Raw genomic sequence first — 64,398 nt, 5'->3', positions numbered from 1 at the left:
ACCACCATCAACACACAGCATACAAAGGCCAAGGCCCGAGAGGCTCAAAGGTCGCAACAAGCAAAGCCACAAACCACGATCACCACAAGTGAGAAGCATTACGAGGTCGTAAGCAAACCACAAAATGAGAGGCCAGAGCACAGACTCAAGGCGACAAGGCCCAAGTCTTAGCTAAGGCTTAAGCATTAGAAGAAAAGGTTGGAATTGAGGGTTAATTTTTTAAAAAAAATCTCTAACAATGCACACTAGGGCAGCCTCAAGTTTCAATATACATAGAATTTTCGCCCGTTAGTACAAGGAATCAAGTAAAAGCAATCATCAAAAAATGGAATCCAATGTTTGGAACTTGGAAGATGGGGCATAGATCGCCTCACTTTTAGAGTAATATTACCCACCAAATATTTCACGTGGCTTTATCCTATTCGGCAACCACCTTAACCCTTGAAGAGATTATCAGGCCTTAGAAAACCCTCTTTTAAAAATATTAAACCATGTAAAACCTTTGTAGTTCAATTTGGTGTCATGAAAAACCTTGAACTTACTTAAGGTCTCAAATTATTTGGATTCTCAAAAAAAAATTTACAAATTTAATTTTTGCAAGTAAACTCCAAATATTTACTGCTAGGTAGTTTTGCTTGCAAGTTTGCTCAGGCATGACCTTCACAATATGGGAGTCCCACTTACAATGTATTCTATATATGATTGCAAGAAACAGAGGCACTAGGCACTGCATTCTCCACACCACATCTTCTTTGTGCAAGAGTCTCCACCTTCTAGTGAGCTTGAACCAACATAGATAGTTCTTTGTGGCATCCACCCTGTGTTGGGGCCTTGGATGGCAGAATTCAGCCCAGAAATTGGTGCCTCCATGACCTCGTCTTCATTGTAGCAAATACAAAAAAGCATACTCAACACACGCAAACCACGAAATCGATAAACCTGTGGGAGCAACACATAGTACACTTCAAGCAACCTCACTTTGGGGGCCTTACGCCGCTTTTTGGTGGGAGTAAGCATGAACGTGTCGATCTCTAAGTTTGACATGGTGATGGCCCTATGCAAAAGGGCACAGAAATCAAATGCCACGAGGTGGTACGTGCTACTCGGAAATTCTTGAATCTACAATGCCTTCATGGGTGAAAGTGCAGGTTAGCCCAATTGTGCACCAAGTTTCATGAGACATAAGATTTTGACTAAGCCCCTATGTCTCTACCAAAAGCTAGTTTCAGTTTAAACCCAGTCTTAGTGGCCATGCCTAGCCAAGCTCTTGGTTGGATTCACTTCTCAATCTTCTTCTTCCAAGTAGACAACTTGGGTTACATAGAGATGCCCATTTTCTTGATCTTTCCTCGCCTTCTTGCTTTATTTTAGCTTGTTCCTTTTTTTAATCCTTCTTCAAATGAATAGGCTTTTACGCATATTCCTTTTTTTATCCTTCTTCAAATGAATAGGCTTTTTTTAATCCTTCTTCAAATGAATACGCTTTTACGCATATTCCTTTTTAGAAAATCCTAGTGGTTCTTTCCTTTCAATGAAAAAAACTAGGGGATCACATTAAATTCATTTTTGCAAAAGTGGAAGAAGTCAATTTGAGCATCTATGGCATCACAACATGTCAAAGCCAATCCTCCTGAGTTACAATTTTGAAGAAGCACAATTCTTCTTCTTCAGGCTTAGAGATCTTGGAAGACTTATGACGAGGATTCATTGCCCCTACCTCTTGGTTGAAATCTTCTTCATCACTCATGTGGTAATTAACATGTCCGCAATGCTTTACATGTAAACTAAAGCCATTTCCTTGCCTCCAGTCGCTCGGAGAGGCAATTAGAGTACTTTTGCATTCATCTTTCAATATCTTCTTATAGATGTGCCATAGGTTAGTTGTGGTGGATCTTGCGATGACTAAATCTTTGTCTAATGGAACTCCACTAATTGGATATGTTTCCCATGTTTGCAAGTTGACCTTTAGAATCTGATCCATAGATGTGGTTCGTGTCCAACTCATAGACCACTCACTATAGGTTCTCTTATGTAGGGGCATCTTAGGATACAAATTCATCACTACAAAAAAGGAGTGATAAAAACTCATGCCAAATGTCTTAACTTTGCAAAAGTTCCCAAAAGCTTTGTGATCGCACCATTAGCTAGGTTCACTAGGAGGCTTTCCCCATTTCTCCCAACATTTGGTAGTGATGAGGATAATACCAATGCCTACATAAATGACTTGAAGTCCATTGTACATTAATGTGGGTAGTGTTGCACTATTAAAGTAGTGACCAAGCTTACTCATGAGCTCTTTGGGAATCAATTTACACCTCTTTTCTATGCAAGCAAGTTTTCAAATTAGTTTAAGGTTGCTCTTTCATTTCTCAACTCTTAGTTTCATTTCCCAACTTCCATCCATCCAATCCTTCAAGTGATACTGTAAGCTCGAACTACCTTGATGCACGGAGGTTGAGAGGACAAGAAGGTGGAGGCATCGGCAATGTCACTTGAAGCACATATTGTCTCACTTGGGCAACTCTCTAGGCTTACAATGGTGTATGGAATTTGAACCGCTCCGCTCCGCGTCCAAGAATAATGAATCAGGACTAGTTTCACCTTGTAGCCTCTAGCTTTTCTTCACTGACCTCTGGGAGGACAGGTCCTTTTCCAATTCTTTTGTTAGGTCTTATATGGAAGTGGTATCTAACTACGATAGGAGGGACTCTTGTAGTAGGAACTATATGGAAGTGGTATCTACAATAGGAGGGCCTCTTGCAATAGGAACTATAGATAAATCTCCTTCAGTTTTGGCATGGTCGCATTAAAACTTGAGTGATTTCTAGGCTTGCTCTTCTCTGAGATGGTGTTAGGATATTTGGTCAACTTCTATGGGGGTCAATTTGACCTTCTACAAGCTTAATGGCTGGCTTTAGAAACAGTATGGGATCACTTTCAGCTTCTACATGCTTAATGGCTGGCTTTAGAAAACATCTCCTCCTTAGAGAGAATGACTATGAAGTGTTAGTGGGTTGTCCCTCACCAGATCCCACTCTGAAGCACTAGTGGGTTCTCTCTCACCAGATCTACTCTACACTAACTATGTCTTCCCCCCTTTCTGACCTTTCGGGATATGGCACGCACTTGTCATGGGACTCTTAGATTCCCAAAGGTCGATGCCTCTCCTAGTAGATTAGTACTTGTCCTTCTCTTGGATTGCACTCATGTGACTACATTTAAGGGGACTAACTGATAAATGTATCACACTTAGCAAGTTGAGGCTTTACCATAAGCTGCACATTTTGTGTAGAGTTGGATGAGGACAATGTAAGGTTGACTGTGAATGAATTACAGTAGGGTCACTTTATTAATGAAACAATTTTAAAGAAAAGGTTCCTACGGTAAAAAAGAAATGTGAATTTACTAAATACATTATTTATTACCTCTATTAGTTTATAGAGAGCTCTATGGTCAAAGAAAGGCACATTTATTTGATAAAAATAATATTTCTTGTCTCTATTAATTTATAGAGAGCATAAATATGAAGAAAATAAATACATGAAAATACAAACATTCAAATACAAAAAAGGACTTGAAAGAATTCATATTTTTGAAAGTATTTAGGGTACCTACTTGAGATTGGTTGAATTAGTGAGAGCTCCATGAATTTTCCTTCTCAACGTCAGTGCCCAAAATCCCTCATAAAGGTGTGGGAATATACAGTAAACAAGGCCTACCACTACCTAGTCTAGAAAGTACTACTTGTACTTATGTAAGAGGAGATGTAAGGTGAATATGACAGCATAGGGAGCTTCAAAAAAAATCATGGATTTCTAGCATGGGAAGAGGGCTTTTTATAGGTATTCTAGCCTATGCATGCACCACTAGTGCCCTAGGAGTTAAAGCTTAGTTGTTGATGGTGGCTCATGCATCATGCACATATGCATACCTCTCATTTTGTGGGTTTGAACCTTAGTGAACTAAGACTTACTTTCTGTTAACAATTAGAGGCAAGCATGACATTGATTTCATGCATCCATGCACTCAAAAACCATCCATGAAAACCATGGATTGTTTTCCACCTTCCAACCTAACCAAAACCACTTGCCAAATACCATGTGCATATTACCACTTACCATTTCCCACTTACCACCTTCTATATTCCACTTGGTTTCCTCAAACCATAGTTTTCACCCAAACCTTAGAACCTTAGATTAATTAAATTATTTTTCCCAAGGGTACACACACTTAGGCTAGGCCTATTTAATTTTATTCTCTCCAATGTACTAATATTATTTCTGTCCATGCCCTGGTCCTAGAGTAAACCCCACATTCCAAATTTAATTATGGACTTTAGATTTTTTTGATTATTTTGGGATGTAAGTGCTTTCACACAAGGTACACACACACACGCACAAACACACACATTAACACATGTGTGTACATGAGCACAAGTGCACCTTTATAATTTTTGTGGGCATGTGAACCTTATAAAAATTTTAAGATTCCCATTAAAATGATATAGGCTCTAGGCTCCTAAAAAAAGATATAGAACTATAAAAATATCTTAGGTCTACAAGTATTGTAACTATGCATTCTAAATACATAGTTACATTCTTAGATCTAGAGCTATTGTATGCACCTATGCATTCTAAATGCATCTAGCTATTTCCTTGCATGCTCTAAGAATAAAATACAACTCACAACAGACCTACGCAAAATAAGGAAAAATACATCAAAAATAGTTTTCTTTTCTTTTGTCTTGTTCTTCACACACCTTTCTAACCATATTATGCAAGAAGTGAACACATCACTCAACATATCGGGCTATGGAATGCTCCAAAGGAAAGAACAAGAATAAAAATATAGAAGCACAATGGAGCTCCCCAACAATGACATCAAAAATGTTATGGCCGAATATGGTCTCTCCCACAAGAGAAAGTAAGAAGAAAAGATTTGTGGCCCATTCTGGTCTCTCCTAAAAACACATTCACAAGAGAAAGCAAGAACAAAACTCAATATCTTGTGGAAACTTGTCGTAATAGATGTAATCTTCTCTTCTTTCAGAGAGCTCTATGTTCTTGATTCTTTGTCACACCAGCTCAATTGTAATCAACTAGGCAGCCACACACTCCTCGCTCTCACACCTATGGTAGCCACACACTCCTTTCTCTCACACCTATGGTAGCCACACACTCCTTTCTCTTACACCTATGGTAGCTACACAATCATTAGGGTAACTTTAGATAAGTAAAAGAAAGACTCAATTACATAATGGGAGAGTGAACCTGACTTATATACAAGTCTATAAGTGTTTACACATACACAAACTAGGGCCAACCAAGTGCTCATAAGTGACCTATTGCTTATACATGCTTAAAAATACATGCATGAAGTTCATGAACATAGGATTCATCCTAGCTTGCTACGACATGCTCTTGGCATGGAAATTGCCATAAGTATTCTGTCATACCATTACAGGCACTAGTCTAAGTTGTAGATTTGGACACCGTTGCGTCCTAGCTTGATTGTACATCCTTTTGGTGTGTCCTAGCTTGATTGTACATCCTTTTGGTGTGTCCTTCTTTTCTCTTTGATGCACAATATAAGTGGCAATATCTATTAATCCCCGAATGGGTTAGCATCCTATTATTGGACCTCAAGATTCGACCCACATTGCATTAAACCATATTGCATTAAACCATGTTATTGCAAAAAATGACCTTTATAGTTGTTCACTTGAATTGAGGGTACAACATTAAAAATGTTGTTTTAAACATATCTATAAATATAGCAGATATGTGTAGGTATATTTTTTATCTTGTTTGGTGGGTAGCTTGCCAGATATGGTAAAGTGGATCTGGGCAATTCTTGAGTCTCTTTTTGAAGTGTTGGTGTGGTTAATCGGTTATCTTGAAGTGTTGGTGTGGTTAATCGGTTATCTTGAGTCTCTTTTTGAAGTGTTGGTGTGGTTAATCGATTATCTTGCTTGAAGCATGGCTATGTCATCGGAAAGAAGTCAAGCATTGAAGATCTTGCACGGCTTGGGGATGAAAATTGAAATTATTGGACAGTGACTTGGGCATGTGGATTTACTTCGACATTTTGGATATCTCTACTTGCTTGATTAGCAAGGTTGTAGGTAAGTTTTTTTGCCTTGGAGGGAGATGCAAAGCTTGGTTGATTGAATGATCGCTTAAAGATCTCTATTTTTGCTGATGGATTCGAAGGTTCCATGAACCGTGATTTCGATTTAGGGCAAGATGGAGGATTTCCATTCGAGCTCTTCATGAAGACTAGTAGCCCTTGTGAGTGCGCAGACACCAGAATTGCATATGAAAAGAGGGCCAGACTTAGCAAGAACAAGGCTTAATGAAAGTAGACAAAACAAGACAACCTGGTTGGGGCATTGATGTAACTTGCAAGAATGGGATCCAATGATGGAGGGTCTCGATCAAAGGCGCGATTGGGGCCATTAGGCGCGATTGGCGGAAGGCATGGATGTGTGATTAGCATCGAATCCACCACATGGTCAGATGGACTGGCCGATCTATGGATATAAGTGTTGGTGTGGCGATAGAATGTGTGTAAAGAGAGGTTCATGGTAAACCAACAACTTGCAAGGGTATATTGTTTATTTAGGTCTCGACTTAGAAGGGTTTTTGGACTACCTCTTAGCATTTGGGTTATATAATCAGGAGTTGCTTCTTGGGCTTTCGTTGACTTTGTTTGCTTTGTCAGTTCTTTCTCCTTGGTCGGGTGCTTGGCGTGCCTTGCTGTTGTCATCAGCGACGGTTACTTTGGCTTTGCCATGCTTTGTGCACTCTTTTCTTTTATGCCTGCTTTTTAAGGTTTTCTAAGGTTTTTCAATAAATTTTGATATATATGCTCTATTCACCTCAAGGGAAAATATACCAAGGTAGCAAACATTTGTGATTAAGACCTCCATGGGAGTTCAATGGAAGTCCTTGCATTGCATTTTGTCTACCTCTTGGATTGGCTGGCTCACCACTCTCTAAGCTAATCTCTAGCATGCTACCTAAGCTACAAATGCTAGGAGTTTGAAACCCGTAACTTGTTCATATATGTAACTATAAACACTTAAGCCCTCTCCTTGAAAATCGTACCTTGTTTTAATAGAGTTTGTTTAAATGAGTTAGCATTAGTCTTGATTTATTGCAGTTAGAGTGAATTGAAACCCAAATTTATTGTTTAAATGAGTTAGCATTAGTCTTGATTTATTGCAGTTAGAGTGAATTGTTTAAATGAGTTAGCATTAGTCTTGATTTATTGCAGTTAGAGTGAATTGTTTAAATGAGTTAGCATTAGTCTTGATTTATTGTAGTTAGAGTGAATTGAAACCCAAATTACTTATGACAGAGTGATGAGAAATATATTAGCAAATTTCCTTGGTTCTTGACTAGAGGTACAAAAGGTTGAGAGAGAGAGAGAGAGAGAGAGAGAATGTGATCCTCAATAGAAATTTGGACAGTATAAGATTTTGAAATGTGTAATTTGAAGGGTTCTCCATATATTTAAGGAAGTACTTGTGGAGTTGGATATACACCCCCCTTACATCTATAATTTTGGAAAGTTTCCTAGAGAAGTGCACACTCTCTTTGAGGGGGTACTTGTCGTGGAGAACAACCCTTAAAAAATAGCAAAGAGAATCTTTAGTTGCGTGGTTTCAACATTCAATATTGAAACTCACGATTTTTTACTTATCTTTACTGCGAGTTTTCTAAAGGTATTTGTTAGTGAGGCCACAATGACTTGTTGTTGTGAGAGTCAAGAATCTACATCATCAAGCATGTAGACCACCTATGGCATACAAGTAGATGATCAAGAACAACAAGTGTTGGTCAATAGGTTGGTTGAGATTAGTCAATCTTAACACAACCGCTTTCCTCCACGATAATAAATTTTAGAGATCATTCTCTAATGACCCTTGAGAATGAGTAGATGATGATTCCATGGCTTTGTCCCTCTAATCCTTACCATGATTAGGCATGTACATGCCTCATATGCAAGCCCTACATTCACTCTAACCTTGGAATGCTCACAAAGAAGTCAAAGTTGGCATGTTTATAATTTCGATGGTGATCTATCACTATCAACCACTTTCCACGTCTCTTTATGGATACACGCATGTTGACGTAGTGCTTCCCCACCCCATCTTTTTCAAAGGAACAATGGACCAATCATGGAGCATTCTCTAAAACTTTTGAAGTCTCATCTTCATGTGCAGCATCACCACAACCGCAGGTTAGTGGATTATCCTTTTTACTCAACTTAAATTACTAGCACAAGTCCTATGACGTATAATGTAGAGGTTAGAGCTTTGAAGTCTCTTAGTAAGAGGTCTTGGGGTTCAAGCTCACTACCTATGGTTGGGGAAACTCATAAGGGAGTGGGGGAAGGATCCACCAAAGTGTGCATATAAAACAAGGGTTGAAATACCCATGGTCAATGTACCCAAAAATCACTTCCAAAATAAGTTTAGTAGAGAAAACACACCTTTAACTAAATCTTAAGGACATGATCATCAATAGAAAGAAAAGTAATCTAATTAACACAAACACTTCATAGATAATATTTACACTTCACATGTAAAAGAGCATCTTCCATATACTGTAAGTATGTCCTTTGTGTTATAAGCACTCTCGAGATGCTTTCATGAGAAACACACACTTATAAAAGCCTTGTAGACTCTTGACACTTCCAAAAGCCTTGTAGACTCTTCAGATCACATGATCCTTCCTATGCAACTAATCAATCTGATAGCTAGATTGAAAGCAAACAAAAATAGCTTTAATGTGAAGAATGTTAGAATTCTTTAATTTTTGGATATGCAAATATGATAAACATCATCGACCTTTACAAATTCAAGCATGCATGATTTATTAGGGATGAGAGATATCGACAATTAAACTAATAGTAATCTATACAACTTTTTAAAAAAAAGCAGATTTTACATAAGAGCAGCAAGGCTTGAAGATTGCAAAAAAAGAAAAGTAAATCATTAGGTTAAAGAGATGTTGAATATCTTACACAAATCTGCACCAATATATATGGTGTAACTTCCATATTTCTTTTGCATCTCTAAATATTTGAAAATCAAAAGCAATGCTCTTCACATTATCCTTGTTTATTTAGAACATGCAATAATAGCTTGACCTGCCAGGAGCATTGCATCTTACTCATGGTAAGATAAAACAAAAAAAGACCAAGGAGACATCCGCTGCAATGAACCACCTTCACCTTACATTCTTGGCACCACCATAGGAACCCCAAATAGACCACGTAATTGTAGGATCAACTCAATCGACGCACAATCTCCATGTAAAATAAAAAGATACCTTAAAAATTTGTTATGACAGCCTTCCAATGGCACAATTGTTGGAACAGGTCTTTCAATATACACTATTGAATATTAAAATCTGGAGTGTCAATACACGTTTACATTCCTTGAAACCCACGATCCCTCCCCCTCCTTTTTGCATTCTGCAAGTAAGCTAATTTTCCTTCCATTTTAGAGGTTTTCGGTAGACTAACAAGCTAGGAAAAGCAAACAAATTTGGCACGTGTGTGCAAGATCCAAGGGTACAATACAAGTATACAACTTAACACACACATGGATTGCCCATCGATTTGTAGACAGTACACCGATAATCTCTTCTTGTACATGAAAAAAGATGAGCCTTCAGGAAAATCTTGTAGGTTTGTGGACTTCCAACCTCAGGGCTTCCTAGCCTTTCAGGCATAGGAGACCTGATTGATCTGTATCGTAAGTTGCTTTATCAATTCCTCTGCATGGTAGCAGGTATCCTTGGTACATGTTGCCCCCAAAAAATTTCACTGAGACTACTGCAGCAAGTAAAACTTGTCTAGGGATGAACTCAGCCTATCTACGAACTAAATCTATGCTTCATGTTACAAGCAAACATCGGATCTATCCGCCTCTTTTTTCCATGTGTAGAAAGCCTGCATGATGGGTAGACGGGAGGGCACAGACTGCAACTCCAAAGAATGATTATCTGTAAGAATTAGTTTCTTGGGATACGAATGGCTTTTAAGTGAAAAAGCCAACAAATGGGCTGCATCAGCTGGCCTTCACAAAAATCAGAGGCTTCTCCACCTTGGCATTTGACTTCCACCTTTCAAAAATTTGCACTATTGATCACAGTAGTTTGCTAGTTGGTCTTGATGAGCCGCCTGGGAAAAGCCGCATGATCCATCCAAGAACTCGCTCCACAACCTGAGCATATATTGTAGTGTAATTTGAAAAAATGAGTCAGCATCTAATTTGGGTGCAATATTGAGATAAAATAACACTAGAATTCAGCTACTATGGTGGCTCCATCGGTGATAGACAATTTGCATGAATAAATGGCATGTGTAAGTTATAAATGCATGAGCTGCCAATGGAGTTGGCATCGGAATGGGTGGTTAGGATACAAGGGACCATTGCCAACCTGGATTGCTGCCAGAAATCGTCATAAGAGGGCCAAATAAGATTATAGAAAAGCATCTTGAGAGCCATTGGCAGTGGCCATTTGCCCAAGTGGTTATTGTACCACATTGCCCAAAAGGGGGCATGCATTCAGACCCTGCGACCACATGATATGATATGTATAAAAAAAAACTCTATACCTCGTCTCCTTCATCCACAAAATAACTATCGTGTTGGTCCTCTTTGTTAGAATTTGTAACAGTTGCACTCCCTCCATGAGCCATATTTTGAGCAACAACAAGTTCTAGTCTCTGTGTTTGTGCTTCAAGCTTCTTTGACAGTTCTGTATTTAATGCCTGAAAAGAAAAATACTTGAACACCAGATAGGTAGAAGAGAGAAGATCATGCAGGGATGCTGCGCTCACATACTAGCAGAAAATTGCAATGCCATTAAGCAATTACCTGCAACTCAGAAGCTTTGAAAGACTCTCTTTTAAGTGTCTCCAGCAAAGATGACTTCTCTGACAGCAACTGGATCAATACAACAAAGTCGCACATTTGATCAACGAGCTTTCAGTTTTAACACTTCTGTACATCCAATAATCCCCCCACAACACATGCCTGCCCGGCTACACAAACCCACCAATGCACAAAAAAAGAAGAGAGAAGTCAGTTGTACCTCTGTAATCAGTGTGTCAATGTTGTTGATTACTCTAAAGTCATCTGTAGGTAGTGTTGCAAGTGCAGGTGGCATGCTGAAGCCTGATTGATTATGTGAGGAAGGTATCATTGTTGAAGAAGATGTTTCATATGTGTTATTGAGAGTCCCATGTGATTGAGAACTACCTACATTTCCTTCAAACAAAGATGGTGTCGTTTCTGTGCTCTGAGTGGAAGCATCCAGAATTCCTGCCAAGAGATCAGAAGCAACACACTGATTCAGAAGAGAGAAAAATAAGAGGAGAAGACTTTGTCCAAGCTCGTTGCAATGAGGCAGTCTACCCAAAAAAAATAAAAAATAAAAAAATAAAAAAATCATCATCATCATCTCTGAATAGTATTGAAAGCTGCAAATCTCAGGACATTTCATCTAGCTAGCATTAAATGTACAATTACCAAGATCATCTGTGGAAGTTGAGACATCAATTGGTTCTCTTTGCACCACTCCCTTTGTGCTTCGCGTTTTGGATCCATCATTCATAAGCTTTTTCTGCAGCTGGCTTTGCAACAACTTCTTATCTACAAAGCGACATTTCCACACATAATGTCTCTCTCTCTCTCTCTCTCTCTCTCTCTCTCTCTCTCTCTCACACACACACACACACACACACACACATTTCCTTGTGGTACACACATCCACATCAGAGTCCACCACCCATACCAGTGCCTCTGCTCCGACTTCAGAGCCCACCACCTGCACTTTGGCTCTGTGCCTTAGAGGAATTCTTAGCAAGAGAGCGTGATCCATTCTACGACCTAGAGCATCAAGACCCTCCACCACACAGAGACAGATCCGGGAGGTTCTCCGCTGACATGACATGCTCCCATCACAGAAGCCTGACCCACTTTCTGCCCTAAGATCCGTAATGGCCAACGAGGAATCATAGGATAATCATCTGCTATCTGGATGTATACACACAGATGTTCCAGTGACAAACAGAGGGAGATTCGTCTTTCCATTTTTCCATTTCCTTCCATGGCTCGGTATAATCGCAGTGGGCCAGTTGCAGGGATCATCGCAACGCCTGAGGATAGAGATAGGAAGAGCCATGTAGATTACCTTGTGTGGAGAGGATATGCACTATATGCCAGCAGGAGGTCTTCATATGCAGATGCACCATACCTTATGAGATTCGAGGGAGGTTCCATTGTCTCTTCACAGAGGGGTTTGGACAATTATCGAAGATCATGGATTACCCAGATCAGCGGTGCCTAGGCCTCTTCCTACTAGAGCTTCATCGCTACAGACTCGCTGATTAGGGAGTCGAGACCCCATGGGAGACATCCACCCTGGTCTCAGGCAACCATCACTTAGTTCTTCCGGCCACCAAAGGATGCCAGCAGCCACACCAACCATGGATGACATACCCACAGCCTCATTGAGCCACACATTCTGGAGTTCTTGACCTCCCACCAAACCCCACTCTGGTGTGACTCTACATCGGACCATGAAACTCCAGCGAGCCCAACATCCCAGAGTCCCTAGACCTCCCAGCAACACAGACATCAGCAGTCACAGGTTGAGTGTTGCGCGATCGCAAATCGAACACTCATTAAGATTTTGCCCCAGCTTGAGGAGATCTTGGAGACGCACAGAGCCATCTGCCCATGCCCAGCAGATCTACAGAGCCTTCTACAAGCTACCCCGATGCTTGATATCCTTGATGGCCCCCTTCTCCTATAGAGGGGGCTAGCTCTGTAGGTTGTATGATGATGATGGTCCCATTTTGTATCATATGGCTCAGATTTGAGATTTCCATCTCATAGCTCTGGTCTTTGTTTTCTTTTGTACCATGATGAGATTACATGGACACTATTGTATCACTTTTGGTCTCATAGATCCATTGGGTCTTTTGAAGACATTTAATATAACTCTCTCTCTCTCTCTCTCTCGTACACAAACACTGGGGCCAGAACGGGCAGACCCCCCCTTAGGAATTCTTTATTCCAAAAGGAGAATTTTGTAGATACAAGAATAAGAGAGCCAGGCACCAAATTTCCAAGTATGTGAAAACAAACCAAACCGTGGCTCCATCCCCTAGCCTCGGGTCCACGGCAAGAACCATCCAATGCCCAAGTCCAAGACAAGAACTCTACATTTGTCTCCTACTTAAGCCTCTTGGCATGAATAGAGACACCACCACCCAAGCCCAAGGCATGGGGAGACGCCTACCTACTACTCTTAGCAAGAGTAGTCACAAATGGGCCACTTTGCACAGGATTGCCCTAGGGCTGCGGTCATCAGAGGCAGTTCAAATACGCTTCTCAAGCGACACAGCCTAATGCTCCACCTCGACCAGCCTTTCGCCAGGAGTGGTGGATCGTCTCTCATGGCCACTCTCTAGGTGGGAATGCTCGGCACATGCCCAAGATTAAGAATAGAAGTCCGCAAAATTACGGATTGGTAACATTCTCCGCAGTTGTCTGCAACTGAAAAGCTTCAAGATATGCCTTCAAAAGATCTGGATAATCCTGAAAATATGCCTTATCCATCCACTTAGCATCCATAGGCGAATAGTTTTTGAATTTCACAAGATACCGTGCTTTTTCTCATGCACCCTCTTTTAATGAGTCCCCACATCTGTCCAGTGCCCAATTTGCTTGTCTACGTGTTTTGATTAAGGGGCGGGCCCATGTGAATGACTTATAAGGGTGTCCGGCCTTCTTTAAGTGAGTGTGTACACCTGCACTCATAAACCTTAGTAACATGTACATAAAGTAATAAAATAAAGTAACATGTACATAAAGTAATAAAATAAATTAAAACATACTTACCACCTCCAAAACCCATGCCACCACCTGTTAGCCCCACAAACTTGTGCAAACAAATGTGCACAAACAGGGGTGTCCGGGCATCCCCAACCCTATGGACAAAACACAGACAATAAAGCCAAGCATTGTCCAGGCAATAATACAAGTCAAGCAATTCAAACATGCACATGAATGTATCAAAGCACTCGAAGAATCACCCATCTGCTATATTTGTATCCGAAAAATTATATACAAATGCCACAGTTCCTCCTGGCCACGTCATGTACAAAAATAGATCCAAGCACCTGGTGTAGCTAGTCCCTGTATACATGCCAAAAGTATGTTTTGTCATATCAGGCTCACACCAACGTTCTTCCTGGGGATTCATCCATTCACATGCACAAAACAGCTGTCATGCCGTGGCCTCCAAGTGCGAGTTCTTCCTCACAAGGTCCATACACATGCACAGGATTAAGAATAGAAGCCCGCAAAATTGAGGATTAGTGACATTCTCCGCAGTTGTCCACAACTGAAAAGCTTCAAGATATGCCTTCAAAAGACACACGTATGCAAGGCCATACATGTACCTACATCGTTTGTATAATCCCATACAATTGGTACCACTCCCATTACCCATACAGCCATTAACTGCAAACTCTAAACTGCCCTTTTATAGGGTTTCATGCTGCTGGTCAATTTCAGGCCAGCCAGCCCTTTTATGACTGCAAAAAGTCATCCAAAAGGGCCTTTATTGTGTCCAGCTTGTGTCCCAACAACCTGGACACCTCCGGGCACCTATTGGGCTGCCAAAACAGCCCCAAACAGGCCATGCTCTGCCACGTACTTTGCCTAGAAGGCAGCTGCAAGTAGGAAGCATGTCCACATGCATCCAAGTTAAGGTATGCACCTGACAAGTATACATGGAAGGATGCAAGGCCATGATACATCCATTGGGTAGAAGAAGTGCTGGTGTACTTCTTGAATGTGGGCAAGTAGGCATCTGGGATGGTGGACAACCATGTAAAGACCCTAAGAGCATCTCCAAGGAGGACTTTGGATATGAAGGAACATGCCAACCTTAAGGAGGGAGAACTCGGGTTATGTCATGATTGTGCACTTAATCAAGTTTACTACTTAAGTGTTCGAGCATCACAGTGTCCCGTTACACATTCCTATCCATATATCCGTGAGTTCTTCAGCATAGGAGCATTAGTCTGCGTGGAAGAGCTGGAAAACTGATCCACAGACATCATTGCGCTGAGCATTGGAATCTAACAGCAATGTTGAAGCTGCGATTTAGGCCTTTTGGATACCTTTTGTGCAGAGGAAACATTCAGTTGTATCTCTTCTCATTGTGCATAATACAAGGAGCAGAGAAGGATACTCGTGAACGAAGTCTTTCACTGTTCATTCTATCTCTGTTCACACTTGCTTTGCACTGGTAGGCTTACACTTAAAGCAGACATTAACATCCTGCAAACCTCCATAAAGAGCTCAATGAGAAGTCTCAAATGAAGGCTCTAAAAATTGACCTGAACCAATCAAGGATGAGAATGGGAGTGCTCCACAAGGGCATAAGGCTACAAAAATGGAAAAGGATAAAGCCTCCAAATGGGTGGAAGTGGTCAGGAAGCATAAACATGCGATCCAAAAGCAAAATGCAATCATGGTAACCATGCTTGAGTAGTCAGCACACTAGAGCTCTCCATGTGATTATATCTTCCTGCAAAGATTCACCAAAGGAGGATGGTGAAATCTTATGCAGGCAATGGGTATTGATGAGACCCCTTTCAATAATGCTTCACCAGTTGGGAAGGATATGACCAGGGAGAGGCCTCTACTCCTTAAGTTTAAGAATGCACAGTCCCACTTGTGTTTCTTGAAGAATAGAACAGCCCTGCACAATACCAAAATCTACACTGGAGGTGACCTCACATCATTACAGTTAGAGCAAAGGAACACCAGGATGGTGCAGGTACAAGAGGCACACGAGGAAGGGAAGTGAGCTGTTTACAAAGATGGACAAATAATTACTGCCAATAATCACTCCCAAGTAGGGACATAGGATCTATGAGACCACGCCGACACTACAGAAGACCTGCAATGGCACTTTACGTTCAGATCCTAGGGGTTTGCATAGAAATTTAAAGAACGAAATCTTGCCTTCTACATAGAAACACATCATAGCCCAGAGAGCAGTCTACCACAGGTCTTACGCTATGTTTGGGAGTCCGCTTGCAGAGGAGAAACGAGAGCATGTGGGAGGGCTTGAGGATATGTGGGAGTTGCAGCCCTATTTGGACAGCATCTTTGCACCATACTCACAGTCAGCTACTCACGTGTAAGTGTAGCAGGGGCATCCCCAAGGTCATCGGACTGTCTTGAGGCTGTCCACATCCTGGTTTCTCAGTCCCATCCAGGATCGGCTGATCTATATGTTCTTGCAAACTTGAGTTCATAGCTCTTCTCACACCCCTGAAGCTTTCTCACACCTGAAAAGTGGAGACATATTCCATGTACAAACAGAGTGCATACAACCAAGAATGAAGATACTTGTACAAGGTGTAGAGAGATGTAACAGTGATTTTTGGGGGAGGGTGGCATAATTAAAGAGTGATAAAAAGAAAATGGTCCTTAGCTGAAAAGCTCCAAAAAATTGCTTTTTTATAAATCAACACTACTACTTACTGTTTTTGTTTTTTTTTTTTTTTAAGTCTGTCCTAGACAAAAAGGTGGGTGGCATGCCCAGGATCCCAAAAGCTTGGGTAGACAGGGCATCCAGCCCACAGCCCAGCTCCACCAACTTTGACCCACAAGGTGCCTGTGCCAGCCCAGCTCCACCAACTCTGACCCAACAGGGTGCCTGTCCCCTCATATGATCCACGTCTTAGGCATGTCTCTACATGCAACCTCTGTGATCAAACACAAAAATGCCTCATAGGAATTCTCTATGCACGTGATATGTGAGCCCTGAAGTATTTTGGCATCTTGGCAACTCAACCCTCTATCAGAACAAGAAAGCAGTCTCTAAATCATTGTAAATGAAGTGTGTCCTTGAACCCATGTCCTATGGATGTAGAGCTGCCAAAATGTCATCTCTTTTGCTTCTAATTGGTCAATATGGCTGTGTGATTGTGTATATTGAAGAGGTGGTAATGTATCCATACGAAGTCCATGAGATGTTATCCAGAGTGTGGTATGCGCATACCAACACTTACTATAATAGCGAAAGATAAGAACAGTCATGTGGGTCTATCTCTGCTCTCAATCGTCTCTTCCATGTGATGATGGATCCTCTCTATGTGTGCAATCAGATGTAATTATGCATTTATGTGGATTGGGTCAGTTGTGAATTGGGGTAATATAATGCAATGTGGGATGGAAGGGTTACTATGGATAAGACTTAACATCAGAATCTGTAGTCTCTCTATTTGGCTCCGCTCTAACTGAGGGAGGTCTGCAGCATGAAAGGGTGCACCATTCAACGCTACTGGTGTAAGGAGGGAATAAAAAGGAGTGCCTTGTTTTGAACCTGCTGAGAATAGGCTTATAATATGCAAAACATCTCGCCAGAGCGATAATGTGGCAGTCAGTCTCATCATGAATTTGGGGCCTAAGAGAACAATTCTTAAGTATGTGAATTCACATACAATATGCACGAAGTCTTGATCAAATGTAAAAGAAGGATTTTCGGTGCAAGTAACCTAGGCTAGTGTGGAAGATCATAACCTTGGTCTTACCAATGTTAACTTTAAGGAATCTGTCCTGAAAAAACTTCTGTTAAGGCATTTGAATAGCTTTGGAGCCCCTGCAGCGAGTGTGATAAGGTACTAACTTATCCACATAAAAAAGGATCAAGGTTCCTCTACCTCTAGCTGTTGTAGTATACTGATCAATCGAGCTCGTGGGAGGGTGGCAAAAGCTTTGTGGAATCCACAATGCAACAATATTAATTTCCTCCCTTTGTGCTTGGATTCCTCAATGACAGCCAGCTCCATAGATTTTGACCATCAAGTGCCCAACCAAATAGTATGGTGATTCTATGGCTCTATTTTTTCTCCCCTTTGTGAATAGGGGTAATTGTGTTGGTGGTCCATAATTTGGAAAAGCTGTTGCATAAAAGCTCCTGAATGAGCCTTGCTAAGATAGGTGCCCAAGTCTCACCGCCATGAGGAAAAAATATATACCCGAAGCTTTTTGGGGCCCTTAGCTTGCTTTGGTGAAATGAGATCAAGAGACAAGGTAGTAGGGCACTGGACATCAGAGAGATCTGGTATGGGCTGGTTCAGCATGTACAATTCCTCAAGCAGCTCCAAGCCTTACAGTGACACAACCAAAGGACCGTGAAAAGGAGCTTCTTCCAAACGCAAATTGGACACCACACAAGATACTCCTTGAGCTTCAAGGGCTGAACACATACAATAAGAATCATTGGGCTACGTGTGTGGCATCTTCATCACTGTAATCTCCCGTCCTCATGTAATAAAGTGAATTAACAACTGTGTGAGATCATCTAACTTAGAACTACAAAATGCTGTGTGAACTGAACATCGTGTGTGAGATCATCTAACTTGGAACTACAAAATGCTGGGTGAACTGAACATCATGAACACATTTCAATCCAATAAAAAAAGCTCGGCTTTATGTTTGTCTATGGTTATTTACCTACCATAAGCAAAATGCTTGTCAAAAGGCCAAGTAAGAGCAGCCAGACTTTTGTAAGGGGTATGGGACAATTGGGAGCAAACGTTGAGAAATCCTTAGGATGCCTTTAAACAGATGAGATTTGGCCATCACTATTATGGCACAAAATTTACCACAAACAAACTTTGACAATCACTAAATGCAATACAATGAAACTCAATAATTCTTGAAAAGACTTGATTGAAATTTGAAATAATCAATAAAAGGCAAGACCTCCATTATACAATGTCGTCAAAAACCATGCAAGAACCTGGCTGAAAAACCATACCTTCTTGCAAAGCCTCAAGCAGGGATCGGAGATTTTGTCTATCCTTCTCCAGAGCAGCCAAATTCCCCCTAAAAGGAAGAAGCATCGTAAGAAACCATAAACCCATCAGAAGAATACTTCAGCAAGAAGTTTGAGTATCATTGGCATGTCAATTTTGAAAGGGAAGAATTGAGCAAACTATTAGTTCTTCATGTGTAATGCATAGTACAATCTCATCTCTGTTATGGTTCCACTACATTGGAACCTATGTTGGGTGAACACAATGGGGCCTGATACTTGAAGCAGGGACCAATTCTATTAATTAACTCTTGTTGCAGCTTACTTTTATAAAATTACTTAAGCTAAGGTAGCCTAGAGTATGAACCATAGTTACGGGAAATGCTGGAAACGCCCAGTTTTGAGAGAGGAAACATCGTTTCTTGCAGTGCAGGGGCTGAAACGCGTTTCCGTCCATGAAACGTTTCCGTCCGCCGGAAACGGCGAGTTTCCGGCGTTTCTCTCCAGCCCGAAACGTTTCCTAGCTAGTAAATGGGCCGTTTCGTGGGTCTCATGCCACGTTGTAGGCAAGCCAGAAAAAAAGGCACTTGGACGATGCGCTCCCCGACGCCCAACGAAAGTGAGCAAAAATGGACCGGGCGCGCAGATCAAAGCTTTAAAAAAAACCCTAAATCTTTATCGAAGGCGACGCCAGGATTGAAGAGAGAGGGCTCCAATTTATAGATTTGGGCCTCCCATGAGCTAAAATGGCAAGAGAAGGCTACGATGACAAGTGGAGAGCCACACAATAGCTGAAGTGACAAGTGTGAGGCCACTTGTCTCACTTTGATCCATTTTCTAACAAGTGTCAGGCCACTTGTCTCCCTTTGATCCACTTTCTTGCCACATGTCCCAATCTAAGAGATGGGTTCTCCCATAATCTTTAGCTCTAAAAATATCCGAACTAGTAGACATTCTGTCATAGGCACTTTGCCAACTCTTGGTATCTGCTCAATTCCAGATGTAATGACGCGAACAGAATTTCCATCGGAGTCGGGCCAAAAATAGCAACTCTCCTAAATTTTAGGAGTGTGGTCCTTTGTATTCTAGGATAATCCCCCATTCCCAAAGCTTGTACTTTCCAAATATTTAAACATCCTGAAGTCCACCAGACTCCTTTCAGACTTGGAAATGTCCAGGCTGGTGACATCCTCCCCAACTTCTTAAAAGTTGTCCGCAACTTTAAGCTTCAAGCCATATATTCAAGATATAATCATGTCCCATCGATTGGGCGAGACGAGACAGTCTCAAAAATCCAATATAACTGAAGAATCCATGTCCCAAAGAAATGGGCGAGATTAAATAAGTCTCCATAATACCAATATCAAAATCATGTCCCAAGATAAATGGGTGAGACAAAAACAGTCCCATAAGTCTAGATATCATAATCATGTCCCAAGATAAATGGGCGAGACAAATCAGTCCCATAAGCCAGATATCATAATCCATGTCCCAAGTAAATGGGCGAGACAAAACAGTCCCATAAGTCCAGATATCATAATCCATGTCCCAAGTAAATGGGCGAGACAAATCAGTCCCATAAGTCCAGATATCATAATCCATGTCCCAAGTAAATGGGCGAGACAAAATAAGTCTCCTGCCAACAAGACATCGGTCCACATGACCATTGGCATAGACATAAGTCCCGTCATGTCCACTTTACCACTTGCACTCCGTGTTGGTACTCTGACCACACACCTTGGATGAGAGGTGGGCTCAAGTAACAAGATAAAACAATCACTCGCAGGCATAGATAACCTGGTGTTCCATAAGCATTTCTGCTACACATAGTTTTTAGGCATTTCGGCCACCAATAGTTTGTAGGCATTTTGGCCACCAACTCACACTACCCTCTTAAGTGCCCATGTTCCCTTCCATATGCTCTCTATTGTTCCACCCACACATGGTAGAAACAATCTTCAAGAGAGCACGTAGGACAAGAGAAGGCTACGATGACAAGTGGAGAGCCACACAATAGCTGAAGTGACAAGTGTGAGGCCACTTGTCTCACTTTGATCCATTTTCTAACAAGTGTCAGGCCACTTGTCTCACTTTGATCCACTTTCTTGCCACATGTCCCAATTTAAGAGATGGGTTCTCCCATGATCTTTAGCTCTAAAAATATCCGAACTAGTAGACATTCTGTCATAGGCACTTTGCCAACTCTTGGTATCTGCTCAATTCCAGATGTAATGACGCGAACAGAATTTCCATCGGAGTCGGGCCAAAAATAGCAACTCTCCTAAATTTTAGGAGTGTGGTCCTTTGTATTCTAGGATAATCTCCCATTCCCAAAGCTTGTACTTTCCAAATATTTAAACATCCTGGAGTCCACCAGACTCCTTTCAGACTTGGAAATGTCCAGGCTGGTGACAGCCTCTCTCAGGACAATAGCATTTAGGCACTGGACACCAACTATCCCGGACGTTATTTTCAGGCATTTTCAATGCCGCATTCATGGCTGTCCTTTTTTTACCCGTTTGCTTTCTGATTAGCAACAACTTTTGGCACATTTATCTTGGTCTGGCCGACCTCCGGATCCAGGCAACTCACTTCATCAGCAGAGTCTACACTGGAGTCTGGTCTTTGATTCCCCTTTGGCACTTTTTAGCCTCTTAAGGCTTATTTTCTGCATCGCTTGGGCATTTCTCTGGTGGATGATGTAGTGGATGACAGTGGCTGCATACTCTCTTTTCCAGAGGCCTGGACACGATTTCATCTAGGGATGCATCATTGGCCTATATGGTGTGCTATCACTGAGTTGCTACAGCCTTTCCAACCGGTGCCTCGCCTGTTTTCTCCTCTTCCACTGCTTGATTGGAGTTTGATCGGGGGCTCCTAGGTTATTCCACTTTCTCTTTTGCCGATCTGTCTGCCAAAAAAGCCTATTGTCTTCTTCTTCCGCAACCATGGATTAAGGAGCATGGCAATCGTTTCTCGCATTTGGATAGGCCGCTTGGATGGTGGAAAACATGTCTTCATCATATATGGAAAAGTAAGCTTCCCCTCAAGCAACGGGTCTTTCTATGGCGGTCTAGTGGGGGCACTCCCAGTGGCATTGCTTCCCTCAAGCAATGGGTCTTTCTATGGCGATGTCTAGCTGCTCCATGTTGGGGCAACTATGGATGTGCATTGCATTTATAATGAAACAGTGGTTTTCACCCAAAAAAATGTGTGTGTGTGTGTGTGTGTGTGTGTGTGTGTGTGTGTGTGAGAGAGAGAGAGAGAGAGAGAGAGAGAGAGAGAGAGAGAGAGATATTTATATTTATATTTATATTTAACGTCTTCAAAAGACCCGATGAGACCAAAAAAAGTACAAAAGTTCCATGTGTTACTAGGGCATGGAAAAAGGCCCAAAGGGTCTATGAGACCAAAAGTAATACGTGTGATCTGTGGGTAACTGTATGCCAACAATATATGAAAGGAAAAAAAAGACTAGCTACCAAGAGACCCATGTACTACATGAGGCCTGCATGTACAAGGTGATGAACACAGCAAACCATGTGGTGTCCTCATCCAATGATAGCACCATCCTTCTACATGACAAAGCGCAGAGCTGTGATGAAGTCCACCTACTGTGGTCCATGTTGATAGAATGTGCAGCGGAAGAAGGGAAAGTGAAAACACAGGAGAGACAGTGAAAGAGAGAGAGAGAGATGGAGAGGAAACACAGGTGAGAACCTGCTCTCAATATCATCATCCAAAGGAATACATGTCCTAAGCAAGAGGGGAGAAAGCCTTGTATGTGAGGGACTGCAACAAACAATGCTAAGCAAGCAGTGAAGAATGAGGGAGGCAAGCAAGCCAGCCGGATTACATAGACAGATAGAGAGGACCAGGAGCACATTTAGCAGGAGTCTTGATACCGATCCTCTTGTATGCAGATGATATTGTTCTTATTTCTGATTCACCAGAGGGGCTGCAGAGGCATTTGGATGCATTATGGGTCTTTTGTGAGGACCGGGACCTCATTGTGAACCTTGGAAAGACCAAGGTCATGATCTTTAACACCTCCTCACAATGGATAAGTAGATCTGCAGTACAGTTTACATACAGTGGAGAGCCTGTGGAGTATGTTACCTCATATGTATACCTTGGGATCACTTTCGCTGGACCTCAGTTCTCGATGCGGAAGGCGGCCGAAGCTAGATTGATGAGGGGATATGCAGCCCTTGGCTCGCTAGAGAGGCAATGCTCACAAATACAGTTTCAGGAGCCGAGGACGAAGCTTTGGCTATTTGATACTCTAGTTACACCTGCACCACTGACAACTGTATGGTGCCCCCATCTGGGGTCCCAGCTTATACCACAGGAGGAGACAGAGGAGAGAGCTGGCTGAGACAAATTCAGAGGAGGTATATGATGGGTGGAAGCCGATGGAGAGGCCCCTAGTGGCGATGATCTTGCGCATGGTTAGGAGTAAGCCATCAGTGCCACATGAGATTGTGCGGGCACAGATGGGGGCTGGCCGCCGCTGCACCAATAGTGACAAAGGCTTTATTCCAGACAGTGACATACTGGCACAGGCTATGGGAGCTTCCACTAGATTGATACCCCCGGCTAGCCCTGGAGTCCTCGAGACAACTGACACTCAAGGGAGATACAAAGTGCTGGTATGCACAGGTAGGCACTTGGTGTGGCATGCACGGTATGCAGATGGAGGCACTCCCCCCATTCCAGTACAGTATAGAGGCCTCGTCATTTGCTCTCAGCTGCATAGAGCGGAACAAGGTTATCAGGAAGGACATTGTCAAACTGGATACTCAAAGGACATGGAGTTCACCTAGTCGTCCACTGGAGACGAAGATGGCCTTCTATAGAGATCACCTTCTATGCCTGACAAAGGATGGTTTCTTCATCCGCCCATGCTACATGGACGCACACCTATCTCTTGGGGTGAGGTGTGCGATCAGCCAGATCCACACCTCGTCCCACCAGCTGAGAGTGGAGACTACCAGATATGGGCCTAGGGCGGCCGCACCAGAGGATGGGATATGCCAGCTCTGTCGCACAGAGCCCGAGACAGAGGATCATTACATATGCCGATGCCCTGTATACTATGAGATTCGGGGAGGTTCCACTGCCTCTTCCGAGCTGAGTTCGGACCACTTTCCAGGATCATGGACTTCCTGGATCAGAGATGCCTGGGACTTTTTCTTCTAGAGCTCCGTAGACACAGGGAGTCCTTAGTGAGATCCAGTCAACTATACTTGCTCGAGGACCAACACAGAGCTCTCACCGACTTCTTCAATACCAGCACTCTGAGGGCCGATCCACCCATCATACCCGGACCACAAGCTAGTGCAGGAGCTCAGCCGAGAGGTGTGGCACTCAACAGAGCCACTGAGTTATGCAGAGCTCAATGCCCCAGACCTCATGGCCCTCGCCCACGGCCACGCCACCACATGAGGCTCCGGGCCATCATCTCCTATCATCGCAGGACCTTCTCGCGCCAGCTCAATTTTACCACCTTGAGCACCATGTCACAACAGCCCATGAGGGATGTATTAGGGTGATATGAGAGCTCTCTGCTCATGTACCTAGATCAGATTTTATAGTTCTAGATTTTTGTTATCTTTCTTTATTACCATTTTGTACCCAAGATGATGTACCTCATGGATATGATGTAACCTTTTGGTCTCATAGGTCATTTTGGCCTTTTGAAGACGTTAATACAACTTTCTGTGTGTGTGTGTGAGAGAGAGAGAGAAAAAAAAGTGTGTGTGAAAGAAGAAAGAAAGAACGATTGTATTAACCTCTACAAAGACCCGAAGAGTCTAAAGACCAAAGAAAAGAAACGTTATATCTAATTCATGAGAAAATCAGATTTCAAGACAACATGAAAAAGAAAACCAAGCTACCAGAGTACTATGCATGCACTGTGTATACAATAGAGTTGACAGAAAAACCCCATGTTTCCTGACTATCACGTGTCATCCTCTCCTATGACTGTGTACATGCAAGCAATGTCCACCGTCAGTTCGGTAGACAGGCATCTCTCATCTCTATAGAATATCACCCGAGAGAGAGAGAGAGAGAGAGAGAGAGAGAGAGATGATTTCTACAAAGGTCAATAAGACAATGGTGATACATCCAAAAGTGCAAGTAGCATGCAAGTGGCATGTGCTATGAAATTACCTAAAATGGCAAACAATGTTTAAAGACAACACAGTAGAGCATGCCCTCTGAGATCTTGCAACATGAAATTAAAGTCAGCAAATGGTGAAAAGCATTGGCCATTAAGAATTTGTATGAGTATATGCATTAGATACAGGAAGACATTCAATTTCTCCTAAGAAAGGGCAGGGTATTCAGTCAAAACGTTAAAGCCAGTTCCTACATACCTGCAGGAATCATTTTCCAACTTCAAGGTCTCCAGTTCTCTTTGCAACTTCAACTCACTTGATCGAAGCTTCAATACCTATTGATTTAACAAACACAAAAATCAGGCTGGGGTGGGGTGGGGTGGGGTGGGGTGAGGGTGGTAGGGGTGTGTGTGCGCGCGCTCGTGTGTGTGTGTGTGTGTGTGTGTGTGTGTGTGTGTGAAGGAAGGGGGGGGGGCGGGGGGGGGCTGTATTGTCTGCGCAGGGCCAGAATAACTAATGAGATGCAAGGGAAATACCTTGAGCATCCCCTAGAGCTATCATGACCAAAGATGAAAATGAGATGAAATGCGAGGTGGGTATGACATATGGTGGCTATCATGCGAGCTTCGCCAGTTGCTACTCTTAAAGAGACTTTGCTGCTACTAGAGATAGAAAGTTTGGAGACAATATTTTAGAGCAAGAGATGGAGCACTATCATGCAGATTTAGTTGTCTTGTGTCTGAAGAACCAGCCTAAACAGTGAGAGCCAACTAAGGGTACCATCAGTCCTCCAACTCAAAAAAATCGAAAACATATGTTAAGGTTCAAAATGACCAAAGCCTCAGCAATCAGACATTACCTTTTCCTCCAGGCCAATCACCTCCCCAGCAAGAATCTGTGAACGCTCCACTGCCGAGTTATTCTCGTGTTGAGCCCTTTCTCTCTCCATCATAAAGCTACTCACGACTAACTGCTTCAAAATAAACAGGTTAAAAACTGCTCTCAGAAAGCGTCAACCACAGGCAGTTACCATCAATATTTAATATTGTGAGACACACACTTAAATTCCCGCAACCTTGATTTCATAAATTAGCACCCAGAAGCTTGACCAGCCCCTAAACCTAACTGGGCATTGGTAACTGCTTCAAAATAAACAGGTTAAAAACTGCTCTCAGAAAGCGTCAACCACAGGCAGTTACCATCAATATTTAATATTGTGAGACACACACTTAAATTCCCACAACCTTGATTTCATAAATTAGCACCCAGAAGCTTGACCAGCCCCTAAACCTAACTGGGCATTGGTAGTCAGACCAGGCTACTTCATGGTAGGTGATACCGCTTTTAAAAATGAAATCAATTCTATTTTTTACAGATGAAGAGCTCCTATACAAGTAAGGCCAGAACAATGCAGTAGGCACCAATGGTGGGCCCTCCGTGTCTGGATTACAAGTCTCCTTGGCAACAAGTAGCTCGCCGCCGCAAGTGCAGCTACACTTTGTGTGGGCATCTCCAGCAGTAGCAGCCCTGGTACCCATGCTGGACAACTAAGCACTGAGCAGCCAAAAGTGATGTTAAATGTGGCCAGCCAGTAAGGTGGACACGGTACCCATGCTGGACAACTAAGCACTGAGCAGCCAAAAGTGATGTTAAATGTGGCCAGCCAGTAAGGTGGACACGGTATGGGTAGATTGGACTTACCGACTGAGCTGTAACTTCCTCTTTTTTCTTCTCCAGATCTGCCTGCAGCTGGTTGATGACAGCTCCCTGTTGTGACAACTCAAGGTAGAATTAAGAGGTGATTCGACCTTGGAGAACATGAATATTTTGATAGAAAGGCCCGCACCTGAGAATTAAAATCTTCAGTAAGTGCAGAGTTCTGCTGTGACAAGGACTCTGCTAGAGACCTAGCTGCATCTAGAGCCCGCTGCAAAGAGTATTTTTCCTGGGTCAATTCATCAATATGCTGTTTCACAACAAAGGAAAGGAAGCCAGGTTCAACTTGATGCTCCAACCTTTTGATTTCAACAGCTTCTAAAAGATGTGCACAATCAAACTACAGAAATTGCCATGCCTGCTCCAATGCAGCAAAGTCATCGTTCTGTGAATGCTTTTGATTCTCCTCAAATTGATTCACAGGTTTCATATCATGCCTAGTATATTCTCGATCCGAAAAAGTAGCCGCTGGTGATGGATCATGCAAAGAGGACAAGACCATGGGTTCTCCTTCAGAAGTAGCCATGGATGGTGCAGCAGCTAGAGATATCTGATGCGCAGGTATTGAAGCCAATGCTGGCTGAAAAGGTGACTTGTCAAGGGGCCTTGATGAGATACTTGACTGTCTCTCTCCAGGATCAAAAGCAGCAAGGTTCCTTGGTTGTGCAAATGAGAACTGCAGCTCTTTAGACGCCCTAGGTTTCATGCCATTTGAGTTTACAAAATACCTAAGCTGGGAAACTGGCTGTTCTTGTCCACTTTGTTCCCACAAGGTATTCCCACTGTCAGTTCTTTCATCCTTTGAAGACTGTGCCAACATAAAAGCTGGGGCATCTGAAGAGAATGGTGCACATGAAAACATAAGCACATTTAGACAAGAATGCAAAGAAAAGCATCTAAATGCCAGCACCCCTCAAGCAAACTCATAGCTCCCCTTACACAAGCAAAAGCATCATAAAAAGCATAAATGAATGACTAGTGGCAGCAATTCACCTGTTTGTTGCTTTGATACTGTAAGGGGCATGGAGGAGTCATGTGAAAAAACTGTTGAAGACAAGACAGACAAAGCTCCAAATGGTCTCTTCCAGTTGGTATCTGAATTCCCATCAAGTAGAGGACCATCAGATACCACTCCAGCTGAATCTTCTTGTTTGAGGAATGCAAAGTCTTGGTTAGCAGGGGCGCCAGTTTTGTGCCGAAAGATGAGATCATTTTCCGAGGCATGTATACTGGACCTGGTTTCAGCTTGCTCGGTTCCCCCAATCCATGGCAGCTGTTCATCAACACCTCCTGTTAGACTTGCGCTGTTATGAGACAAAGTCTTGCTGGTAAAATCACCAACGTTTTGTGACTTTTTATCAGAATTCTCCACTGAAAGCTTGGCAACCGAACTGCCCTCAAGCAGAGTGGAAACTTTTGGCACTGATGCATGTGACCTCTCCGAAAAATTTGGGACTCCATGCACGGAACCCTGTGCACTGTTTACTGCCTCTTCAGACCTACTACCACCTGCTTGCTCAATCCACAAATTGTGGGGTGTTCCATTGTCTTTGCCTTTTTGAAGTTCGCCATCAGGCCATGCACCCAATCCATTGACACCAACATTAAAGGAATGCAAAACCACAGGATCTTCCTTAGCATCCCCTTCGCCTATGGCACCAATTCCAGAACCATTCCCAAAGATGCTCTCCTCCAGTAGATCATTTGCTACTGGATTGTCAGTTGTCTTGTTCTTTTCCCCAGTTCCCTTCTCTTCTGCCTTCTTTTTCCTGTATTCCTCAAGCTGCAAAATAAACAAACAAAACAAGCATCACATTAACAAACTGCACTACATTGTCAATCAATCATCAATCACAGTCGCAGAATGAATGCAGTTCTCAGAAGTATGGAACGCCACTTTAAACCACACAGGAGGTGGTTCCTGCTTACTCCCAGAATTTGAAGGGATTCTATAAGTGCCCAAAGAACAGGGGCAATGTATTTCCCCACTTCCAGGGAGCTAGGAGGGTGCCAACAATGCCCTCCTTGTATTGATGACAGAACATCCCCTCTCGTTAGAAATGCAACCTCAGTTGTTAATCGTGGGTCTAGCAGCAATGGAAGACGAAGATAGTAAAGATCAACAAGCTAGCCAAGGAGTGATGAATCATCCATAATAGGATTTTGTATATGGAAGACCTAAGTTGGCATGGGAAATATTGGACTAGATATGACTTCCAACCACTAATGCATCAAATGATCCTTAAATAGCTTCCAAGGTTTAAAGCGGCTAAATGGATCCCCAAATGTTGACAAGAGCATTTGCACTATATCAACTTCCTATTTAAAATGGGTCTTGTTAGAAATCAATGCTCTCCCTCAAATTGGACCACACATCTGCTAGCTCATGCTAAGAAGGCCCATGTCAGAGCAGCAGCAACCAGACGGAGATCAGACCAAGAAGCATAAACGCATGGATGACCAAGCAGCAGGAGCTGGCACAGAAAAGGCTGGATATGGACCAGGGGAAGCTGGTGGAGCTTTTTAGGCTGCAGTGAGCAGCATATAGGCACCTTATCCAGATCCAAAAACCCTATAGAAAGGATGCCCAAATGTAGGGGCATCAGGTTGGTTATTCCACATGTTGATCTAGCTGCTAGTTTGCTGGCTACAGCTAGATCCCACCTAATTGCATGTTACATGTGTTGCGGAGGCGTGTTAGATTAATGCTACCCTTTGCCACGAGTAGGTTTCATAATTTCTAACATCTACACACATCAAGAAGAGAATCATTAAGTAGCTAATCAACATGAAAATATCCATTAAATGTGTCTTAATGGTCCTAACAACTTCCCAACCATAGCTCCCACAGATCACCCCCAAGCTATGAGGCTAGACCAACACCACAACCTCACTCATCACCTAGCCACGACATCCCTACCATCCTATTTGAGGTATCGCTAGAGTTGAGTTCTTATGAGCCAATAACTCACTTATATAGGCTTGGGGCTAATAACAAAGCAAGAAAGCACACTTATTGATAATTACAGTTACCACTACTCTTGGAAAGAAAAAAGGCGCTTTCATTGCTCTTAGATACTTTTGCAAAAAAAATCAATTCTCCTTAAACATATTGTTTTAGAAAAAATACTACTAGGAAAATACTCTAAACATAAGACATTAAATAATGTGCCAAAATAGTTTTCAAAACATATTTCCATGGTCATCATTTAAACACTTTTTCGTGAGATATATATATATATATATATATATATATATATATATATATATATATATATAATTTCTTTAAAAATACCTTAAATAATTTTTTAAGCAATCAAAATGTTCTTCTATATGTAATTAGGCAATGGGCATGTACCTTTTATCAACCAAAGACATATTTTTTAATACACATCTCCTTGACGATGAGGCTATTACATCATTTTTATGCTATTTTTAGTATTCTGAGAGTCGTAAATTAACTAGGTACATGATTATTTTTCAGAACTTTTACCATTGGTAATTTGGTAGATGCATGCTAGCCAAACATTCTCACGTAATTTCATGAAATTTTAATTTAATGCCTTCCCATTTCTTCAAAATTCAAAAATCAACCTTAAGCCACTTTTGTGGCTCAATTACAAGCCTAGTGCTAAATATAGGCTTTCAAATTAGCCCACGCCAATAAGCATCCATAAATCACTTAATTCATGTATGTTCCTTCCTAAGGCCACACTCGGCTCAAAATACACGCCAATCGTTCTTCCCACTAATCTGTTGGAGTAGTAAGTAGGGGGAAACTCCTATTCTAAAATCTCTTAAACGCTCTCAGCTTCCCATATAAATTGTCCAATTGTTTAACGTCTCTAAAACAATCCTATTTTTGAGTGCAAACTCAGTTTATCTAGAATTAATTCTTCTTCTTTTTTGTGAAGCATGCTGAGTTCGATACTCAAGCTAGACAACCCAAACCAAAAATTCTCCAGAGGTCACTTTACCAAGGAGAAAGTTTGTAAAAATTTACACCTCCAAATCATCAAGGATTTAGAGATAAACCAACTAAATAACTTTGGATGTAAACTTAGCTTAATCCTAGGCTATGCCATGACTTATCTTTTCACAAAATTGAGTTGCAAAAGAAAATCAACATTATCTCTAAGTTCATAAGTCAATAAACAAGATAGCTCGTGGTTGTTGAAGACCAAACATAGGAGATTAAGGTTTGCAACCAAGCTATATCTCCAGTCATAACCCCTGTGTCCCATATGACGAGTCCACCAATTTAAGCTTGCAGCTGAATAAGGTATAGACATGCTGAATAGCAACATCTGCTTCTTGGACACCCTGCATTCTTTCGCACTGCTCCTGCCTCCAACCATTTGTTGTCGCCTCAGGTTGCCCGCCTGCCCCTCCCCCGTGTCTCCATATCGTGGAGTTCACCCATCCATAAGCTATCCCTCTTCTCCACCAGCACTGCCCTCCTTGCCATCTTCACCTTTATGCCCCTGTTTTGACCCCCCGGGGCGGGTGCACACCCCGTCACCTGAACCCTATCCTCTTTAGCCTCTCCTTCGTCGGGTGTTTGCAGCTTTCGGGCATTTTTTGTGTGGCAAGTTTCGGCGTCTTCTGGTCTCTCTCTCCTCCAAGAGGACTCCATGGCAACGGCTCCGTCGTCCTACCGAGGCCGTCGTCCCTTGCCTTTCCTTCTCAAAAGCAGACCTCCAGCTCCTTGCTTCAACAGCCACCTCCCTAGAGGCCTCCACCTTGGTCTGCAAGATTGTGGGTAGCCGCTCGGTGCGTGGACAGCTCAGGAGTCTTTTGCACGCAAGCCTTATCGGCAAGCCCAGAAAGATCACTGATATTCATCCTTTGGGGCGTGGATATGTTGAGTTCAATTAACCTACAGCATCGGACAGTCATGCAGTTGAGCCTCATCGCATTGTGCATGGCCCACGCCTTCTTTGCGAGGTGGTAGCACAGCTTCGTCCCAACATCCGACCCTCTGGTTGGCGTCTCAAGCTGTCCCGTGACAATCTGCTTTCCAGGTCTTAAGAAGTACCTTCCTCTCCTCGCAATGATAGGTGGTGTTATCGGGAGTGATGGAATCCCACCGCCGCTTCAGTTCTAGCTCGGACGACAAGGATGCCCTCTCTTCGTATCTGCATAGCATCTCCGGAGTCAATTTATCACGTCATATTGCTTCCTTGCCTCCGTGGAGCTCCTATTTACAAAGAGTGGAGTACTCTAGCCTCCCCGACCAACGCTTCATTTGCTGGGCAGATGGGACATCTTGCTAGGGCTTCTCCACGACATCACTCCAGGAGAGCGCCTCCAATTGTCCCCCACCCTCCCGGGCCACTCCCAATTCAGTTCCTCATCATGAAAGAGGGGAGGGTCCCAACCCCCCAGATTCAACGCACCAAGTGCCAGCTCCTGAGGATCCCGGTGTTAGGAGAGTGGCAGACCACCGGTCCGAGGCAGAACCACCGTCGCACTTCCAGAGCACAGTGACGCTACCAGGCATGCTAATCTGGCAAGCCACAGGAAGATACAGTCTTGTCAGAGAACTGCTACGAGCACTTATCTCAACAGCCCCTTGACGGTGATGGCCCCACCACAACATTGAGGACTCTACCGTAGGCCCCATAACATCGAGGACCCTACCGCCAGCCCTCCCATAACATTGAGGACCCACCCGCACCCCCTTTTGTGAAGACAGTTGCCTCGTCATGATCCTGTTCCAAGTATCTATATTCCCACGAGGCCCTCTAACCCTTTAAAGCCTCCAGCAAGCCCAACCTTGCAACCCTTGCTCCCCCCCTCCTATTGGAGTATGCACAAGCAGAAGCATACACACACACACACACACACACACACACACACACACAGAGACAAGATCACTGTTTAATATAGCATGAAGCTTTAAAATGGCAATAGCCAACAAGGGGAGTTGTACAAAGTGCTTGGAATGGATACAACAAGTGAATAATGGGGAGGCCCCTTTTATAGAGATGTGAGGGAGCTGGCCAAGCTGGTCAACAACCCCACGACCTACACAAGGAGAGAAAAATAGATAAATACCCAATAAATAGAGAAAGCCCCATAACACTAAGATGCACAATTTTTAACACCCCCTCTGCAGCTCATAATGTGCAGGAGTCTAAAGAAGATAAGTTGATGAGGATGCACCCATGGACCCTCCAATACTGCAGATACCAAAATCACCTCAGCGAGAGCACCCGCCAACCTGTTTCCTCGAAACGAAATGCCACCACAAACAGCAAAGAACTTTGCTTGGCTCCAAATTCCCACACAATCCCCAACAGTGGATTGTGAACACATCACATCCCAAAAGCCTCGAACAATGAACTCGGAAGAGATCCTGTCCATAATCTCTGCTACACCAAAGATGACCTTGTCTTGCCAGATTTTTAATGCTTGGAACTCCTACTCACGGTTCCCATGCACCAGAAATGGAGCTGCTACCAGCCCCTCCCCCGCCCACAAGCCTCCTCTGGCTGGAAGCACATGGGAGAAACAACATGTATACTACAGAAGTACACCATCTTGGTTCTCCCGAGCCAGAAGCACCCTGGGAGCCCTAGATGTGTTACTAGAAGAATCCGAGTCACTATCGTGTGTTGTGTCTTTGCCCTTCTTCGGAGATGAAGACTTGCCTTTAGTCTTGTCCTTCTTCTTGGACAAAGAGTCCTTAGTCAGATGTCCTCTCTTCCCACATGAGAAGCAACAACGCCAACCTTTCTTCTGAACTAAAGTGCTTGATCTGAACTGTTAAGAGACACCTTGAGCTTACCTTGAGTAACGAGAACGAACTCTTCTTCCAAGAGAAGGGAGCTAAGGTCATCGAAATCCAATCGAGCAGTTGTGAACTGGCACTGCAAAGCTCGAGAAACCACATCATACTCCGAGGGAAGCTTGGTAAGGATAAGTGGAGCCAACTGAGCAGAGGAAAAAGCAGTACCCATTGCCAGTAATTAGTTATGGATAACTTTGGCCTTCATGAGAAATGACTGCATAAAACTACCGCTAGGAAACAGACTATAGAGTTTCCCTTAATAAGTAACTACCCGCATCGAAGAATCTCGAGCAAAGAGATCCTCCAATTTGGACCATACTTGATGTGCACTGGTAAGAGTTTGCATAGTCGGTGAGACCTCCTTTGTAGTGGTCTACACAAGCACTAAATGCCCCTTCAAATCACGATTCTCCCAGTCTTGTAATTTCGCAAGGAATTCATCCTCTTGAACCTAGGTCCACCTCCTCGAGTTCCGAGAACACTCGGGCTTCTTCTCACTGCCCTAGACAATCTCCAATAACCCTTATGGATGAACTAGATCCGCATGTTCAACTTCCAATAGGCATAGTTGGTTTCCCTCCAACTTGTCATCCTTGTTTGTACAGGGGGGGAGCCATATCCACAACAACAAAGTAATACAAGACAGAGCATGATAACACAGCGGAAGAACCATAAATAATACAATAGCACCGCACTGAGCCGGAACGGCTGGCCCCCCGTAGGAACTTCTTTATTCACATAGAAGCTTTTACAAGATACCAAGGTGCGGGTGTATACAGCACCGGATTTTCCCACAAAGCATCAACACAAATCTTGCCCAGATAAACTATCCAGTGCCAAGATACAAACATGTCCAAAACTGTCCCAAAACAATCCCCAAAAATCAGCTCATTAACCATCCATAAATCAGCCCGGAACAGAGCCAAAAACAGCCCCAAACTCCGCGCCAAAACAGTCCCAAAACTAAGCCTCAAATCAGCCCCAGAGGAGCTCTCAAATCAGCCCCAAAAACAGTCCCAAATCTACCAGCCCTGTCAGGCTCTGGGAGAAAACAACCAGCCACCTGGCTGCCCTGTAAGAAGTCGACCAGCTCTCTCGCTACCCTGGAAGAAGTCGACCAGCTCTATGGATGTCCTAGAAAAAGTCGACCAGCTCTATGGCTTTTCTAGAAGGAGTCGACTAGCCCTGTAGGAGGTAGGGAGTAAGTCGACCAGCAGAGCAGAGAGAGAGAGAGAGAGAGAGAGAGAGAGAGAGAGAGAGAGAGAGAGAGGGCTACAGGGGATGCGCATCTCCAAAAATAGTCCCAATCCCTTCTTAAATAGAGTCGACTAGCTATATTTGCAGCACTTTTCCCTTTTTGTCCAAAATAGCTGAGCTTGCCCAAAAATATCAACTTTTTTAGCTTTTCTTGGCTTGTGCACAAGTTTTAGCCCAAAAATATCAACTTTATGCTTTCCTAGGCTTGTACTCCAAGTTTTAGTCCAAATATATCAACTTTTATGCTTTTCCTGGCTTGATACCCAAGTTTCATCTAGGCACCTCCTTCTGTCCACCTTCCCATGCCCAAAATAATAATATGTCCAGCCCATCTTTAATGATATGTGAACACACCAACTTATAAATATTATAACTCACTTTGATGAATAAAATCCCATGCTGTTTTTGTTGTATGGCCATCTTTTCAGGCCAAACCATGCCAGTAAAAATGCTCTAGCTTTATTCTGTGGAAAATCCCCGTTCACACCTTGGTTCTACCCAATAAATAGAGAAAGTGTAACATGAGCGGAAGTATTCGTAATTGAGGATCCTGTCACACAAATGCTCACACCGTCTTTTGTATCCTAAGTCTCGCGAGTTTAGCAATCCACTTTAAGACTTCAAACTTTAAGAGATTGAGAGAGAGATGGAAATTGTACACCATATGGGGTCTCGAATTACCAACTGAAGGGCCCCTATCCCATTACCGGAATAGTATTTGCTTTGTTATCTTTGAAGAGACCGACGGTGGACTGATGATAAGCCAAACGCAAGATCTCTGAAGACCAAGAGTCGGGCTGAACTGTACACGGCTGTAGAAACACCAATGATGTTCAATCTCGAGCCTATGCACTCTTCCCAATGGACTGAGGAAGGGCTGCAAATCTGAGGCTAAGATAGGGGCTGCTTGGGACTATTCTAGGCTATGTATGAATGCTGTAAATGAATATAAATGGTGAGTTTTACCTTTACCAAGTGGCTGTAGCAAAACAATGAAGAGATGAATGCTGAAAACTGTATGTATGCAAAAAACGCAAGGTTTACTCATGGCTGAATGCTGTAGACTGCTGCGTTTTGCTGATGGAGGACTGGATGCACATGCGTTGATGCTCCTAGGGCTGTAGGATGACACGCTTCTCCAATACGCAGATTGGAGAAGTGAACTAGGGGCTGAAGACTGAAACGTTGAAGCGCTTGAGGACTGATTGCTGAGATATGAGATGATTGAATGAATGAGCAAAGCACTCCTATTTATACTACCCTGATGCTGGTCGGTTGGCACTAGATGCTGGCCGACTACATAATAAATGCTACACGACTGATACATGGTGTATAAATGTTGGAAAATGTGAAAAAAATACCAGATAAATCCTAGTAAATATTCTAATAAATACTAGATGATATCTGAGGGGTTCTGCAATGGTCTAGATGCAATGGATGAATGATATGCAATATGCAGAGTGCTTTCTAATGCAAACCCTAAGGTTTCTACTGACTCTACATGCATAAATGCGTCTCTTCAAGTGGGTTAAGGGACTTGGACTGACTAACTGACTATCTAAGGCTGAGAATGACCTATGTAGCTCGTGCCTGACTTATCCTAGATTGAGGATTACAATGGGCTCATGACGTACGACAAATATCATCTTAAAAGAAACTATTACTGTACAATGTTGCACTGATGATGATGAGCCAGCTTGTCACCATGCACTACAATGGTGAGTGCATATGATATTCCCTCCTGCTTAGCTTGGCGGCAGGTTCATGGCTTCCAAGTAATCCGCCAACAACTGGGGGTACTCTTGAAAGAATTCCTCGTCTAGCCATACGGCTTCGTGGGTACCTCGATCTCGGAACTTCGTATAGAACTGACGTATCCGTCGACTCGAACCATACTTTCAACAATGAAGAAGGATCTGCTCAAGCTCGATGACTTCGGCTTCGTCTACCACGTCTGGCTGCTGTTCATCTGAAGCATCAAAAACTTCTGGTCCAACATATGGTTTTAGCCAAGAAACATGGAAAACATCATGCATCGTCCAACTGATAGGCAACCTAGATGCTGGCCGACTGCATAATAAATGCTACACGACTCATAAATGGTATATAAATGCTGGAAAAATGTGAAAAAATACCAGATAAATCCTAATAAATATTCTAATAAATACTAGATGATATCTGAGGGGTTCTGCAATGGTCTAGATGCAATGGATGAATGATATGCAATATGCAAAGTGCTTTCTAATGCAAACCCTAAGGTTTCTACTAACTCTACATGCATGAATGTGTCTCTTCAAGTGGGTTAAGGGACTTGGACTGACTAACACACGTAGCTCGTGCTTGACTTATCCTAGACTGAGGATTACAACGGGGCACGGCGTACGACAAATATCATCCTAAAAGGAGCTAATACTGTACAATGTTGCATTGATGATGATGAGCCAGCTTGTCACCATGCACTACAGTGCAAAGTGCATGTGACAGAAAGCCCCATAACATTGAGATGCACAATTTCTAACACCCCCCCCAACCCCTGAGTTTTGGGGCAGCCAGTTGACTACAGCTTCTTCCGATGCCTCCCCGTCAAGGGAGCGGGCATCTTTGAGGAAACAATGGCCCCCATTCGCATCTGTGTGGTTTTGCATCACTCCAAGCCTCCGACCCCTAAGAGTGACACAATGATTTCCTCCTCCCCTCTGAGTGCAGCCATGGGGTCAGATTGGAGCACGGAGTCGGTGTCTGCTACTATTCACAGACATGCCATAGAACTCTCACACCATCTGCATGATCTACGTATCACTAATGTGCTCACTCACTTCTCGCCATTAGCACGGATGGAGGTGGGTGGCTCTGGCCCCAAGGACCCAAGAGGGGATCTGGATGGAGCCCCGAGTATGCATACTCCAGGGCCCAAATAGAGTGACTGCACATGGAGGGCAAGATTCATACACATCTAGCGCGGCTTCGCCCCAGGACAGATAGTGATTACTCTCCGTCCAAACCCACGACCAAGACTCTTCGAGTGGAGATTTTTAGCCCACACAGGCATAGGGATGGTATCCGCAAGTTGCAAGGCTAGGATGGATCCATAATTGTGAAACCCCCCCATCCCAAAGTGTGAGCCATTGCCACAGATGTTGGGGTAAAGGCGTTATGCCCACCCTTATAGTGTGTACAAGCCCATAAGTTATAGTACATAGTACACTTAGTACTTTTAATGTACTAAGTGCACTATGTGTACTAGTGCAATATACATGTGTGATAGGGGAGTCACACACTCATGCTATTGATGAGTTGACTTATCCCCACAACTCTCTCTCTCTCTCTCTCTCCCTTGCTTCTCTGTGTATGTCTCCCATGAATGAACTCTAACCCTAATTCTGGTTTTCTCCCCATCAACTGGTATCAGAGCCTAGAAGGCGGTGCTATTCATCTCTTCTCCTTGATAGCTGAACGAGCTGTTTGCTTTGCTGCTGTCATACTCTGTGGCATCAACACTCGCAGCAAAGCCCTTCAGTGTGAGCAGCTTGTATCAAGGTCACAGTAGCCAGGCGGACAAGTAGTCACGCGCAGCCAATCAAGTGAAGAAGCGCAAGAGCACGCACGGGCGTAGCTGGATGAGTCGGCAGCAGCCAGGCGAGTGTGGCAATCGTAACGCAAGCGAAGGCCTAGCGCTGGGCGTCGGCTGGCGCTAGGCGAAACATAAGCGAAGAAGCCCGTCGACGTGTACAAGGCGCTAAGCAAAGACTTCCATCGAATACAAGCGCGTAGCAAGTTGAGGGTCGGGCTGAAGGGTGAACTGGAGCTGTTCTCTTAGCCGCTGCAGGACAAGGTGCATGTATGCTGCACGTCGTTTGTGTGTGTATGCCAAGTGCTGCGCTATCTCTACAGCAAGCTAAGTGTGGTGCTCTCTCAGCAAGGTACTCAAGAACAGCAGGAGCATCAGCACCAAATTCATCAACCCGCCTGCAAATCAGAGAAAAATCAGAAAATTACAAGGTATTTTGCCTCAATTTTTTTTGGGGATTTGCAATTGAGCAGGTACAGTAATCAATTGAGCAGGTACAGGTGCCCAATTGCTCAATTTTTGAGCAAAATTGGCAAAATTGGGTGACATTGGTCACAATCAGGATAAATTTGCAGGAAATTGGTCAAATCAGGATCAATTTGCAGGAAATTGGATGTCGAAATTTGGGGCTTTTGATGTAATTGTGCAATTAAGCACTCATACATGCTGTATGATGTGAAAAATCGCACATTTGGGCAAAATTGCAGTGCAAATCAAGGGGCTTTTGTGCCGATTTGGTTGATTTGCATGCAGGCAATCGCATTTGATGCTGTGGATAATGTGTTGATGCCTTACAAGCACTCAATGTGCCTGTAAATCAAGGGGCTTTCATGTATTTGATGTATATGTGGCCAGGGGGAAGCATCGTGAACACTCTGGATGCCTTCATGTGCGTCAATGTACCATGTATGATCAAAAATTGATCTTAAATCAAGGGGCTTTTCAAGTTCGTATGCTTGTTGAGCTTGGCAAAGCAGCAGGCGAGACTTTTATGCCTTGAATCCTCAAAAATCAGCTTGCAGTCAAGGGGCTTTTGCCCAATTTCTGTTCGGGACTGTTTTATGCAGTGTACAGGACTGTAAAAGTCTGATTTTCACTCATTTGGACAGCCAGGAGAGCATTTATTGCTATTGTACCTGCTGGTACAGATTTGGCACAGCTTTGTGCATGTTTTGGCATGGCTGTACACTGTTTTGAGTGACCAAAAGGTCCAATTTCAGCTGCTGAAATTGCCGGTACAGGTTTGGTACATCATTGGTGAGCACTTGGTACTGCTGTACAGTACTTTGGAAGGGCAAAAGAGCACATTTAAGGTGCTGTCCAAAATCTGCAGCAACCAGATTTTGGTGTTTTCATCACAAAAAGTGGGAGAAAAGTTGTATTCTTGCTTCCGCAGTGGGAGATAAAGCTTGGGAGAATAACTGTGAGCACTTTGTGTGCTTTGGGTGCAGTGTTTGCACATCTTGGGTGCAGTGTTTGCACATTTTGCAGGGAGTCAGGCATTGACAGGTTGCATTTTGCTATGGCAACCACAAGTGAGAGCTCTTCATTGCTTCACATCAAGAAGCTTGAAGGCTCGCAGAATTATGATATTTGGCAAACCCAGTGCTACAATGTGTTGCTCCAGAAAAAGCAGCACAAGCCTATCAAAGAAAGGGGTGTGATGCCCGCTTCTCTTACTGCTGAAGAGTGGGAAGATATGGATGAGCTGGCAAGATCTACTATCATGTTGTCTGTGTCAGACTCATTACTTTTCAGCATTCGTGAAGAGAAGACAGCTTGGGGAATGTGGCAGAGATTGCAAGACTTGTATGCCCAACAAAGTGCCTCAAGCAAAGTGTATTGGTTGAAGAAACTCATAGGTCTTCAGATGAAGGAAGGGGCATCTATGACAGCCCATCTCAATGAGTTTAATGGTATTGTCAGCCAAGTTATAAATCAAAAGTTGGCAATGGACGATGAGTTCAAAGCCACTTTTTTGTTATGCACTTTGCCAGAGAGTTGGGACACATTCAGGACAGCCACTAGCAATTCGAATGCTATGCTGTCATATGCAGATGTTGAGGGTGCTCTTCTTCAAGAAGAGATGAACAGGAAAAACAACTCTGTTGGAAAGTCCAATGCAATGAATGCACGTGGGAGATCCCAGCAAAGGGGAAAAAGCCAAGAAAGGGGAAGGAGCAAGTCTCGCTCCAAAAAGGATTTGGAATGCCATTATTGTGGCAAGAAGGGACACATCAAAAAGCAATGCTACAAATGGAAAAATGATCAAAAGGAAAAGGGAAAAGGCAAAGACAAAGAGAAGGATGAAGCCAAAGATGTAAAGCCAAAGGGCCAAAGTGGAGTCAAGATTGAAGAAATCAATGTGTCACATGCAGGTGGCAGTGAGGATGAGGTCCTCTTTACGTCTTCACTTGATGCCCATTCACTTCTTACAGGTGGTCATGGTATGCACTCATGGATCATTGATTCAGGTGCCTCCTTTCATGTCACAGGTTGTAGAGACTTGTTTGTCAGGTATACTGCTGGCAATGAAGGAGTGGTTTATTTGGGTGATAACCATGCATGCAAAATTCTTGGCAGAGGTGATGTGAGGCTTGTATTTTCAGATGGCTCACAGCTTATGCTCCATGATGTCAGGCATGTGCCTGAGATCAAGAAGAATCTGCTTTCTACTGGACAGCTTGATGATGCTGATTATGTTACCACATTTGGTAGTGGAAAGTGGAAAATTAGTAAGGGCTCACTGGTTGTTGCCAGAGGCTCTAAGGTGGACACTCTTTACTTTATGCATGCAGATGTTTGTCACCATGCTAATGTAAATGCAACCGAGCTGCCGGAAATTTCTATGTGGCATAGCCGGTTGGGACACATGAGTGTCAAAGGAATGGAGCAATTGTCTCGTTTGGGTTACTTGCCTTCTCTAAAGTTTTCAAGTTTTCAATTTTGTGAGCATTGTATATATGGTAGGCAACTACAGTGCCCCCACAAGAAAGCTCTTGGACAGAAAGATGCTCAGTTAGAGCTTGTGCATACAGATGTATGTGAGATGCCTCAGCTTTCTTTGGGAGGGGCAAAATACTTTGTGTCTTTTATTGATGATGCCACACGTAAGGTGTGGGTTTATCCTCTTCGTTTGAAGAGTGATACATTCTCAGTGTTTCAGAAGTTTGTTGCTCTTGTTGAGAATCAAACTGGCAAAACACTGAAAGCTTTGCGTTCCGACAATGGTGGAGAGTATATGTCCAAACAGTTTCAGGACTTTTGTGATGCTAAAGGCATCAAGAGGGAGCTCTCTACTCCTTATGATCCTCCACAAAACGGGACAGCAGAGAGGATGAATAGGACCATACAGGAGAAGGTCCGTTCTATGTTGTCACATGCTGCATTACCTCATGGTTTTTGGGCTGAAGCTGTTATGACAGCCGTTCACCTTATAAATAGGTCACCTAACACGAGGCTTGGTGGGAAAGTGCCAGAGGAAGTATGGACAGGGAAGCCTCCGTCATACAAGCACTTAAGAGTGTTTGGTTGCGTTGCGTACGTGCACATACGCAGGGAAATGCGCACCAAACTTGATCCTAAGTCTCACAAATGCATATTCCTAGGATATGGTGACAGAGGTGAAATGGGGTATAGACTTTGGGATCCCATGAATAGAAAGATCATACGCAGCAATGATGTCATTTTTGATGAAACATGCATGTATAAGGAGCCTGCAAGGCAACAGGAGCCTGGCAGAGTCATCTTTGATGATGATGGACATCATGGACAACAACAAAGGGCTGTAAATCAGCCATTACAGCAGGAAAACCAGCCCTTAAATGGTGCTGAAAATGGTCCAAATGGACAGCCAGAGATGGCAAAAGATATCCCTATGGATATACCACAGTTAGAGGAGATACCGGGCATTATATTTCAGCCTTATGGCATGGAACAGGAGCCACCAATGGGTGATATGCAGGCTGGACAGCAACCTGCAAATGATGGTCATTGGGTACGGAGGTCCACTAGACCCTCCAGAGCCCCTGACAGGTTTGTTCCAGGGGTTGACTACTTGATGCTCACTGACTGTGGGGAGCCCTCATGTTATAAAGAGGCTTTACAGAGGGCAGACAAAGCTCTATGGGAGCGTGCCATGAAGTCAGAGATGGATTCTCTGCACAAAAATGGAACTTGGAAGTTGGTGCATTTGCCTGCAGGCAAGAAGGTTTTGCCATGCAAGTGGGTATACAGGCTCAAAGTTGCACCAGATGCAAAGCCAAGATACAAAGCCAGGTTAGTGGCTAAGGGCTTCAAGCAGGAATATGGTGTGGACTTTGAGGAGATCTTCTCTCCAGTGGTCAAAATGACCACACTTAGAGCTGTGTTGGCTTTGGTTGCGCATGATGATCTGGACTTGATTCAGATGGATGTGAAGACTGCTTTTCTTCACGGTGACCTCCATGAGGAGATATATATGCAGCAGCCAGAGGGTTATGCAGTGAGTGGAAAGGAGAAGCTTGTATGCAAGCTGAAAAAGAGTCTTTATGGGCTCAAACAGGCACCAAGGGAATGGTATCACAAATTTGATACATTCATGAAATCTCAGAAATTCAGGAGAAGTGACATAGATCACTGCTTGTACACCAAGAAAGCTTTGGATGGCAGTCTATTGATCCTCATCTTGTATGTTGATGATATGTTGATTGCCGGGAAATCTCGTAAAGAGATGGATGCCTTGAAGCAGAGGCTGCATCAAACCTTTGATATGAAGGATTTGGGTGATGCAAATCACATCTTGGGTATGCGGATACTTCGGGACAGAAATCAGCATGTGTTGTATTTGTCTCAGAAGGAATACATTGGCAAAGTCTTGCAGAGGTTCAATATGGACGGGGGGAAGAAAGCTAGTACTCCTTTGCCTCCATATGTGAAACTCAGTGCTATGGACAGCCCACAGTCAGATACAGACAGGGCTGATATGGCCAAGATTCCGTATGCTTCAGCTTGTGGCAGTCTCATGTATGCCATGGTTGCTACTAGGCCGGACATTGCATTTGCAGTGGGAGTGGTTTCTAGATACATGGCCAACCCTGGCAAGAAGCATTGGGAAGCAGTGAAAGGTGTCATGAGATACCTGAAGGGCACACAGGATTTGTGCATTTGCTTTGGCAAACAGGATGCATTAGTGCATGGTTACACGGATTCGGATTATGCCGGTCATCCAGATAACCGGAAGTCTACTACCGGTTATGTGTTTACATTCACAGGAGGTGCTGTGTCATGGATATCCAGGATGCAGAAGTGCACTGCCTTATCTACTACAGAGGCCGAGTATATTGCAGCCACAGAGGCTTGCAAGGAGGCATTATGGCTATCTCGGTTAGTGGTTGATTTGGGTTATACAGGGGATATTCCATTGTTGCATTGTGACAATCAGAGTGCCATTCAGTTGGCAAAGAACCCTGTTTTTCATGCAAAGACGAAGCATGTGGATGTGAAGTATCACTTCATCAGAGAGGTGATAGAGAACAAGCAAATTCAGCTTGTTAAGATTCACACGGATGACAACCCGGCTGATCTGTTGACGAAGAGTTTGCCTCCAGAGCGGTTTGCTCATTGCAGACACTTGATGGGCATTGGATGAGGCCAGTTTCAGCCTTGATATGGCCTTGTATATTATCATGTACATGCTGATTTTTTCTTTTCCTTTACTTAAGGGCACTTTGCCTTTAAGTGGGAGGTTGAAACCGGCCTCTGATAGAAACCAGAGTGCGGTAGGAGCAATCACCCGTCCACTTGTAGTCTAGATGATAAACAAAACACAGATTGGAGCTAGAGTGCCCAAATCTGAAAACACAGCGACACCTGTTGGCCCCAAAGCTTGGCGCCCCTTGCGGTATTTCTTTATTCAATTAAAATAATATGAATGGCTGAGTACAACACAAAGACCAGCCAAGAGTTTACACCTGTAAGTCCAATCTGACGGCCCACAAATCCTTCTCAGCACAGAGGATCTATGCACACAGATCTGTGTCCTCAAGCAACACACTGTGCCTCCCTCTGATCAGCCAAGATCACAAAGCAGGCCAACCATGGGCATACATCTGGCATAACTCAAGTGCATGATACATCTTCTCAGCTCAAACATACATATGCTATTCAATCTCTGTCTTAATCCCTTGTCAATCTGCCATACCCCTCCTCTCACAAGGGGCCAGATAACACATATCTGCAACAGACATCAAGCAGTAGAAAGAGAGATAGATGAACAGAAACAGAGCTTACCAAGTTCAGCTCGTGAAACAACACTGGAGGAAGCAACAGCACCAATCTGTGCTTGCAGGCACTTGTATTCACAACCCTGCTTCACACGTGTGCTTGTTCTTGCCTGAATCCTCCTCCTGATGTTCACTCTTATGCTGTCCTTGAAAATACAAATCTGAAAATCAGCACAGCACCCGTCTGTACCACCTCGAGATGCGTGCCAGGCGTTGTACTTGCATAAACAGCCTGCTATCCACTTCTGTACCAGCCTGAATCAGCATACACAGGTCTGTCCAGCACCCAGTAAAGCGCCGCCTGCACCTGTATAAGCTGTATCTGACTGCCCGTACACTGTACGGCAGTCGTACAGTAAGGTATGGGCTGGAAAACTGACTGTCCAGCCTGTATAGGGCTTCTGCGCAGCCACCAGCAGCTGCTCTGTGCGCCGCCAGCAACAGAGGAGAAAGAGAGAGAGAGAGAGAGAGTCCAGTACTGGCCGTACAGTGCTGTACGGCTGGTTCCTTCAGAAAAACAGCAACAGTCTGCAGTAAAACAGCCGCCTTCTCCTCCTCTTCAGCTTTCCCACGATTGTACCCAAGCGCATGAATAAAACTCCTCTTTTGCTACACGACTCCCCAAAAAGGGAAGAGAGAGAGAGAAGAGAGAGAAAACTCCTCCCCAATTTAATCCCTAGGGCCCCAAACTTTAATAAGTTCCTAGGGCCACTAAGGCCTAGGGGCAAACTCCAATAAACATTAAAACTTAATGTTTCTAGTTCCCCCCTTCACACCTAGGGATGTCCACACATCTTAAACTCTGTCCGGGCACCCCCCATGTGAATCATGAAATATTCTGACTCTGCAACCACCATGCCCACACTTGTCCTGCTCCATTTTCACAGGGCCATGACATACCCCCCTCTTGAAAGATGGCAAGCGTCCTCGATTGCATTCTGGTGATGCATCAAAATATCCAAAGTGAAATATACAATATGGCAAGATCAGCGTCCCAATCTCTCTGAGCCATACGCATGTATCATCATTCACTGCAAACCAATGGCATAGTAATAGTCCAAGTTGTATACCACTGTGAACCATACATATCCGTGACTAGTACACATATATCATAGAAGTCCCATAAACAGATGTACTGTCAGCCTCAGTACCTTCGGGTGAGATAAAAACTGCACCAAGCGACCTCTAGATGTCATCTGAGCCTGTCTGTATCAAGGGAGTGGAGGTGCTACCCCCCTCTTGAGCATCAGGTAATGCTCCAGACCCATGCTCTGCTGAACCTGAATGAGCCACAATAAGAGTCGGCTCTAACTCAAAGGCATCGAGATAAAGCTGCAAAACCTGAGGTGAATCTGTTAAGTCACCTTCCTCCATCCACTTCGCATCCATCGGTGAATAGTTCTTGAACTTCACAAGATAGCGACGGGAAACTTTACCTCGTACCTTCCTTTCTTTATGTGCCAGTATCTGCTCTGGAATCAGAACCTCATCAAGTTCCTCAACTTCCGGCTGAGCCTCATCTGATACATCTTCAGGCACATCCCCACGGAAAGGTCTAAGAAGACTCACGTGAAAAGCATTGTGAATTCTCCAGTGATCTGGTAACTTCAAACGATAGGTTACCTCACCAATCTTTTCCAAAACCTGAAAAGGCCCATAATATCGCATGCTCAACTTAGGGAATAAGCGCTCTTTACCCTTCATCTTCTTGAGTCTAGCCTTTTCAAAACGCAAAAGAACCCAATCACCCAATGCAAACTGTAAATCACGTCTGTGACGGTCTGCGGCTTTCTTTTGCTTCTGCTGAGTTTTCTGGAGGGCCAACTTAACTCTCCGATAAGCTTCATCCAAGCTCTCCACATACTGATCAGCCTCAAAGATCTTATCCTTTGTATGCAAAATGGGTGGTACTTTCTTCCCTCCTTCTACAATCTCAAAAGGCGCCTTGCCTGTCGAGCTATGTACAGTGTTGTTATATGCAAACTCCACTAGAGGAAGATACTTTTCCCATTGTTGCTTGTGCTCTGACACATAACACTTGAGAAGATCCAACACTGTAGAGTTAGCCTCTTCTGACTGACCATCTGTCTGTGGATGAAATGACGATGAAAACTTGAGAGTTGTACCCATGTTGTCAAACAATCCTCTCCAAAACAAACTCGTCATCCGTGGATCACGGTCACTAATGATAGACGTAGGCATGCCATGATACTTGAAGATGTTCGCCATGAACAACTTCACCATATGATCCACTTTAATTGTCTTCCTCACGGGAATGAAATGAGCCTGCTTACTGAACCTGCATATGATAGTCCAGATGCCATCATTTCCCGTTTGTGTCCGTGGAAGATCAAATACAAAATCCATGGCAATGCTCTCCCAAGGTCTATCCGGAATAGGTAAAGGCTGTAATAACCCTGGTGTCTTCTGACGGTCAAACTTTACTTTCTGACATACGATGCATTGCCTCACAAAGGCATCAACATCTCTTCTCAAGGTTGGCCAATAAAAGAAAGTCTCCACTGCTTTGACCGTGGCATCAATACCTCTATGACCTGCATACGGTGGAGCATGACTTTCAATCATAACCTTGAGTCGCAATGGCCTGGTAACACACAGTCTGCCATGCATCAATAAAAACCCATCTCTGAGAGTGTAATGCTCATGCCGCTGACCCTCAGACATCTGATCATACAACCTTTCAAAATCCTCGTCATGGGCATACTGCTCTTTCATTTCATCAAGCTCATGATGATAAGCAAGTGAAACTGCAGAGACTTGTGGCTTGCGTGACAAAGCATCTGCCACTACATTCTTTTTGCCTTCCACATGCACAATCTGGAAGTGAAACATTGACAAAAAGTTTGCCCAACGCATATGCTTCTCTGAAAGCTTAGTCTGCGTGAGGAAATATCGCAAGGTCTGATGATCTGTCTGCACAGTGAAATCAGCCCCAAGCAAGTAGTGTTTCCATGTAGAAAGAGCGTGAATTACAGCCAACATCTCTTTCTCATACACCTGCAAATGCTTCTCGGCATCTTGCAAAACTCTACTCTCATAGGCTATAACATGTCCCTCTTGCATGAGAACTGCACCAATGCTACTTCCACATGCATCACACTGGACAACAAAAGCCTTTCGGAGGTCCGGTAACACCAATACTGGGTCCGAAGTAAGCTTTTCTTTGAGCTTTTTGAATGCTGTAATTTCCCGATCAGCCCATCTAAACGGAGTTGCTTTCTTCGTCAAAGCATGAAGAGGCGAAGCAATTTCAGCAAAGTGCCGTATGTAACGCCTGTAATAGGAACACAATCCTAAAAAGCTGCGTACATCATGCACGGTCCTCAAAGCTGGCCAATTAAGTATTGCTTCCACCTTGGCTGGATCCATACGGACTCCATGACCAGACACAATATGCCCCAAGAAATGTATCTCCTGCAAGAAAAACTCACTCTTCTTGCCATTAACCACCAATCTATGGTTTCTGAGTTTTGCAAACACAATGGCCAAATGCCTTCTATGCTCTTCCTCAGTTCGTGAATGCACAATCATATCATCAAAGAATGTGCCCACAAACTCTCTATGAGGCCTGAAAATCCTGTCCATCATTCTGTTAAATGTGGCAAGCGCATTTGTCAAACCAAAGGGCATAACCAAGAACTCATACAACCCAAATGTGGTTCGAAATGCTGTCTTATGCACATCCTCGGGTCTAATGCGTATCTGATGATACCCGCTTTTCAAGTCAATACGACTAAAAACTGTGGAGCCCTGTAAGCGGTCCAATATGTCATCGATCCTCGGTATGGGGAATCGATTCTTGATGGTATTCTTGTTCAGCGCCCTGTAATCAATACACATGCGCCAAGAACCATCCTTCTTCTGCACTAAGAGCACAGGTGAGCAAAAGGGTGATGAGCTAGGCTGAATCAACCCCTTATTCAATAGCTCCTGCACCTGACTCATAATCTCTTCCTGTTGGGCTGCACTAACACGATACGGCGGTCTATTCGGTGGAGTACTACCAGGAATCAGATCTATGGCATGATCTTCTGGCCTCTCAGGAGGTAATTCTCCTGGCAATGACTCGGAAAAACAGTCTTGAAACCCACTTAAGAAATCAGCCCTGTCCTTATCTAACATTGACAAATTAGACTTAGACTCATCATCCTGTGCATCCTTTACATAAATCAAGTACGCGGAAAGATGCTTTTTCATTACTGATGAAATCGCCGAAGCGGATACAATAGGAACAGATTCCCCTTTGAGTTTTACATCCAATACATGCTCTTTCCCTCTATGAGTCAAAGTAATTTTCCTATTGTAAGTATCCACCACCGCATGTACCCTGTGGCACCATGGCATCCCCAACAAAACATCACAGCCATCCAAAGGCATGATGAAGAACTCTTCACTGTCCACATAACCCTGCAAATGAAGCCGAAGCTTCCCAATGATAGGAGTAACGGGTTCTGCATACCCTGGACAAGCCATATTTGCCTCATGTAACGGCCCCATCTCCTCTGCACGAATCCCCAATCGGCCAGCCAAATCTGGTGAAATGAAGTTGGCTCTAGCACCTGTGTCAAAGAAGATCAAAGCATTCTGATCTCTCACTTTGCCCCATGCCCTGCACAATTCTGTAGCTTCACCACCTAGCTGCTCCCCCACAAGATCAGGAACTAAGCCTGCAGAAGGCTTTGGTTTCTTTGGCTTGGGCTCTCCTTTATTGTCAGGGTCCTTCTTGGACGTTCTTTTGGGACAATTGAATGACATATGCCCCTCTTCAGTACAGTAAAAACACTTTTGAGCATCTCTCAAAGCCTGTCTTTCCTCAGAAGTCCTTTTGGGCATTGGCAACTTCTTATACTTTGTCTCTGAAGACCCTTTAGCATCACGAGAAGCATGCCCAAATTTTTCAGCTTTCTTGCCCAATTTCTTACTGCCTTTAAACCCAGATGAACCACCTGTGAGTAACGCATTAGCTGTCATAGCATTTTCAATCATCTGTGACATGTTCGTTACTCTTGTCTTTATACAATAATCTCGTACCTCCTTGGGCAGCCCACAACAATACTTCTCTACCTGCTCAGATAATGGCACGGCACGATAAGAAGTCACTGGGAGTAGAGCTTCCCAAAACTTCTTGTTATAATCCTCCAAACTATCACACTTTGAAGCATCCAGCTTGTGCCATGCGGTCATAACATCCACCTCAAATGTAGATGTGAGCCATACGGAAGAGAAAACCTGTTTGAATTGGACCCATGTGGTGGGTGCTATGCCCTGCAAAAGAAGAGTAGACCACCACTGCAAAGCATTGCCCTTGAGAAAAGTGGCAGCTTTCCTCACCTTCGAGGACTCTGTGTAATTCCCACCAGAAAAAGCAGCATCAAACTGCTGTAAAAAGGTAAGTGCCTTCAATTTATCCTTGGCCCCACTGAAAGTGTCAAACTTCACTGCAGCTCCCCCTTCCTTGTAATCCTTCGCGTTTCCCATAGGCGTTAGATTATCATATGGAAGTGGTTTCGTGAGATTGCTGCCCCCAACATTCATACCCATCATTGGGTCAACATTTCCCATTCCAACACCAGGCATACCATACATCCCAGCCATGTTTCCAAACATTCCATGCTGCATACCTGGCTGCATGCCACCAAACATATTGCCTTGCATCCCAGGTTGCATGCTTCCAAACACATTTCCTTGCATACCGGACTGCATACCACCATACATATTCCCTTGCATGCCAGGCTGAAAATTGGCTCCAAAAGGCCCATACATACCCATGCCTCCCTGAGGATAACCCCCAGTCATGGATTGAAACACCGAGCCACCACCAAAATAACCTGGATGCATATTCTGCTGAGGAATAGGTGGCTGTCCATAGAAGGAACTCTGTGGGTTAGGACCAAAAGCATGCTGCATGTTCGGAAACTGTGCAGGAGATGGATCCTGTGGAGTGGTACCACTATGACCCTGAGAAAGATTCTTTGAACGAATCTTCTTCTTCTTTTTCTGGGGCTCTGTGCGGGGCTCTGTGCGAGATCTCATAAATTCAGCAAATCTCTCACTCTGAGTGAGCTGCATAAAAGTATCCATAACACTAGCCAAGCGATCTTTGAACCGAGCATCATCATCCTCTTTACCATGCACATCTTCTGGCTGTGTTACATCCTCATAGGGCTCAACATCTGCAGCCTGTTCTCCTGCAAAAATATCCTCAGATACATCTCTCTCAAGAGAAGTCTCTTGCTCTTCTTCTTCATGATAGAAGTACTCTTCCTCTGTATCAGACATGATTGCTGAATTTTCAGCGATGGCTTTCTCCAAAGCAACCACGAGCTCACCCCCTTCAGAAAGTTGATGATTGGTCCCGGCAACGGAACCTTGAAACCGGCCTCTGATAGAAACCAGAGTGCGGTAGGAGCAATCACCCGTCCACTTGTAGTCTAGATGATAAACAAAACACAGATTGGAGCTAGAGTGCCCAAATCTGAAAACACAGCGACACCTGTTGGCCCCAAAGCTTGGCGCCCCTTGCGGTATTTCTTTATTCAATTAAAATAATATGAATGGCTGAGTACAACACAAAGACCAGCCAAGAGTTTACACCTGTAAGTCCAATCTGACGGCCCACAAATCCTTCTCAGCACAGAGGATCTATGCACACAGATCTGTGTCCTCAAGCAACACACTGTGCCTCCCTCTGATCAGCCAAGATCACAAAGCAGGCCAACCATGGGCATACATCTGGCATAACTCAAGTGCATGATACATCTTCTCAGCTCAAACATACATATGCTATTCAATCTCTGTCTTAATCCCTTGTCAATCTGCCATAACCCTCCTCTCACAAGGGGCCAGATAACACATATCTGCAACAGACATCAAGCAGTAGAAAGAGAGATAGATGAACAGAAACAGAGCTTACCAAGTTCAGCTCGTGAAACAACACTGGAGGAAGCAACAGCACCAATCTGTGCTTGCAGGCACTTGTATTCACAACCCTGCTTCACACGTGTGCTTGTTCTTGCCTGAATCCTCCTCCTGATGTTCACTCTTATGCTGTCCTTGAAAATACAAATCTGAAAATCAGCACAGCACCCGTCTGTACCACCTCGAGATGCGTGCCAGGCGTTGTACTTGCATAAACAGCCTGCTATCCACTTCTGTACCAGCCTGAATCAGCATACACAGGTCTGTCCAGCACCCAGTAAAGCGCCGCCTGCACCTGTATAAGCTGTATCTGACTGCCCGTACACTGTACGGCAGTCGTACAGTAAGGTATGGGCTGGAAAACTGACTGTCCAGCCTGTATAGGGCTTCTGCGCAGCCACCAGCAGCTGCTCTGTGCGCCGCCAGCAACAGAGGAGAAAGAGAGAGAGAGAGAGAGAGTCCAGTACTGGCCGTACAGTGCTGTACGGCTGGTTCCTTCAGAAAAACAGCAACAGTCTGCAGTAAAACAGCCGCCTTCTCCTCCTCTTCAGCTTTCCCACGATTGTACCCAAGCGCATGAATAAAACTCCTCTTTTGCTACACGACTCCCCAAAAAGGGAAGAGAGAGAGAGAAGAGAGAGAAAACTCCTCCCCAATTTAATCCCTAGGGCCCCAAACTTTAATAAGTTCCTAGGGCCACTAAGGCCTAGGGGCAAACTCCAATAAACATTAAAACTTAATGTTTCTAGTTCCCCCCTTCACACCTAGGGATGTCCACACATCTTAAACTCTGTCCGGGCACCCCCCATGTGAATCATGAAATATTCTGACTCTGCAACCACCATGCCCACACTTGTCCTGCTCCATTTTCACAGGGCCATGACAGAGGTTGTTGGGGTAAAGGCGTTATGCCCACCCTTATAGTGTGTACAAGCCCATAAGTTATAGTACATAGTACACTTAGTACTTTTAATGTACTAAGTGCACTATGTGTACTAGTGCAATATACATGTGTGATAGGGGAGTCACACACTCATGCTATTGATGAGTTGACTTATCCCCACAACTCTCTCTCTCTCTCTCTCCCTTGCTTCTCTGTGTATGTCTCCCATGAATGAACTCTAACCCTGATTCTGGTTTTCTCCCCATCAACAGATTTCTTCCGTTCTCTTCTCACGGGTGCCCCCCTATCCTCTCAAGTGCTGGACATGCGTGAGCAGGTCCTCGGCACACGAGAGAGGTCCCCCCCCCCCTCCCGACTTTCCTATTGACGCCCTTTACTTCAGAGGAGCTTGCGAAGGCTCTAAAAGGACTCCCTAGGGGCAAAGTGTGAGAATATGTAAATATGAAGCAGAAGCAAATAGAGATCACACAAGAGAGTAGACAGCCAAGAGAGATCCAACACTTGAGCCAAGAACTGAAAGTATTGAATGTATTGAATGAATTATCAAGGCACAATGGCCATGCTTATATACATCTCATGTAGAGCAATCGGCCAGTAGCACTGGAGGACAAATGTCCACGATTGATAAAAATGCCTATAATAGCATAAGAAATCAAGGAAAAACTACTTAACATATGAGATAAATATCTGGATAAAAAGGGGCATAAATGGAATAAAAGAGAACTGGAGGTGACATGTCCAACACCTCCTCTCAACTCCAGCACGGGGGTCGACTCACATACGGGTAAGGAGCTAATCAATAGTGTCTTGAGAGGAAGAGGTTTGGTGAAGAGATCGGCAAGGTTGTCCTCAGAAGGACAAATACCCCAGCGTAATGATGCCATCGGCGACCAACTCACAAACGAAGTGAAAGTGGACCTCTATCTTTGGTCCAACCATGGAAGGATGAAGTTCAAGCCAACGCCAAGGCACTCTAGCTGTCTGTAAGAATACGGATCGGAGAATCCGAGAGTACATCAAGATTGCTCAACATCTGGAACAACCATAACAGCTCACAGCAAGTATCCAGATAAGCATGGTACTCAACCTCAGTAGAAGATAATGAAACTATATTTTGCTTCTTGCATCTCCACGAAAAAAGACCAGAACCAAGAGTGCAGCAATAACCAGAAGTGGATTGTCAAGTATCCAGATCACGTGCCCAATCAACATCAGAGTATCCAACAAGCTCAATGCCTCCTCTGAAAGAGAGCAAGGTACCGGATGAGTATCCGAGAACCCTCAGAGCAGCCTGCCAATGAGAATGTCGAGGAGTGGAAGAAAACTGACTAAGAACACTTACAATGTAAGAAATGTCGGGCCTGGTGTAAGTCAATAAATAAGAGAACCAACAAGCCTCCGGTATTGTGTGCTCTCCTCGAAGAGGGGAGAGGGATCATCACGGGAGAGCTTGGAGTTAGGATCCATCCGACAAGAAATTGGACGACACTCGGTTATCCCAAATGTCTCCAGGAGCTAGAGCAAATATATGTACTAGCTAAGAAACACTCCATCAGAAGGTTGATAGGCCTCCATCCCAAGAAAATAGTGGAGAAGTCCTAAATCAATCATGTCAAAGGTGAGAGCTAAATCTGACCAGAGCTGTTCGATCTTGTCAAGATGTGAGCCAGTGATCAATAAATCATCAACATATAAGACAATCAAGTAGAGCAAAGACATAGAGATTGCTGTCTGAAAAGCATCTCTAGAATCCAAGGAAAAGAAAGAATGCATCAATCTTATCATACCATACCTTGGGCGCCTATTTCAAACCATAAAGAGCTTTGTGCACTTTGTACACCTTACCCTCATGTGCAGGAACTTGAAGACCTTGAGGTTGTTCAACATACACCTCCTCATGTAAGTCACCATTAAGAAATGGAAGACTTGATATCCATTTGGTAAACTGGTCAATGCTCATGAGCAGAAAGAGCAAGAACTGTCCGGATGGTGGTGTATCTGGCTGTAGGAGCAAAAGTTTCCTCATAATCCACACCCTCAATCTGAGAGTATTCCTTCGCAACCAATCTGGCTTTGTGTTTGTCCAAAGATCCATCACCATGAAACTTGGTCTTAAAGACCCACTTGACCCCAATACCTTGTCGATGCAGAGGCCGGTCCACAAGCTCCCATGTACGATTCCTCTCAATGGAATCAATCTCGGCCTCCATGGCTGCCCACCACTCAGGAAGAGCAAGAGCCTCTTTAGCTATATCACTGTACTCATCAAGACAAGGTTACAAGAATGCCAAAGCTGTTGTAATCTCTATGCTCGTGTCAAAGATTGTGCTAAAGGATCAGCAAGCTGATAAAGTTCCATATCGGAGAGATGAGAATCACAAACAACGGTTTGCAGCCATCGTGGAATATTGGGGGCAATCCTCCTTGGCACAAGAGCAAGAGGAGAAGGAGAAGTCGGGGAAGGAGGAAGTGGGGATGGACCAGTGGAGAGGCAAGGGGTAAAGAAGTTGATGGTGGAGAAGCTGGTGGTGGAGTTGGGGTGGCCGAGAAAGGAGCAGGGACCTCGATGGTAAGCTCGGGATGAGAGCGAGAATCATCTAATGAGGGTTCAACAAAGTGAACATCGCAAGAAATCACCAAGGATCGCGACTCCGGATCCCATAATCTATAAGCTTTGAAATGAGAGCTATATCCAAGGAATTTGCACTTCTTGGACTTGGGATCCAATTTCGATCTGTCAAAATCAAGAATATGAACATAGGCATCACAACCAAAGACCCTGAAATGAGAGACGGAAGGTTTCCATCCAGTAAAAGCCTCCTCTAGAGTCATGAGAAACCGCCTTTGTAGGTGAACGGTTGATGAAGGCTTTTCAGTGGATCGGGGTGGCACTCCAATTGTTACCTTGGGACCTGGGTGCCAAGTATTATTTTCCCCGGAGTAACAACTAGCCCCTCTTCTTCTTAGCATTCAAAAGAAGCTGCTATACTGGAGTTCAGCCGGGCTTTGCTTAGCTGGCTGGGTCGTGGTGGCAAACCAGGTTCCTCTCGCCATCCTGTGGTACATCACCTCTTGTTGGGCCTTCTCCCAGGATTGCATTGGTCAGGTTCAATGGTTGATCCACAACTTTCTTTTGGCTGGTAGGCCTACCAAGGCCAAGGTGGCCTGGAGAGCGATCATTCAACCTGGGCATCATCGACCCCTCTATTCATAGGGGAAGCATGTTGGGCAAGTTGATAGTTCGTGGCCTTCTTCCAAGTGGCGAACCTTAGAAGGACTTTCTCTTTGCCAAGATCTCCACCTGCACCCCGGTTTTAGGAGGTCCTTGGCCCTAGAGGACGAGATGGATTTTCACATAGATGCAAGCTCGTGGCTTTAGCCCAGCATTTGAGGACAGATACCTATGCATCCATAATGAGCAACATGCAAGACATGAAATTATCCCCTAAAATTCAATTTGTCCGACATCCCCCTCTCTTAATAAGCAATTCTTCAAAGTAATTTTTTGCATTGTATAATCAAGTCCCACCACCCCAGAATAAAAGTATAATTGTTTCTCTTCCAAGGTGACAATGCACGCAATTGAGATGTTCAGATGCCCAATGTCTTGCTCTATGCCTCACCCACAGACCATGATGTATCGAAAGCCATTTTAACACCTGAATTTTGAGGCCGAGATCCATGTCCCATAGGGTTTAAGTTTGAGCTGCCATAGCCTCAAGGTTAAGTTGAAGTGCCACTTTTCATTCAATCTCTCCACTAACCATGTAGGCATTTCCTATACTTGTTTCTAGGGAATATTAATCAGCCAAGCATTTCCCGATCTCCATTCTTTGCACCAGTCAACACTAGTGGCTTGGATAGCCCTTTCATTGCCTTGAGGCCAGCTACCTATTCTCAAATCAATTATGTGCCTGTCACAACTCCTTAATGAATCTGCCCTTTAATCACTACCCACCATTGTTTCCATTGGCATGAGTTGAAGTCCCACAAATCCCCCCAAACCTAACCTATTTCTTATGTAGACTGTAGGCCTCTTATCAGGGTTGCAAACAGAAAACAATGTGAAATTTTGGGCATCCCCTTCCACTTAATGCTATTTTTTAATATGATTTGAGTCCTAAAAAGGGCTAGCCGACCAGCACACGACCTGCCTTCAAAATCCCTATATAAAGGGAGGAAAAAGGTCATTCAGCAATTGGACAACAGTCCTTGGTCCCGGGACAGCACTTTACAACACATGGTACAACTAGTTTAGTCGTTAATATGCATAGAAGTTAACACACAGCATTCATATGTCCAGATCTGAACAATCATTGTATATACATTGTGTTTTCGTAATATACAATATGAGTAGGCTGCGTAAAAAAACTCTCTTTTCTAATTCTCTGTAACAGAATTGCACACGTGATAAGGATTAATCTATGTATCTTGGCATTAATCGTCTTTAATTATGTTTCCACATAGTTAGCATGTTACATCAAGTCAAACGGCCCTTTGCACATGAATTCTGTGGCCCCCCCTTCCTCACCCATATTTATATCTATGGAATGAAGACTTCCTCATTATCCAGTTTGGCTGCTCTTTGTGTTGCATCGCAGTAAAGGCGGGGGAGGGGGCGGGGGTCGGTCTAATATTACTCTAAAAAAAATTATTCTTACACGAGTATTTAATATCCTGATATAAGTTTTATTGACCTGACCTTAATGTCTGCGCAAACTTACAGATAGGCATGTAAAGGAAAGGGTTCCTGAAAAGCAGCAATGAAAATCACATGTGTCTCTACCATAGCCTCTCATAAGGGTGATCTTAAAGACATCTGTGTCTACCATTGCCTATCATAAGGATGAATAGATTATCTTAAGGCTGGCCCATGATCTAATGAAACATATGATTTAATGTAAGAAAAAACCCTCAAGTTGGAATGCTAAGAATGTACCTTGCGGCGTCCAGCCACCAGATGACCCTGCTTTTTGGAAGTGGACGCAGGTGTGGTAGTTTTGAACGATGCGCCTGGCATCTCTGCAGATGCCATGTCCTTGTTCTGATGCGCAAATCAGCATGCCTTTTTGCCCGGATCAAAGCCAATGGCGCCTGAACCGATTCGCCAGTATCGCACAAATTCCAACATGGCTAGGGTTTCTTCTCGATCACTGCAGACGAAAACTAGGGTCTTGGCAGTGCCAAATCTGAAGAGCTTCGAAATTTTTAGGGATAGACAATACTAAGGTTAGACCTATAGGGTTTTGCAAGATCTGTGCAGCAAGCCTCGCCCTTGGAAGGATTAAATTTTTAGGGCCTGTACTGTCGGGGGCTTGGTGGATCCGTGCAGCCAAATGAAAGTTTAATCTTCTTTTGGCGCCTTGAAAGATAGGAAAAATGGTAGTCGGGCCTGGCGATGCCTGCAGAACTCCTCCGTTTCTCTGTGCAGGAAGCGATTTGAAGGAGAGAGAGAGAGAGAGAGAGAGAGAGAAAGAAAGAGAAAGAGAGAGAGCACACACACTGATAAAAAGTTTCCCTTTTACTGCTCGACTTACACGTCATCATCCTCACCAACCAGTTCTCCTCTCTCTTGCTTCTCTGGTCTCTTGTGGATGCCCATTGCCTTCCATAGATGATAGATCCACTTGTCAATGAAGCATTTCTTCAACCACAATGTCTCCTATGGCACGTATTACATGGCACGGAATGTCGAGACCCATCGCATGTAGCCCACAGATGGCGCCCTCTCCATGAAGTAGCTCCATAGTTGTCGCCATGTCAGGGAGAGTTCTTCATCGCGACCCTACACGTGTACAACACATGAGAAGAGGAACGAATAGTTTCTAGTTCAAACATTCAAACCCGTGCATTCTTTGCATCGGCAACAATAGTTCAAACAATGGGGAACCACGGTACCACAGTGTTTGAACAAACCTCCATGTGCACACTACAAGTTTTTTGGTAACCTACTATTTAACATGGCGTCAACGGGGTGGCACTGAAAAAAAAAAACTTGTGCACAAGTTATCAGTTGTCGGCTCCAAATAGCATTAGATCAATTAGATCCACTCCTACCCCCTATACAATGAAGAGACCATTGTTGCTATTCATGACTTAGCTCCCAACCATCTATGGTGTGAGACTTAAGGGTGCTGTGGAGGTTCATAGTCACATAACACATGCACACATTGATCTCTTAGCCTTCAAGAAAAGGAGCAACACACTCCCTTGGAATACCTAGCTTATATTGTTATCTACACTAGCTTGTGTTGCTATCTACACACACTTCACTAACATATTTGAGCTAAACATCCACACTTTCCTCTCACAACTGGGAAAATCCTTCCACCTTTATTATAGAGGTACTTTAAGCACTAGGATAAACTTACTTATATACCTTGTCCTATTGTTTCTTTGCCCGTGCACAAGCCGTTGCTCAACTCTTTATCCAAGCATGAATTGTTTGTTATATGTGCATGATTAGTCGTTGCTTAGGTCCCATTAGCCTCAATAAACGGTTACATAATCTCTCTCTCTCTCTCTCTCTCTCTCTCTCTCTCTCTCTCTCTCTCTCTCTCTCTCTCTCTCTCTCTCTCTATATATATATATATATATATATATATATATATATATTATACACTGTTTGTGGAGAAGTAGTTACTTGTACTAAACCAACAAAGTTTGCGACCCCCTTCATAATAGCAATGAGAGACAGTACATATAAAAGAGAAAGATATTTGGAAACTAAATAAACAATGATTACAACACGAGGTAATAAAATGTTATTTAGCAAATACAAACCACATGAATTGGGGGGGGGGGGAGAAATTGTTGGATCTTTGAACCAAGAACCGTCAAAGGGAAGAGTTGCTACCACCATCCAAAAAAGAGACATGTATTAATTACTATACTTGCTAACTTGATTGGGAAGGCAAGTGTCTATGCCTATCCCCACATGTCATAGATGTCACAATAACCCTAGATTCGTATAGAAAACCTTAATCCAATACAAGCAGAGGAATAAATAGACCTTGGGAGGTGTACCCATAAAAAGAAGGAAAATAAATTTTAAGAAGTGCTATTTACAACTAAGAGATCAGAAGGTGAATGAGTTTATACAAAAAATTATAAGGATGTGTTACCTCGAATAAAACTTAAAGAGGAAAAATAACTAACAAAGGTCTAAAGTTAAATACTATAATATCTTTTAATGAACATCTCAAGAGATGGGGAATCAAAGATTGTAACTCAGCATATAGCTATTGGGACATTAAGTGGCTTGAATATGCTGAAATTAAAGGGACTAATAAGCAAGGTAGCATTTTGAAATCATCAATATTACAAGAAATCCATAAAGTTTACACTGTTTATAGCTAAATAATGAAAAATATGAAAATGAACCATGGTTAGCCAAGACAATTAGAATTATGTGAAATGAACACACCTCAGCATCCCTGCATGCAAGTGTAACAAGAAGCGGGTGTATGCAACCTTGCAAAGTGAGGTGGGTGTATACACTAATGAGAGAAATAGGAGAGTGCAGTAGATTATAATGATCTTTAGTGCTAGATGATTTTCTAGATTATAATGGTCATTAGTGTGAGTAGATTTTCTAGTTCAACTCTAGTAGCTTATAAGAAGCTCGTTTGTAGCAAAGCCTTGAACACGGGTGAGATCAATTTATAGAAGGTCATCAAGTGATGGTGATAATTGATCCAAAATACATGTAAGAGTTGGTAGCTTTAATGGCTATTAGTATAACACACTATCTACCTGCGTAGGCACTCATAGCTCCTTAAGTAGCATAAGGCAGGTCGACACCAAAAAAAAAAAAGGAGAATCGAGTATAAGCATTTGCTCGATTTTTGCTCGAAATATATCAAAAAAATTTAAAGAGGGTTAAAACATCTCAAGTGTTTTAAAGTAAGCAAAATAACCTTAACCTTCTAAAGACAATTAAATGGTTTGAATATGCACAACAAGTAATAAGATAAAAGAATGCATGACAAAATAACCTTAACCTTCTAGAGACAATTAAATGACTTGAATACGCACAACCAGTAAAATAGGAACGCATAACAAAGGGATTGTGTGTGTGTGTGTGTGTACAAGAGAGAGATTCATTTAGACCTTTTATCATGTCTGCATGGTGTTGGTTAAGACCTTATATTATGTAAGCATGTTGTTGGTTGAGATGAAATAAGGTTGATAAGCCATAAGCGCAGAACTTTTCGTACTTGGTTTGAAACGGGAATCTTTCTCTAAGTACAAGTTTAAACCATATTCTCACAATAACAAATAAATTAAATAGAGAAAAATAAACAAGCATAGAGAAAATGAATGTGAACACTTGAAAAATACTTAACCACACATTTGCAAGAGAATAAGAAGGTGAAGCTGATGCCATCGGGGACTCGGCCACAGCTGGTGGTTTATGAATGACAATAGGACTTTTATTGGAGATATGCCCAAGCTGTTTACATGCAAATGAGCTCATAGTTCTGACAGCCAATCCCAAGTTGTCTATCATCAATACATTTTATTCCAATAGAGACCGAGGGAACAACAGGTCTAGTTGTATACCAGAGAATCATGAAACGATTTCCATCTTCAGCAGGTCGAGGAGGACAAAAACCTTACCCAAAGTAGCAGCCAACATAGGCAAATGTTCTAGGAAATGTTTCACTGTGACCCACACTTGGCATTAATGCTTAATGACATTTTCATAATCCAACCACGGCAATACATGAAACAACTGAGTGCCAAACATGATAGGCGACTTTTCCAGCAAAGCTACTCTGTGATTGGGTTCTTTAAAAAGAACCTCATAAAATCCTCTCGCAGCCCCACACCATCAACTACATTACCCTGCAATTTTGACTTTATCCATTGTGCCACTTCATTTGCAAGAGGCATCTTACCCGGAAAGAAGACCACTACAGCATTTTCGGAGAACTTCAGTGGTGAGACCACTAAAGGGAGAGGAATATCAAACTTGAAGGCTGAAATCAGGACCCAGCAATTGCCTTTCTTTTTTACTGTCCACAAAATTATCAATTGGCATATCATGAATCTCCCCTTGACGTGTGTGGCTCCTTCCCCCACACACGATATTTATGTCATATTCTTATTTTTAGGTCTGGAAGCCAATAATAGCACCTTTTCAACTTTTGGGCTTTTACTTTACATATAAATAACCTTGTCAGAAGTTTATAAGGTTTATACATGACAAAAACTTTGCCCAATGATAGGCTACAAACCCAATGATTAATGAAATTCTAATACATGATTAGCACATGACCTTTATCTTCGCACCACCGCTCAATCCACCATCCATACGACACCTCAATCAATACCCTCATATAGTGCGACATCTTAATCGATACCCTTGCACATTTCAATCCATACGACACCTCAATCGGTATCCTCGTATAGTGCGACACCTCAATCGGTACCCTCACACATCTCATTACCTATACTCATAGACATAATCCACGTTAGTTAAATAATCAATTAAACACATCAATTAATCCCAATACCATCATGAGAAATAGGCAACCATAATATCAAATCACACATACCAACAACTGGCATGGTGTAGCATTATATGGTAGTGATGTGTGTGAACACACTTTGAGGACAATGGTGTGCTCACTTTTCGATTGGATTGCATGGTAGACTACAAAGATCCGAGCTTCCCATAGAGGACTTCAAGGGCTGAACCTTGCAGAGAGTGAGGGTATCGTATTTCGCACGTGGGAGTGACACAGGCCCACCGCTGGGCAAGGTGGCCAAGGAGAGATTTTGGTGACTATAGATATGGGAGTGCCGACCTCTCATGTGTCTACAGTGGGATCCAAGGGAGTGGACTTGGCATGACCCCATTATTGATTGGGAGGAGACTCTGAATGCCCCCTTCTTTGCATATACTAGGCCACACGATCTGAAGCCAGAGATTGATGGCACCCTAGTGGCAGCAACATATTGGTAGTCTCACAGGGCCTCTCACACAGCATTTCCTTTTAGATTTTTAGAAGAGGCTATGTGATAGTTTCCGACCTAGAAAGATCACCCTCTTTCTTTGGTTGATGACACACAGGAGCTTGGTGGTTGGCACTTTGCTTGGCTATTGGAGGTAGGCCAGCAGTTTGCCGGTGGTGCGCCACCCTCAAGGGCCTCAGAGACACTATCTTTGGGATTGACTGAAGGCTTAGCAGATCTGGCCACATCTTGACTATGGATAGGGCACGATCGCTTGGGCCACAGAGGCTGGAGTGGTCAGGACTTATGAAGAGGATGGGGGAGGGCAAGCTCTTCAGGTACCATCGTATTTCGACAATACCACTTACAACCCCACCTATACACTACTAGCGACCAGGCTCATGTGAGAGATGGGAGATTTGCAGTAGCATAGCAGCCTGGCACATTTGGCGAGTTAGATGCAGCGAAGCCATCGAGGGTACCCACATTTGGCGAGTTAGACGAAGTGAAGCCATCGAGGGTACCCACACTCCACCGATTGAGTCCATATTAGGAGCATATGGCTCGATATCATTCACACCCTTTGCGGTTGGTGAGGAAGTTACAGGGAGGTTTTGACCGCATTCGGAAGTGGTGGGAAGCTTTCTTGAGGCTTTTGAGGCTTGGCCCATTTCTCATAAATAAAGGTGGTGACCCCACTTGGCATTACAGACCACATGTGTGGTTGTCACCCACCTCCCCATGTATGAGATAGCCTTCTCCTCATAGAGCGGCCAGCCGGAGGAGAAGTGTCTCTTACCCTTATGATCATTGGATTCCCGCCCTTAAATGAGGCACATTCGTATTTAGCCCTTCGTGGTTGTATCTACCTCTTTGTGGGCTAGTTTTTTCATTAACTAATAGAAGGATCTTTTTCCCATTAAAAAAATCATGCACTTATCTTGCAAAACTTTTAAAAACATGTCTAATAATTCATTGGCAAGATTAGACCTTAGTCATGCTCATGTGAACCTTGCAGAAATGGGCTTTAGATTGCCTTTAGACTTAATTTGAAAAAAAATACACCTTAGAATTAATTGGTTCAAAAAAATGAGCTTTAGATCACCTTTAGACTCAATTGGTTTGAAAAAAATACACCTCGTATTCTCTCTCTCTCTCTCTCTCTCTCTCTCTCTCTCTCTCTCTCTCTCTCTCTCTCTCTCTCTAGATTTCCGCCAGCATGCGAAATTCAACAAGGCCACTTTAACCTTAAACTAATTTGAAAAGGACATGTTAAGGTGTGCAGCACATCATGCAACACTTTTCTTTGAAATGCATGCAAATATTTCTACCCTTATAATATTAGTGATGTTGAATATTCTCATATATTTTGCTTTATTTATTTTTAGAAAGTGCACATTTGCACCTCCCTAAGTATATTCAAACTATCTTTTACAATACAACCACACATTTGATTAAACTTTGTCATTTCTCATTTTAATTACAAGGAGAAGGACCTTCAGATTCTTTGCACAATGATCTATGAGAAAGGAACTTAAGTTTAAACACTGCTTGGAGGTTCTAAAGCAAACATTAGTATTAGTGGCAATGCTTATAAGTGAGCATGAAATATCTACTATTAATCTAAGTTTAAACACTACTTGGACATTTTAAAGCAAACATTAGTATTAGTGGCAATGCTTATAAGTGAGCATGAAATATCTACTATTAATCTAAGTTTAAACACTACTTGGACATTTTAAAGCAAACATTAGTAGTTGTGGTAATGCTTAAGTGAGCATGCGATATCTACTATTGATTCTATAATAATGGGATATTGTTTGCATGGGTACATCCACGTATATTTGTGTACATGTGCACATGGCTAGTTCTTGAGTTATTCCTAAATGTATGCATGCTCATGTTATTTCTAAATGTATGCATGCTCATGTTATTTCTAAATGCTTGTATGCACTTGACAAGCTTTGCATGTGTGTTTGTGTGTGTGTGTGT

At 43.4% G+C, this 64,398-nt stretch overlaps 1 protein-coding gene across 4 annotated transcripts; it reads right to left on the bottom strand.

The window, feature by feature from the left end:
- Positions 1-9,378: 9,378 nt before the first annotated feature.
- LOC147622022 (uncharacterized) lies at positions 9,379-58,373 on the bottom strand. Of its 4 annotated transcripts, none has more exons than XM_086823097.1 (13): positions 57,383-58,373; positions 27,710-28,499; positions 27,075-27,550; positions 26,847-26,966; positions 26,702-26,767; positions 25,860-25,970; positions 25,259-25,335; positions 18,879-18,946; positions 11,552-11,674; positions 11,115-11,344; positions 10,898-10,966; positions 10,636-10,791; positions 9,379-10,240 (listed from the first exon to the last, which is right to left on the bottom strand). In XM_086823097.1, the coding sequence occupies exons 1-13, from the start codon at positions 57,476-57,478 to the stop codon at positions 10,163-10,165; spliced, it is 2,460 nt and encodes an 819-aa protein (XP_086679223.1). In that variant the 5' UTR covers positions 57,479-58,373; the 3' UTR covers positions 9,379-10,162. The 4 variants fall into 4 exon arrangements, 3 of the variants coding, with proteins under 3 accessions (XP_086679223.1, XP_086679225.1, XP_086679224.1); XR_015269635.1 differs by lacking the exon at positions 9,379-10,240 and having other exon boundaries at positions 10,723-10,791; positions 11,115-11,197; positions 11,286-11,344; XM_086823098.1 differs by lacking the exons at positions 9,379-10,240; positions 10,636-10,791; positions 10,898-10,966; positions 11,115-11,344 and adding exons at positions 13,695-13,839; positions 13,931-14,019; positions 14,125-14,227 and having other exon boundaries at positions 11,551-11,674.
- Positions 58,374-64,398: the final 6,025 nt, after the last annotated feature.

The sequence above is a fragment of the Cibotium barometz genome, chromosome 29 (genome assembly GCF_041138505.1).
Source record: "Cibotium barometz isolate CiBa-2024 chromosome 29, ASM4113850v1, whole genome shotgun sequence".
NCBI classification, from domain to species: Eukaryota; Viridiplantae; Streptophyta; class Polypodiopsida; order Cyatheales; family Cibotiaceae; genus Cibotium; species Cibotium barometz.
The sequence above is the reverse complement of the archived record's forward strand: the minus strand, read 5'-3'. Positions and strand labels throughout refer to the sequence as shown.

Excerpts from the sequence above, each read along its gene's own strand:
- LOC147622022 (XM_086823097.1), bottom strand. The coding sequence starts at position 57,478 with ATGGCATCTGCAGAGATGCCAGGCGCATCGTTCAAAACTACCACACCT. Across the intron at positions 28,500-57,382 it reads TGGTGGCTGGACGCCGCAAG|CTTGAGGAATACAGGAAAAA; the intron begins GTACATTCTTAG and ends TTTATTTTGCAG. Across the intron at positions 10,241-10,635 it reads TTGTGGATGAAGGAGACGAG|GTTGTGGAGCGAGTTCTTGG; the intron begins GTATAGAGTTTT and ends ATATATGCTCAG.